The sequence below is a fragment of the Calliphora vicina genome, chromosome 1, assembly GCF_958450345.1.
Source record: "Calliphora vicina chromosome 1, idCalVici1.1, whole genome shotgun sequence".
NCBI classification, from domain to species: domain Eukaryota; kingdom Metazoa; phylum Arthropoda; class Insecta; order Diptera; family Calliphoridae; genus Calliphora; species Calliphora vicina.
Genome location: NC_088780.1, coordinates 119410964 through 119483052, shown reverse-complemented (window position 1 = coordinate 119483052; position 72089 = coordinate 119410964).

The following is a 72089-nucleotide window of genomic DNA, read 5'->3' as shown; positions in this document are numbered from 1 at the left end:
TGGTGGTCCTTTAAACATTCTAAAGGAAAATGGCGGTGACTTTTGTCCATCAGTGTACATATTTCGTTAAATTGTATCAAAACTCTCAGTGAAACTTTAGGTTAAAAAATAACTACTAGACATTGTGAAAAGCTTAGTTATAATAATATTAAAAATAAAAAAGTTTACTAATTTTAGCTCTGTTCAATAACTAAAAGTTGTTACTAGTTAGTAACAATTGTTACTGGAAAAGCGTTCATTAACTCATAAAACTTGCAAGTAGAGAAAAAATCAAGAGCGTATAAATCATAGAGAACATAGAGCGGAAACTAGAAATAAAATCAAACAAAAATATTACTCAAAATAATCACACATATGAGTGTTGTTTTTGTTTTCACATAGTTTTTTCTACTAATACATTGTCACCACTTAGGTTTTTGACAACTGAGTTAGGTCTTTGACAGGAGAGTTTCCGCTCTATGTCTATTCTCTATGGTATAAATTTTAGAGAGTGTTCTCTCGTTGCAAACTATTACAAGTTCTATTTTGAACTCGTAATAGTAACAGCTTATATTTCATATGTTTTGTGTTATTGTTTATTTATTTTTGTGGAGAAAAAATTAAAAAAAAAAGAATTTTCAATAAAATTGAAGAAAATGTGAATATTTACACATTTTAAAAGGAATAAAGTAAGAAAATTGTGTATTTAAGACAATTGTTACTGGAAAAGCGTTCATTTACTTTTTACTATTTTTGAGAATTTAAGAGGGTAATTTTGTAAATTTTGATTTTATTCTCTCGTTGCAAGTATTTACTGGGAAAGTAAATGAACAGACCTTTTATTACCTACTAAAAAAACTTAAAATTAAAAGTTGAGAAAAAGTAAAATTTTTTTCATCATGCCACAAGCTATCAAAAAATGTATGGCATAATATCGATTGCGAAATCAGCCAACCCCAATAATCACGTACTCATGGTGAAGGTAATAAAAAAAGTTAGATTGCTATATTAGGCTATGCCGATTCTTATAAACCTCTCATATTTTTGTTGAAAATGCGATTTATGCATTAATGTTTCAGTTATTGATATACAATATCCCAATAAAGTCTACATACAGGAATTAAAATTAAATTTTTTATATATTTGTTAAAAAAATTAATTCATGCTAAAAAAAATTGAGACAACATCACTTAAAACGGTTTAGCAACATTTCCTATCACGTCCAAAATTTCACCGTGTTTAGAATTTTTGATTCTGAGTCAAATAACGAAATTTTGTTTGTTGTTTTTTGGGCTTTAATTTTCAAAATATTTTGAAACTTAAAAGCCACGCCCCCCAAAAAGTAGACGTGACAGAAAATACAATTTTCGTTATTTTACTCAGAATCGATAACACTAATAACGGTGAACTTTTGCGCGTTATTTGATTTTTTTTTTTTGCTAAAATCGAAAAAAGACATGTATTATTATACATTTCATTAAAAAATGCTTTAAATTAAAGTAAGACAATTATTTTTCCTGTATGTAGACTTTATTGGGCTACTGTATATATATTTAAATCGAGATAGACAAGGTTTTTCTGATCGTATCACAGCCATTCATTGAGTGATATTTTTGATTTTCAATAACAAAATTGTGTATGTTACCTGTATATTGATACAAGATCCATTAGATAACTTGTGCCTTCGTTAATTTCAGCGTTTTAATAAAACAATGTTCGTTTATTTATAAGTAAATGAGATACAAAACTAATCAAAATTAACTAAAAGAAATTACATTTTGTATAAAATTTGTGAAGTAAATCCAGTTAACCACTTTGTCTTCTCCACCTAAATTTTCAAAAACATACTGTTTTGTTTACTTGATATCCATGCATAATATGTATGAATGTTATACACATCGGACTCCTTCAGCAGTAATGTATTAACTCAAAAACTTTTAAGTGTTCAGGAAAGACAAAAAGCTGTTTAGGGTTACATTTTATGAGAATTTGAAAATCCGTATACATCATAGTAAGCAAATTCCATTTGAAAATAAATTTTTATTGTTTTTCTTAAAAATTTTTGCAATTATTGCAAAATAAATACATTTTTTGAGTTAATAACATTTTTCTGTAACTTCTCGATATTTTTTATTATTTATCAACAAAACCATGATACAATAATTGTAGAAAGTAGAATCACTAGGGAGAGTTTTCAATATTTACCCCAATAACGTCAAACATTGTTTTTGATTTTTTTCATATTTTCTTTTGTTTGACGTTACAAGAATTGTATAATTGAGAATTTATTTTTTACTGAGTGTACCTTATATTGTTGTGTCATGTTAAAAACAATAAATATCAACTAAAATCATTGTAGAATTAGCAAGGTACAATTATTAGAAAGTATGTTCTCAATTATACATTCCCTATAACGTCAAACAAAAGAAAATTAAAAAAATATAAAAAGGAAATGCCAAAAAAAATAATTGAATTTAAATTTTTATTACAAAAATTTACTAACAATTGGAGAAAAACTATATTTTTTTAATAAGTGTGTATAATTTCAGTTAATACGTAACAAATTTAAAAAATATCGCGGTAACAAATTAAAAAAAGTAAAGTGATTAAATACATAGTTTGACGTTTTAGGGGTGAACATTGGAAATTCTCTCTAATAATTGTACCTGGTAACTGATTGTACCATGAACTAAAATCACAACCAAATTTAAATAAAACGATTTGATTATTTATAACTTGAATAAAGGCTGAAATCAAAATAATACTTTTTTAATAAAATATACGATCGCTCATTTGCTGCAACAATGTCATAACTCAAAATTCGGGTGTTTTGAACTGAGTAATACAAAATATGCACCGTTCTTTAGTATTTAATATAGTTTTATCAGTTTTAAAAAAAGTCATTTATTTTTTGTATGAGAGTGTTTTTTTGTTGTAAACGTCAAAGTGAAAATTCATGTTTTCTCGTACATTTGACAAGTAAAAAGTTGGGTTAAATACAGATTAGAAAGATATTAGTATCTACTATTTAAATTAGGTTTTATTTCAGAAATCGCATGAGTTGTTGAAAATTTATTTAAGAAATAGTAAAATGTCATAAAACATTCAATGTCGTTTTTCACGAAACGACTTTTTTTGCATTATGACGTTGTTGCAGCAAATGAGCGATATGTATATCTATTTAAACTTTATGCGTGTTGTTTTTGTTTTCACATAGTTTTTGAAAATTGAGTTAGCTTTTGACAGGAGAGTTTCCGCTCTATGTATATTTTCTCTTTGGTAATCACTACACTCTCACGAAAAGGGTCTCAAATGTGGTTTTCGAGATGAAAGAACAATCGGAATACGTTGAAATTTTGACTGTAAATAGGTATTGATGTTGTTAGTTGATTTCTAACAAAAAGTGAAATTTTACAAATTTTGAGTTAATACTGTATTGTTGAGCGAGTGCGATATATTATACATACATATATACATAGTTCAGTTTATTACAGCAAGAGAAGCATGCAAAAATCCATTAACAACTTAACTAAGACTTAAGGATATTTAAGAAACTTTTCTGGTATGTGTAAATTATAATGAACTTCCGTAACATGCCAGAAAACACCTTTTTCTTCATTCGTATACACATTGTTTTTGATTGATATTGAGATTGTATCTGCAGCTCTTCATAAAAAAATGTTTAGTTGATGATTTGTTAGAAAGAAAAAAAAAGTTGTTTCTAGATCTTTCATTTAGAGCAAAAAATATGAACATTTTTCGTAACTTGTGGCGAATGTGTGAAAAACGTGACTAAACTTTAGTTTCTTAGGTGTGCAGTCGGTTGTGGGAACGGATGGTGGCGTTCATCTCTATTTGTTTCAAATCTTTGTAATGAATAATCAATATGAAGTCAGGAAAAAAGGGATTGTTTGCAAGTCCTCAGTCTTTGGTGAGTATTAGAAAAACATGATTTCGGTCAGGTAGAGGAATAAAATAAATAACTTGGATGTAACAAAAAGAACAAACAAAAAAAGAATATCATAAAATTAATATTTTATTTGGAAACTTCAAAAATATTTTTTTTCTATACATACTATGCATTTAGATGAAATATACATACATACGTACATTAGGGTGTTTCATTTTGTAAGAGAAAAAATAAAATGTAAAATTTTTGCAGACTTTGCTTACGCCCTGAGTCTCTGTGATGCAAAAGATATTTATACAAAATTTCATGAAGATTGAATAATATTTAGAGGTTGCACAATTTGGTCACTTTTTGTGAAACTAGACAAAATACGATTTTTCAATGTAAATTACTTTTATTAGAAAACTAAAAATAACAAACTTAAAACAATATTAAAAGTAGACACTCAGATTAATATGTAATAAGTAATTATAAGTATTATATGTAACATGTGTTTTATTAATCAACTTTGAACGATGCAATGCCTTCTTTTGTTCGCTTAGTAATGATATTTCTGTGATGCTCGACTACCCTCAACAAGTTAAATTGGTTAAACTTTTTTATTAGAGCAACTCCTCTTTCTGCGGTATCATTGACCACCTTAAGAGCTTTTACATACTCTCTTAGAGAATCACTGCAGTATTCTATTGTATCATGGATCCCAAACAATTCAAAGAACTTCTTTGTCTTCTTGGTGACAAAATGGCTTAAATCTTTTCCTTCAAAAACTAAGTTTTTACCATCCAATTTTTTTATTTCCTTTTTCTTTGCAGGTTTGGTTTCTAAATTTTTAATCATATTTTCCTTATCAGCCTCAGTAATGCGTTCGTCTAAAAAATCCAATCCAACGTTTGTTTCTGAAAGATACCAAAGATGTCTCTTAGCAACTGTGAGAGCACTTTTCTTGATGCCTTCATATGGGTAAGTTCGCAGGCCATCGACTTACAATTGTCTCGTGCCAAAATTGAACATATATGAGGCAGACAAAGTGTGCTACCCATTTCATTACTTTTATCTCTCGTTGAGAAATATTTAATTGTTTGGTGAAGAGGGCAGTTTTAAGTGCATATATTGCTTTTGCCATCCACCTTGCCTGATGTAGAGCCCCTGGGATCTTGAAACTGAAGTCATTTTCAGACCACTCTCCTAGGTACAGGAGTGAGAGTTGTAATAACTCTTTATAGTCTTCTCTTGAATGACTACCATTTTTTAAGACATTTTGAATGTAGGTAACCATTCACTCGTTGTTCTTCTAGAAAGCCTTGAATGGGACTTTCTTCATCTAGCATTGTCGTATATGATTTCTTATCAAGTGAAGCCCACAGACTTTTTAATTTACGAAAAATCTGGATGTCAGGATCACTTGATGGTATGCCACAACACGCTTCATACCCCGCTTTCAATATTAGTTCTGTGGTGTGATGACGTCAAGCCAGCCACAACAAAGTTCGTCCGAATTCCCTTTCAATTCTGGTACAAACTCCTTGGATCGGTCCTGTATTAGATTTTGTAGTATCAAAAGATATAACAATGATTTTGTCACGTAGCTCAAATTGGTCCACTTCACGAATAATTACTTCGGCCATCTGCTCACCAGTGCCATTTAAAGCAACAGGTACGCCAAGCAAATGTTCAAAATCTTTAGCACTCACTACGACTGCAACCCTATCTTCCAAACTTTTGACATTGCCATGGGCAACTGAGGGCAACAGTTTACTATCCCAATGCAAGACCAAATGAGGAGGATTTTCAAAGAGTGATATTTCGATTTTCTTTGCCATTTTACTTCTATCTGTATCTATACAGAAACAGTTTTTACCATATATACATAATATAAGACTTCTTTCCGTATATATGAATATAATGTTAAAAACTGTTCTAAACACACTTTAAGTATGCTGGCGTTTTCAGATAAAAGTGTTAAATGTGTGCAACCCCTAAATATAACCCAAACTTCTTGAAATTTGGTATGTATATCTTTTACATCACAGAGACTCGGGGCGTAAGCAAAGTCATATGAAAATCACATCTTTGGAAAAATGAAACACCCTAACGTACATATGTACATACAAATGGTATTGTTTTTTTATTTTGATTCTGAATTTACCCGACAACTATTTGTGTTTTCTTATCTTTAAAGCCAACAGCAACTGTTTGTAAATATTTTTATTTTTCCATTTTGTCTTTCGATATTCTAATACATTTTTTTTGTATACTCTTCAAATAAATTTATTTTAGTTTTAGTTTTCTTCTTTTTCAAATTTGTAACATTTTGCATTTTATAATCTGTGTATATTGCATACAAATCCCCAACAATATTTTAGCTACAATATGTTTAGAATTTTATATGAGCAAATACTCTTTACTGAATATTCATTGCCAGTGACTGTGCAGGGTTATGTTGCCGAAAAAAAATAGATGACATTTTTATACCCTTCACAATGAGTGGCAAGGGTATATATAAATTTGTCATTCCGTTTGTAATTTTCACATTTTTCAATTTGCCACGTAAAAAACATAAGGTAGACATTTTATATATCAATGGATAGAGGATTTTGTCTACTTTCCAATAATGTATATAACTTTTGACAATGATCAAATTCATGGAATACTTTTTTGAAAAATATGACAAAAAATGCTTTGGAATAGATACAAATTTTTCAAATTGGAATAAATTTTTATTTATGAATATTTTGTAATGAAATTTTATACTTGTATAGATTTTTTTATTGAAAATGGAAAAATGAAAACAAATTTTGAAATTTGTAATTAAGAATCCCGCAATTCCCAAAAAAGTATTGAAAAATTCCAAAAATGGGATTTTTTCGTTTTTGGCTATAATAGCCATACTAGGGGCGGGGTTATCGAAAATAATTAAATAATTAAGAACATATTGGGCGATCTAAAATAGATTATTATAATTTGATATCGACTATGCGATTTGAGAATTTTTGCTCTAAAGTTGAATTTTACATAAAAATTAGGCATTTTTTGAATGGACCTGGTCCCCTCGGTATCAAAAATTATAATTTTTTTTTTCATTAAAAATATTTGATGTAAAGCTAGCTTTTCAAAAAGTATAAATTTATTATACATCCTCTTAGAAATTTTTTTCGATAACTTAAAAAGAATAAAAGTACTTTTTTCCCCAAAAAATAGCGAAAAATCGCCTTTTTTATTTTTTTAAATTCAAATGCATGTAACTTTGGACTTAGTCGTGATTTTTAACCAATTCTTTCTTTATTTGATATATACATCTGTTGTTAATCATATAAAAAAAGTGGAGGAAATCGGGAAATAATTCCTTTTACTTGATACAAAGGTCTCAAATGTGGTTTTCGAGATGAAAAAGTAATCGGAATACGTTGAAATTTTTACAGTAGATAGATATTGATGTTGTTAGTTGATTTCTAGCAGAAAGTGAAATTTTAAAAATTTTGAGTTAATACAGTAATGTTGAACGAGTGGGATATATTAGATTTGTTTGTCTGGTACTTTGTAATGCACATATAAATCAATTGGTTACTTTGAACATCCCAGTTAATCTAGCGTGAAGTCCAACCAAGTTATTAGCATTTCCCTACGTTATATATTCATAAAAACAAAATGTTTGTAATATTTACTGACTGTTTTGCATGCAATAGTTGTGTAAACAACTACATATCGCTCATTTGCTGCAACAACTTCATAATTCAAAAAAAGTCGTTTCGAGAAAAACGGATTTAAATGTTTTATGACATTTTACTATTTCTTAAATAAATAAATCATGCGATTTCAGAAATAAAACCTTATTTAAATAGTATATGTATATTAATATCTTTCTAATCTGTATTTAACCCAAATTTTTACTTGTCAAATATACCGGAAAACATGAATTTTAATTTTGACGTTAACAACGAAAAAACACTTTCATACAAAAAATAATTGACTTTTTTAAAACTAATAAAGCTATATGAAATACTAAAGAACGACGCATATCTTGTATTACTCAGTTCAAAACACCCGGACTTTGAGTTATGACGTTGTTGCAGCAAATGAGCGATATGTTTTACACATAAATTTGAGTAAAATATGAGTAAACTCAATATATCGAGTCCTTAGCGCCAAATTATCGTAAGCGACAAAACACAAATTTTACAGGAGAAGATTTTTTTTTAAACTATTTGAAATTTATATTTCAAAAATATTTATAACTTTTGACAATTAAAAATTCATGGAATACTTAATTGAAAAATATGACAAAAAATGATTTTTATTGAGTTTTTGCAAAGATACAACATTTTAAAATTGAAATTAAATTTTTATTTATGAATATTTTTTAATGAAATTTTACAGTTATATATGTATATACATGTATATTTCTTTTGAAAATGAAAAACTAAAAACCATGAATCATGGTCCATGATACAATAATTATAGAAGGTAGAATCACTAGGGAGAGTTTTCAATATTTACTCCTATAACGTCAAACTTTGATTTGGATTTTTTTCATATTTTCTTTTGTTTGGCGTTACAAGAATTGTACAATTGAGAATTTATTTTCTACTGAGTGTACCTTATATTGTTGTGCCATGATAAAAACCAATTTTTAAATTTGTTATCGTGAATCCCGCAATTCCTAAAAAAGTTTTGAAAAATTTAAAAAATTAGATCTTTTTTATTTTTTTGTCTATAATACTTAAGAACATGTTTGTCTGTTTAAAATGGGTTACTATATTTTGATATAGACTATGCGATTTTAGAATTTTTGCCCTAAAGTTTAATTTTACGTAAAAATTAGACGTTTTTTGGATGGACCTGGTCCCCTCGGTTTCAATCATTTTAATTTTTTTTCCATTTGAAATATTGAATGTAAAGTTAGTTTTACAAAAAGTATATTTTTTAGATAACTTAAAAAGAAAAAAATTACTTTTTCTCAAAAAAACTAGCGAAAAATCGATTTTTAAATTCAAATGCATATAACTTTAAACCAGGTCAGTATTTTTAAACAATTCTTTTTTTATTTGACATGTAGATTTCTTGTTAGTCCAACAAATCTGGAAATATTTGGACCCACTGTTATCAAAAAACTGGAGTAGAGTGAGATAATTGATAGCTACGACGAGGTTTTTTTTAGAGCTCGATGCGGAAAAATGTAATTTTATAAAATCGGAACACAATCAAAGAAATATGATCGTTTTAAAAATTGAAGTGTGCTAATTCGGAGACCCCTGTCTGCGCCTCTGGTGGGCCCATGTGGTCCATATTGAATATTCATGTTATTTAGAAGTTACAGATTTATTTCCCTTTTCTCCCAATTATGAAAAAAAAAATTCCCCGGAGTTTTTCCGCGGGTTTTTTTTTGATAATTGGGCTGATATAGTTATGAAAATATACAAAAGTATTCTTTCAATTGCAAAATCAGTATTCATGGTACTATACCTTAACTTACAAATGCAAATATTATTGTAATCTACATTTATTAAATTCTAACTTGCAAGTCTTTATAGGCGTATCATTAAATTCGCTTAGAACTCCGTTTTTAATGTAAATTAAATAGTAGTGACACCACTTCTATGTTAAATCTAAGTGAGAAAATAAGCGAAAGAATAACCAATGACTGCTACGAAATATTGCTTAGACCACTGTCACACTAGGCAATTTAATTTCGTAACTGGTGTCCCAGGACTGCCACCCAGAACAACTGGGTTATGTATGTATATTTAAATACATATTACGTATATGAGGAGCCGCAGAACAAAAGGTACTTTTTCGCACATTTAAAATTTTTGGGAAAATGAGTTTTATTTATTTCGCCCCCTTAAAAAACCTGGAAATGGTAACAAGTTTCTTACTTATCAACAGATACATCTGCCATAAGTCACCACATTAAATGATAACGATGTTTGATATAAAACCATTTTAATATCGGTAAAAGAATCTTTTGTTGAAAAATAAAGAAAAACAAATTACGTTTTGTTAAAAAAAATTTAAAAAGTATGTTTTTATGAGTTTTTTTTAACGATAATAATTTAAATGAATGTTTTTAATCCTGATCTAATATAAACAAATTACACATAGAAATTAAATATTTTTTTTCGTTTTGTAATAGTGTTGTACGTTTTGTTAAGCACAAATTTTTCTAGAACCCATTTAAGTACTTAGTAAAAAAATTAAAAAAATTTGCTGACTTGATTGTTTCTAGAATATTTCAACCCAAATATTAAAAAAATACCAGAAAACCAATTTTTGAAAAGATGCGAAAAAGTACCTTTTGTTCTGCGGCTCCTCATATACCCATCTAACTGCATGACGTCCAAAATACGAAATTGAACTACAAAATATTTGTTATTATCCTAAGTTGTTTAAAAATCTCAAATTCTATTTAGTAACAATAAAAATTTCTCAAATAAAAAAATGACTCAAAATCATCACATTTTGGTTTTCATATAGTTTTTTTACTCCACTTAGGTTTTTATACCCTTCACCACCATAGTGGGGAGGGTCAAACGCGTTTGTGCAGATGTTGGTAACGCCCAAAAATATTAGTCTAACACCCACCTTAAAGTATACCGATCGACTTAGAATCACTTTCTGAGTCTGTCCATGTAAACCTTGTGCGCAAAGTACAGGTCGCAATTTTGAATTTATTTCGATAAAATTTGGTACATATATTTTTTTCGGTCCAAGGACGGTGCTTATTGAAATTGGCTGAAATCGGTCCATTATTTCACCTAGCCCCCATACAATGTTCTCCCGAAATTGGACTTTATCGGTGATAAATGTTTAATTTATACATGTATCTCCACAAATTTCGCTCCAAATAAGTTTTATATATACGAAATTCATTTCACCAAATTTAGTTAGGATCGCTCCATAATTAGTCATAGCTCCCATATAGATCCGCTTCCAAAAATCACTTTAACGTGCATAAATCTCTTAAATGTTGGCAAACACACAAAATTCAACATAAATAACTTTCGTATAGACATAAATCACACGACTTAATTTCATGGTGATCGGTCCATAATTAGTCATAGCTCCCATATAAGGCCCAGTTCCGAAAATCTCGCAAAAATATAAATTATTGAAATTTTAAAAGAAAAATGTGTTTGCTCTTTTACTTAGTGTAGGGTATTATATGGTCGGGCTTAACCGACCATACTTCCTTCCTTGTTTACAACTAAGTTATGTCTTTGACAGGAAAGTTTTCGATCTATGAAAAATGCGAGATTTTGAAATATTTGTACAATTTAAATTTATTTAAAGTATTGGCCATTGTTAGCTATGAACTTTTCCCATCGTTATAAAGACATATGGATTCCGAGCCAAAAGAACTGCTCATCACTTGAGGCCACAAACGAGTCAAGCTCATATCGGATACAAAGTGAAGCGAATCCCAGAGAGATCGTTGTGTATCGATCGAAACAAATAGTAGTCTGACGATGCACGTTCTGGACTATAAAGTGAGGCAAAACTTCCCAACCACTTTATTCTAAATACTTTTTAACATATATTACAACACGTGGCCGAGCGTTGTCATGATCGAATACTATGGTTTCATGTGCTGCCGCTTCAAACGAATAAGTTGCGTTCGGTACATGTTACCTGTGATGAGTGTCTGGTTAGATTTCAGCAGCTCATAATATAAAGGACCATTTTTCTCCCACCAAATATTGAGCATTAACTTAGTGCCATGGATATTTGGCTTTGGTGTCGATTCGGCTGGTTGGCTTAGCTTCGCATACAATCTCCTACGCTTCGGGTTATCGTAATGGTTCCATTTTTCATCACAAGTAATGATTCGAAGCAGAAATGATTTTATTTTATAGCGATTCAATTTACGCATATTTTACCCTATTTATGTGTACCAAATATGTTTATTGTAAGAGTAATCATCAATTAATAAACATGTTTCAAATAACATATAGATGGATTATTTATCTAATAGTTACATATGGTCAATTCCACGAGAATCGCTACCACGACTGAAAAAACAAAAACCCTTGAAACTTTTTTTCAAGATGATTTGAATAGAAGAACATAATAAACATTTTAAAGACAAAAATAATAGTTTAAACTGATTATATTTAATTTTTTAATGTTTTAGGCTAAAATTGCGGCAAAAAGTAGGCTCCCAATTAGCTTGTAGTATGAAACGGAATGTATATTTTCTATTAATTTGTTTAGTTTTTCTATTAATTTGTTTAGTTTTTGTATACATATACAGAATATATATTGTTTTATTATAAGAGAAAAATCTGTCACGTACGGTATGTCACGTATGATATTAAATTTTATTTATTATAAAATCATCCAAAGATTGTTTTTATTTAAATATGACGGATTACAAAGGAAAAATATTTCGTTTAGTGTAAGAAATTAAAAGAAAACATAACGCCTCTCACGATTCGAATATTTTCGCATATTTCTACATGTACCTCAAAATGAGTTCCGTTTTATGTCACGTACGATATACCCGTATTTCGCTCAATGTTTTGGACAACAATATTTCGAAAGAACTTTCTATTACTTTAAAATATAGTACCCTCTGAATGGAACATAAAGACCAAATTATTTTTCAGATACTCTTATTATTGCAAAATCAATTCCACTCTATAGGCGTACAAATGTCACGTACGATGATTTGGAATTGCCATATGTATCTCTAAATTTCTACATTATTTGATTTCTTTAACTATAGCACTTATATACATATATTTTCTTATTAATTTATTTAAGTAAAATAACAATAAATAAGTATATAACTGTGGTTTATCTATTATCATTTCCGCCATTGATTTGTAACAACAAATAAATTATGCTTACCGAATTATTATTATTATTTGAACTGATTTTATAGCTTAGAAATAAAAAATCATCAATCTTTTTAATACTCGCATTCACTTTCCCACTTGCCCTGTCATTCTCACATCGTTTGGCATTACGAGCAAATACCTTTTCCTTCCAACCGGAAATGAGCCATTGAAGTGTGAAGAAGGGAATTGAAATAAATGACAAATATATAATAATGATTGGAAAATTATCATAAAACGAGGAAATTATGATTTATTTGTTGGCTGACAAAATTGAATTTGAATCACTTGAATGATAAATATACATAGATATACTTTTACATAACCAATATGATTATATAAAAATGAGTATTAAAGAATCTCAAATAAGTATACAATATTAATGACCGAAATTTCAACAAACATACATATATCCATCAGTGCCTAATTACTTATGGAGTAAAAATATTTAGTAGTTGTTTTCCGTAAGTATTGATTTCAAATTAATGTCATGTTGCCTTTTAGGTAAATTTATCTGCTGAAATTTTAGGGGTATAAATTGATTATTCATACTCAATTTTTACAAATAAGGCCTTTAATCATATTTGCCAACTAGATAGGTAACTGAGAGCCAAAAACCTATGTCTGCTGTCAAAAACCTAATTCATGAGAATGTATTGCATGTATTTTGTTAGTGTATCATCCGTATGTGAGGAGCCGCAGAACAAAAGGTACTTTTTAGAAAATTTAACAATTTTGGAAAATTCATTTTTCCTAGAAGATTTCAACCCAAATATTATAAAAATACCAAAAAATCAATTTCTAAAAAAATCGAAGAAGTACCTTTTGTTCTGCAGCTCCTCATCTTTTCCATTTTATTGCTCTCTCCTTCCGTTCTATGCGTTTATTCGATGCCTTTAATGATTATAAAAATGTTCGTGTTTAAGGCAACGTGCCTTTATATCTCGAAACTTTAAATAAAATGTGCACCACCCTAAGCTACATGAATTAAAACTATTTAGATAAAGTTAATTTCAGTTAAAATATTCCTTTTAAAATATATTAACTGAAATTTTGTTCTACATATTTTTGTTTGTAACTTCACCATCAGGAAGAAACCATACACTATAATACTGTCATCTTACATCTTACCTTCATAAATCCAAAACTATTTCCTACCAACTTTGATTTGCTTCACAAACTCTTGTACGAGTATTAAATTTTAAAATTTGTTGCTCTTTTTTGTACGTTTTTTTGTTTTTTTTTTTGGAAAAGTAAAATATTAGAAAACTTTGATGCGTACCCACACACACGTTATCCAAAAGCAAACATGCGTTTTAAAAAATGGCAAACATCACCTGTCTCTTTATTTATTTTTGCATAATTCAAGTGCAACAAAGAAAAAAATGTAGCAAACTACAACCGGATAAAGGAAAACTCTTGTACTCATATGCCACATGATGCACGTTGATTACAGTAATGTAAATGAATTAGGTCCTTTATTAGGAGAAGAAGGTATTTAAGAAAGTTACAAGCTGTGAAAAGTCATGTCGCCAAAGATTACAATTATTGTTCTTCTTTTGAAAATCTAAGTTTTGTTCAAATGGGAATAATATATACATGTAGTAAGTACAACAAAAGATTACACTATTTTCGCACTCTGTTGCAAGTTTAAACAAACTAAAGTTTAACATGCAACTACATGTATACACATGTACATGAATCTAGTGCATACACATTTTCTATTTTGGAACGCAAAAATATTCACGTCCAATTTTTTTCCGTATTTTCAATCCTGTCTATAGACATTTACATTACACTTGAAGCTGTTGGTCTTGGCTGTTTTGCAAGAGAGAGTGAAGTATGGCGGTTTGAAAGCAAATATGAAAGGTAACCGGAGAGATTGAGTTTAAGTTAAACTATTCACCATGGAATGTTAAAGTTTTTGTTCTTTTTATTTTGCATTTTTTCGTATGTCGCTTTAGTTTTTCTTCTCCTATTTTTTGCATTTATCTTTCGTTAAATACATGTTGTGTTTAGTAATGGTTTAATGGAGTATGTACATTAGTGTGACAGCCGATTTTGTTTTAAGATTTAAAAGATTTCCGGGTGGAATATTGTGACGCTAGGCCTAAAAGTTAAGTGCTGAAAATTTGAGCCAAATCGGACAACGATTTCTGGTCCAAGGCGCATCGAGGTCAAAGTTCAGATATATGCAAAATTTTATATTTTACTATTTATATGGAATACATAGGAGAAACTCGTTAACTTTCAGCATTGTTTTCTAGAAATATGTAGATTTATTTATATTAATGAATATTACATTAAAAATTTTTTTTGGGAAATTAACCCGGTATCTCCGTTGGGTCAAAATTACCCAAAAACTGTATTATCGCCAAAATTCAAAAAAAATGCAAATTTTTCAAGTTTCATTAAAATCGACCCAAAAATATATAACATTTCGCTATCTTTTCATTAGAAATTCCAAATATTGAAAAATTTAACCTTTGACCTTCACGATTTAAAGGTTATCGTTTTCCGATTTTAGTAAAACTTTAAGACCATATTTAAAATTACCAGGACTATAATATTATGAAGAGGTTTTCCTTAAAATTTATATCAGTAAGGAAATTGGGCTCATTCGCCAAAATTTGTACAAAAAATTAGTTTTTCTTGAAAATCGAAAAATTTATATCGCAGGTACGGAAATAATTTTTTCACATTTTTATTCCCTATTATGATGTCAATAAATCCCAATGTGATGATCAAAAAATTCTGAAATTAGTTTAACAAAATTTTTAAAAAATTGAAAATGGAAATTCGAAAGAGCCGTTAAAAAAATTATTTTTTTTGGCTATACCTGCGAATATGTTAACAGTATCCTACGAAGACAAAAACTCATACACAAGTAAATACGGATATATTTTAAATAAAAATTAGCTTTTATTTAAAAAATTTTTGTTTTATGTTTGGTTTTCCTAAATTTTTTGTTCAAGTGGCAATAACTTTAACATTTTTTAACCAAATATTGTCATTTATATCTCATTACAACGATAATTACGTACAAATTTCGATTCTTTTTCACTCAATTGCAAAAGTATTTATTTAGTAGCAACATTTTTACAAAAACTGAAAAATTTGTATTTTTTCCGAATTTTGGCGATAATAAAGTTTTGGGTTATTTTTACCCAAAGGACAGGGTTACCAAACATTTTTTTAATGTAATATTCATTAATATAAATAAATCTACATATTTCTAGAAAACAATGCAGAAAGTTAACGAGTTTCACCTATTTATTCCATATAAATAGTAAAATTTTGCATATAACTTATAAGCCTAGTGTCACAATATTCCACCCGGCACTCTTCTAAATTTTAACAAATTTTTTTTCCATACAACTGATTGTCACTCTAATGTACATGGATGTATGCAACACATGCACTATATCCCAGCAGTTTTACAAGTAGTCAGTAGTTTTTACTAATATCTGATCAGTTGGAAGTTTATTGGTTACTTTATTCATCCCAGGTAATCTAGCATGCATTCAATTGTCTTCTTAGTGTCTCCAAGTAATCGAGAGTGTAGTCACTTCAAGAGTTAATTTATACTGCACTTTAGAAAGTAGTTATCTAACGTACCAGAAGTAATCTATTGGAGAGTCCATTGGCACTTAGTGTCCCATTTTTATTTTTATTCCAGGGATAAGCTATTTAACTCACTATATAATGCAGATTTAAATATCGTTTTACTATCCTATGTCAGACCAATGTGTAGTCATATCAAAAGTCTAATTATATTTATATTAAAGGACTATTCAATTTACTCACTACTAACATTATCTGACAAAGTCAATTTATATATTACTGTACCGTAAAAGTTACTTTGAAAATAATTGTATATTATACCTAAGTGACTAGTTACTTTACTTACGCCAAATAATCTAGAGTCGGTCAATCACATTTAATTAACTGTTAGCAGATAAAATTGAAGTCGATGTTTATCTATTTGGTATTTCACTTACAAAAATTATTATCGTAAAGTGACACTTTATATGAAACAATGCATTGGATTAACATCAGCTATCAGGCAATCCATTTGTAATATATGTAGGGTCAATTGAATCCTTGCTTAGGAAATACACATATCACCTAGCTATTTATATAACTAGTGGTGAGTCTAAATTATAGGTAAAATTACTAGTTCGGGACATTTCCCAAGAACTGCTGGGTCACAGTAAAACACATTCAAAAATAGTGTGAGTAAGTGTTATGTTAAACATAGAATAAGAGGGATTCAGGGTTTTATTCTGCTGTGTGCATTTGGTATATACAAATAATAAAAGTGTGTTGTTTTTGTAACGTACATATTTATGTATCTGCAAATTTCCTTTTACAAATAGATTTTCGTTGGTTTAATTATGTAAAAAATCTTATTATTTTGTTGTTTCATTGCGTATACAAAATAATGTTAAAAATTATTTTTAGATAGTTTTCGGTTAAGAAGTTTAAATTTCAGTAAATTCATTGAAGAAAAGTTAATATTTAAATAAATATACAGAAGGGCCTACAGAGCACAAATTCAACAACAAACAATAATTTAATTCAAAAATAGATCTTTTCTTCATGAAATAATTTTTTCTACAATTGTTTAAAGTTTAAAAATTTATTAGAAAATGTATATTGTATATTATGTAGGCGCATGGCAGAATCAACCAGGTACAATTATTATGGATAGTTGTCAATATTTATCCCAACAACGTCAAATAAAGCATGTACTCGCATCACTATTTATTTATATTTTGCGATGTTTTGCACGTTATATTAAAACCAACACACATTTATTTGGAAAAATTTTAGTTTGAATTAAATATTTCACGAAAAAAAGTAAATACACAAAAATTTGTGTTTTAGACATTTCGTTTTGTTTTTTTCTAATTTTCTTTTGTTTGACGTTATAGGGAATGTATAAATGAGAACATACTTTTTAATAATTGTACCTTGCTTGTTCTGCTATGATGTAGGCGCTTTCTAGATTATTTTTATATGTGGTGAGAATTGAAAAATTTAAATTTTTTTTTGATCCTCTTCTGAATTTGATAATATTGTTTGTATTTATGTAAAATTTAAAGTTCTCCAAAATTTCTAAATTTTCTTTAGTTTTGTTTTTCTAAGCATGAAAAATACCTAACGCTAAACTACTAACCATAGAATAAACGGACACGCAGAGAAAAAACATGGTTGTGGTAACCATAAACTAAGAGCAATATATTATGACCAGATTTATGCTTGTAGTCCAAAACATATTATGATCATTATTGGTATCATGAAATATCATAATATGTTCTGAAATAATCATATTATGATACAAATCAATCACAACATGTTCTGAAATAATCAGATTATGATATAAATCAATCATAATATGACCCAAAGTAATCATATTTATGACCCAATTAAATCATATTATGATCCAAAATAATCATATTATTATTAAAATTTATTTGTATAAATACTAAATTTTATTTTAATACTTTTTTTTAGGTACTAAAGAAGTGGCCACTTAAAATCGGGACGGATTAAAGAAACCATAACTTTTAAATTAAACAACTTATGTTCACATCTTATACATGAAATTAAAGGTAATTTATTAAGCTTTAAAAAAGTATAACTGTAGGCTTATGTGTCTTCATTTCAAATAAATGTTCTGGCTTTTCTTTTTATGTCTCCTATTAATAGCTGCACAACTTTTCTTCCCACTTCTACCGTTATTCAAGCATATTTATTCCACTTTTTCTCATCAAAATCTGGTTATTTACTGTACCTCCACTCTTTTTCAATTTACGTTTAACAATGGCCCAATATATCTCAATTGGACGAAGATTTGGGCAATTTGTTTAATTGATGTGTTTTGGTATAACATCAATATTATTCTCATTATACCACTTCATAGTTGTATTTGAGTAATGACAACTTGTCATTGAGTAATGACAACTTGGCTAAAACTTTGTATCAGATGTGTGATGTCTTATAAATGACAGCAATCGCTTTTCCAAACTCTCTTTTTATATATAATTCTGAAAATTATTTAAAAACATGTCTGAGAAGCTTAACTCTTCAAGCCGCAGCTGCGGATTGCCTGCTAAATTAATATTTTTGTTAAATTTTACGTATTCACACAACCTCGAGCTGCCGAGACATACAATTTTTGATCTGATATCTGCCGAAAATCAGATTTTGGCTATCTTATAACCCGACAAAGTCGGATTTTCTAAATATTTGTGCACAATTTTTTCTCTAGCTTCTTTTTCCATTGTGTCTACACTTATTAAAACGAAACATAATGACTTGCAATTTACTGTAGAATAACGGTAGATTTGTTGTTAAAAACATATGTAAATCTTTTTCCTTTTTGATAACAGGGGGCGTTGTTATGATTACTACAGTGCGTACGGATTTTAAGTGGCCACTTCTTTAAATTCGCAATTAAAATATTATTAATAAATTCACTGAAATTTATTGTAATTCGCTCCAGAAAAGTTAAAGATAATATACAAATAAAACTATAGAGTGAATGGGAATTACAGACACTCAAAATTTACTTGTAAAAATAACACAGATTAGACAAACCTGATGTGGAAAAAACAAATGGTGGGAAAAAAGACTATTAAAAGTAAACATATTTTGTTTGCATCTTAAACATATTATGACTACATAATATAATATGTTTACCTATTTATTATTATTTAGTTGTTGTAAACATATTATGTTTACATCTTAAACATGTTATGACTACGCGTATAGAAACGTAACATTTAATGGTTGTACATAATAATATGTTTAACTATTTATCATTATTTAGTTGTCCGAACCATTCTGTGTACCATAAAAAAACTCTTAAAGGAATACACCTAAGTTTTCTTTTGAGCAAAAAAAAATTAAGTTTTGCAAAAAAAAGATTAAAATTGTATGTCTTGAGTTACAAAACATTTATTTTGATATATATCCCACTCGAATACCACTCAATGACAAAAAAGCTCTTAAAGGAAAAGACGTATGCTTTCTTATGAGCATTAAAAAAATTAAAAAAGGGTCCATTTTGAAAGAAAAGTCAACAAAGTTTTTGAGTTACAAAACATTTATTTCGATAGATATCCCACTCGCATCCCACTAAGCGACCAAAAAGATCTTCTAGGAAAAGATCTAAGCTTCCCTTTGGAAAAAAGAACAAAAAAAAATAGGCAAACAAATTACACATATCAGAGTTATTGTTTTCACATAGATTTATTTACTAATATATTCACAACACTTAGGTTTTTCACAACTGAGTTAGGTCTGTGACTAAGGTTTATGTATTTATCTATGATATAATACATGAATGTCGAGTTAAATATAACCGAGTTATTATAAGTTTTTCTTTTTCCACGTCATATATTCAACATATGTATATGGAATCTTTTTAAGTAATGTTTACCCACTGTTTTGCATGCAAAAGTTTTTTAACAGCTTAGGCTTAATTTCGATTTAAATTTAAATTTGTCAGTTCTTCTTGGTATTTATTTTATCTTTTAGCATTAAAAAAGTAAAAAAAATAATAAAATCAAACAAGACAACACAAATTTAAGTATTAAATCATGTAAATATTTTCAAATTCGCATTAAAAAAAGCAAGGTTTATTTAAAAAATACACAACTTTCTTATTTGCCTAAAGGTTATTTGTGTTTTAAGTTCAGAGTAAAACGAATATAAAAATGAACAGTGTTAACTACTTAATGCAATTTATACAAAATAAAAACAATCATAAAAAAAATTTAAAATATATAGAATCTTAAAAGTAAATAAGATTTATTTGTGTTTTGCAAGTATTGTTTAGTAATGCAGTTCTTTGGTCATAAGGAGCTTTTCTTGCAACATAATAGCCCAATTCACAATATTAACGGAGTTCACCTTTAAGTACGAATGGTCTTGCATTTGTAAAATTTTGCATTTTCTAATTTTTGCAATGGTGTATTTCTGTATATTTCGTTAGTGTAAAGTAAAAATGCAATGCATATAGAATGATGCAAGACCATTAAAACAAGATTTTGAAACAGGAAACAGTATAAAAAGGAGTGTTCCAGATTGTATGCCTTCATTTAAATAACCATTCGTTCCAAAGTTATCAACATTTTGCGATTTAAAAAGAAAATTTTGATTATTTTGACAAATTTTCATTAAAATACAAAAAATGTTAATACACGTGTCCGTTATAGTCGAGGAAACCATCCAACCGAAGCTCCAAACTCGAATGCCTTGTATGCCTTGAAATTTTTTAATTATTTATGTGCAGATCCACTACGAAGGGATTTTCGAATTTTAAGAGGCTAAAAACGGTACATTTTGATTTTGGTACTTCGAAGTTTTTGTACCAGAAATTAAATTTAAATTTAATTGTAGTCCTTCTAAAAAAAATTTCAAATGGATTTTCGCACTTTTTTGAAATTTGAGCTTAATCCCTCTTTTTAGTACTTTTTTAAAAAAAAATATTTTTACGGTCTAATTCATAACAAAAACTTTTTGAAGATTTAAAACACAAATTTGTTAACAAACACTTTAGCTTTATAAACATTTAATAAAAGTATTGTATTCATAAACGTTTGTTAAAGGCACAATAAGTAATGTACTGTTTTTTGTATAACCTGGCAATGCTTCTCAGTTAATTCCGCATTTTCGTTGTTAGTTTTGCTTGAAATTAGGATAAAATATTCGTTAATTCTCTCTTTTTCATTGTTGGTTTTTAGTAATAATACATTTTTGATGATAAAAACTAATTTTTAGAGAAAAAATCTACATTTGATTTTAGTAAATTTATATTAAGCTAAAATGTATTAATATAAAAACGTTTTTATATATTTTATTTCAATAATTATTAAAAGTATTTTAATGACGAATATTATGTGATTAAATAAACATCACTATTTTATGATTTGTTTTATAAATTTATTTTTATTGTCATTTTGTTAAATTTTAAAGAATTTCTATGAGGAAACACATAATTTTAATTCTGGAGTGGGTATATTAGATTTTGCTTACACGTTTTATTACTATATGGCGTTGCAGGCTAAATGACAAAAATGCCAATAAAACTCACTTGTAGTTCACTACCGGAGGAATATCGAACAAAATCATATACTATTAAAGTGGAACTTATTCGACAGCGGAGTGGAAATTTTGTTTAGCAATTGCAATAGTATCGTCTATTATTCCAAATTTATCTCACACTACCTTATGCTCACATAAGTCAACAAATTTGAATCAACAAGCTTTTATAAATATTTTTAATAAAAATGCCAAAAACAAGTGAAACAAGTAAGATAGCTATGTACTAGGGTATTCATTGGACTAATGATCGTTCGATTAATCGAATAATTTCTTACGTATAATTAATATTTAATAAATGCAAAATATTTAATAAATCGAATGATAAACACAAATATTGCAAACTATCGTTTGGTTGCAAGAAAAGAATGGAGTTTATTACAATGTTATACAAAGATTTTCAACGATGTTCAAAATCATGTATAAGACCATGATTTTGAACATCGTTGAAAATCTTTGTCTAACATTGTAATAAACTTTTTGCGTATTTGTAAATGCGTCAATCATGCACTGCCTGACTTCAAGTTAGCCAGGTTCACTGACAATGATATCAAACTTTGGACAGATTCCCTTTATTGTGTAATTCCCCAAGACCACTTTTTTAAGCAAAGACTCGGCAACGTTGATATAGCTTGATGTATAATACAATTTGTAATAAATAATTTAGAATTAATTTACTAAAGAATTAGTTACTCAATCAGAGACCGAAAATAACGGGTTCACTTTTATTTCAATGGTAAATTCTCATTCGCAGCCATTTAAAAGTAATTTTTTGTGATATATCAATGAGAGAGTGATTTTCGATAACATTTTAAGTTTGGGGTTGAGAGAAACAGAAAAGAAACAAACACAAATAATCTGGATGAGTGATTTATAATTTATTTTTTTCGTAAAGGTCAGCTTGTGACTTTTATTTGCGAACATGAAAAATAAATGGCAAAAATGCATTTGATGCAAATCAACGCTTAAATATATAAAATTTATCAAAAGATTAATAACAAATTAAAAAAAATTCCCATTTCTGTTAGTCAGACTTCATTACTTCATATTTATCATATTATTTAAATAATTTTTTAAAAATTACTAACAATATGTTATTGTATGAAAATAAAAGAGATAGTAACAGTTATTAAGAACAAGAATAATAGAATTGTTTATCTCACATCAGACCATTAAAAAACAACAAAAACAAATAAAAGACATACCAAACCATTTAAATCAAAATCATTTTATAACTGTTATTTTCAGTGATTTATTTTTATCACAAAAATATAAATCACAATTTGGGTTTTTTGGTATATGGACGAGTTATTTTCGATCTCTGTACTCAATTTAAACCCCGAATTAATGAACGACATAAAAAAGTTCTTAATACGTTTATATTGTATTTGAATTCAGGATCATGTCCAACTAGCTCAAATTTTTTAAAGCATAGCTCCAAAACGGAAACTAAAGGGTTTGCTAGTCAATTGTTTTGTAGATTGTTCGGGAGTTAATCTGATCAGAATATTTCTGTTGAAAATTGAATGATGGACTTTGTTTTCGAATGATTTTAACATTATCAATAATTGAATTGTTAACTTTAACGTTATTTTTTGTTTTCTTTAACAATAAAATATTAAAAAACCGACATCAAAACTTCATTCTTTACTTTTTAAAAAAATTTAAATTATTCGAATAATTCGATTAATTTTAAGCGTGTGATGGAATTATTCGAACAAGTTAAAATCTCTTATTCGTTTTATTCGAACAAGAGAAAAATCGAATAATTCGAATACCCTAGTATGTACCCTTCACCAAATTAGACTTTTAAATATTTTTAAAATTTTTTTAAAATGTTTATTTATGCCAATTTTTTTTTAATTAAAAAATGTTTAAGTTGAAAAAAGTAATCGAGTTAAAAAATAATTTTCACGATTTTGACCCATTGTAGGTCCGACTTCCTATGTCATTATATACGTCGTTGCAAGGGCTCGATGAAGTGTTTTTCCCTTTCGACTTAGTTATCACAAAACAATAAGCACAGCATAAAAGGTCTTATAATTTTTTCTTTGAGCACAACAACAATTTCTTAAAACTATTGTAAAACTTTAGTACTTTATGACAATATGACTTGTAAGCACAACTTGTGAATGTTTAGATGATGAAATTGTATTATGATACATGAGTGACAAGTTTTAATAACTTAAAACACGAAACTTAAAATAAAATGTGCAACCTCTAAACCATAGAATAAACACATAGAAAAGAATGGGAGGGAAAAGTCAATAAACAAAATTAACTAAATTAACTCTCTTTTCATACATATGTGTGATGCAATAGGTTTGTGCATCTCAGTTACCTATTTAGTTGTCTTCTATACTCTAAACGTTATCCGATTTTTCAAAAAATTTCAACATTTGATTTTTAGATGGCGGAGACAATGAGTATTGAAAATTGCAAATATTCAAAATACGGGCCAACTTAACAGGGCTGAGAAAACTGAGAAAACCACATTTCGAAGTGCGGTAATAAAATCAAATTTGTACAAAATAAACGTACAGCCTTAGTTATTCGTATAAGAAAATCTTTTATGCAACTATTGTTTAAGCTTTTCAATCATTATCCTCTTTGGTAAATCTACTCTATATGCTGTTGATAAATGTATTATCAGGTTTCTTTTAAATCTGCCTGCAGGCAACAAATCCATCTTAGTTTGTCGTGCTATCTTTTTTTTATTGATGCACGAAAACGAGACGAACTTATGAAAATAGTGCAAATAAAAAAATAAAAATAAAATTTACACCCACAACAGATAAATGAAGAAATTCTGATTTATGTGCATAACATATTTGCTTTAACCAACACTGGCTGACTGCTTTCCCAAAAAAAGGAGTCTGGTTAAGCAGTAGCTGCAACAGTAGTTGTTAAAGCAGTACACAGAATGCATATATAATAAACACTCAGTTAAACAACAGCTACAACCTAACAAGCAGCTAAATTGAACTGATTTTAAATGCAAGTGACGTTAAATTGGAAAAATCTAAAGAAAATGTTACTAGAAATGGATATGAAACAGAACTGATATACACAACAAGACCTTTTGGCTGTTGATACTTAATATTTTCTACTAAATTTTTATATTTAAGACTTGTTCAATAGTTAGTACGTCTCGTTGACAAGAAATCCTATATTTTGTTCTATAGAAATTTGAAAATTTTTCAGACTTTTCATCTGTTTGACTTCCGAAATTGTTACTACATAAAATACAAAATTACTGATTGGTCAATTCACAAGGTCTCCTATCATAAAAAAATGTAATAACTATATCTATATGACGAGTCGCAAAAAAGAGGTACTTTTTCGCATTTTTTGGTATTTTTATAATATTTGGGTTGAAATCTTCTGGAAGCAATCAAGTTAAAAATTTTGTTTTAATTTTTTACTAAGTAACTTGAGTAGTATTATTTTAGGACATTTTTTGTTCGAAAAACAATAAAAACCATTGTGAAATATTAAGACATTATGACAATATGACATGGTAAGAGACCTTGTGAATTGACCATATATATATAATTACAATGCGTAATTTTTGTTGTATATTAGATCAGGATTAAGGTATTTTCCGACATAAGTCTACGTACGACCACAATTTTTGCCACTTTATGAGAGAAAACCCGGTAAATAAAAAAATAACAATGCAGTTTTGTTTGAAATCTATTTTTATTGCTATGCACCATAAAAAATGTTGCAATGTAAACTTGCAAAATTATTCACAAAAAACAATAAAAAAAACATTGACAAAAGTCTACATACGACCACAGCATGTCCTGTATTTTTAATACTAACAGATAAGCAATGCAATTTATTAAGTCTACAGATCAAGATATATTCAGTTACTTTGAAAACACTGGTACAGTTAAAAACAATCCGCGAAGTGGTCGCCCAAAGAAACTACATCGTAGAGATGTAATCTTCACCACAAAATTGGCCGAAGAACTCGCAACAAGATCAGAAGATATTGTTTATTCACGAACAATTCAAAGAACCTTAAATAATAATGATAATTAAAGCAGAAATCCTCGTAAATTAGCGAACGGATCGCAAACTTCGTTTGGAATTCGCCCAAAAGCACTTTGAAAAGGACATGGAATTCTGGAAGCGAGTTTTGTTCACTGATGAGCTGAAGTATAACATATTTGGAAGTGTTGAAGAGAGATAAAGTATGGCGCAAAACAAATACAGCAATGGATCCGAAAAACTTACTTGCTAAAGTTAAGCATGGTGGTGGCAGTGTGATGGTTTGGGGTACTGTCGCTGCTTCTGGAGTGGGAAAATTAGTGATTATTGAGGGTAATATTGATCGTTATCAGTACAAATCCATTTTGGAACAAAATTTGAGAGCACCAAGTGATATTTTAACTCTTGGTTAAAGTTGGATGTTTCAGCAAGATAACGATCCGAAACATACGTCTCAAACTGAAAAAAAATTATAAAAATCGAATACAATTTTTATTTAGACGATGAAATTGTATTATGATACTTGATTTTTGGACAAATATTAATTCTCAGTATTGTCGTCTATAAATACCTTTAAAAATATTCATTCAAAATATAATCGTTTAAAAAAAAAGCATAAAAACGTACTTTTCATTTTGTTTTTAGCAAAGCGTACTTTTTTACCTTTTTTAACTAAAGTTTCTTTTTCCGATATAAAACATGTAGGAAAGTATAGTCGGTCAAGTCCGACCATATGATACCCTACTCCGAGAAGAGCAGTTTTCTTTTAAAACAACTAAAAAAGTATGGTCGGTCAAGCCCGACCATATAATACCCTACACCAAGTAAATGAGTAAAAATATTTTTCTTTTAAAATATCAATATTTTATATTCGTGAGTGATTTTCGGAAGTGGGCCTTATATGGGAGCTATGACCAATTATGGACCGATCACCATAAAATTAGGTCGTGTGATGTGTTATGTCTATATTAAAGTTAACTATGTTGAATTTTGTGTGTATACCAACATTATTAAGCGATTTATGCACGTTAAAGTGATTTTCGGAAACGGGTCTATATGGGAGCTATGACTAATTATGGACCGATCGTAACAAAATTTGGTGACATGAATTTTGCATATATAAAACTTATTTGGAGCGAAATTTGTGTAGATACATAGATAAATTAAACATTTATGACCGATAAAGTCCAATTTCGAGGGGAATTTGTATGGGGGCTAGGTGAAATAATGGACCGATTTCAGCCAGTTTCAATAGGCTTGGGCCGAAAAAGTAATATGTAGCAAATTTGATCGAAATATCTTCAAAATTGCGACCTGTACTCTGCGCAAAAGGTTTACATGGACAGCCAGCCAGCCAGCCAGCCGGCCAGCTAACCAGACGGACGGACGGACATCGTTTAATCGACTCAGAAAGTGATTCTAAGTCGATCGGTATACTTTAAGGTGGGTGTTAGACTAATATTTTTGGGCGTTACAAACATCTGCACAAACACATAATACCCTCCCCACTATGGTGGTGAGGGGATAATTAGGTGCAATGTCTTCTATATATAGGAAGTTTATTTGTATTGAATTTTATTTGAATGCCAACATTTTTAAGAAATCTATACTCGTTAAAGTGATTTTCGGAAGTGGGTCTTATATGGAAGCTATGACTAATTATGGACCGATCGCTACAAAGTTTGGTGTAATGACTTTTTTATACATATATACGACTTATTTGTGTTAAATTTGATTGGAATACCAAAATTTTTAAGAGTTTAAAGTGATTTTCGAAAGTGGACCTTATATTGGAGCTATGACTAATTATGGACTGATCATCACAAAATTTAGCGGTGCGACTTAGGCTTATATAAAACTTATTTGTGCTGAATTTGGTTTGGATATCAATATAAATAAGATATTTATGAGAGCTTAATTTTTTTCAGATAGGGCAATCGAATAGGGCTAGGAGAAATAATGGACCGATTCTAACCAAATGCAATAGAAGAGCTTGTACCAAATTTTCTCGACTTATCTTTGAAATTGCGACCTGTTCATTGATTACAAGGTTTACTGAAAGTGATTCTGAGCAGATTGGTATAATTTAAGATGGGTCTTGGGACAATACTTTAGCACGTTACATACATCAGCACTAACCCAATATACCCTCCCCACTATGGTGGTGTAGGGTATACATAGTTTTATAACAAACATCCTTAACATTTAATGTGGATACTTATGGCAATTGTAGATGTATCTATTGATAAGTAAGAAACTTGTTACCATTTTTAGGTTCATACATGCAATTTCCCAAAAATTTTAAATGAACAAAAAAAGTACCTTTTTTCTTCGGCTCCTCATATTGTTTATTATTAATTGGAAAATCATTCTAACTCAATTGCAGATAATTTAACCTTACCAAGCTATTTAGTAGTCACAAGGTATTCGATGTTAAGTTTAGTTTCATAATGTTCCAATTTTGTTATGTTAATCTAAATGCAATTGGAAAGTGAATAAAGTCGTTTCTAATCAAATTTCCAATGCAAATAACTTTAATGAATCGGTAATTATTGATCGAATATTTTTGTATTATAAAATAAAAAAATTTATTTGGTAAAATACTAAAATTTTGTATTTTTCTCCCCTTTTCATTTACGTTTCAGCACTGTGCATCATCATAAATTATTAGGATTTTCGATGTTTTTTTCATACTGAATACATGAACATGTATTATTCGTACATTGCTTTATAACCTTTTAAAAATAATTTATCTTCTTATGTTTTCTAAAAAAAAAAATCGATCATCCTTTATTTTCCAATTAAGAACAAAAATTTAGGGTGGCCAAGTGTAAAAAATGTGCATAAAGTGTTTTGATTTTTTTTTGGTATCAAGTTATAAAGGGTTAAGATAAAAAATAGGTGTATTTCGGAAGGCTCTGGACCACGCAGTAATACGACATTTGTTATTATTTAGGTTTATTAATATTTCCCGAAATTTTATCTTCCATTAAAATTTAAATACATTATTTATATTTTTCTTATTTTCAGTATCTATAACACTAGTTTACAAGGTTTTTGCTCATGAATTGAAACATTTGGGGATTTGTGTATTTAGGTCTTCTAACTTCGGAAAAAATATTTAAAAAAATCCTGGACGTCAAACTTTTTAAATATTTATTAAAAACGGAACATATAAAAATGTACATTAAATTAGGACAAACAAATTAAAAGGGAAGTGTTTAGTCCTCTTTTTATAATTGTTTTCATTTGTCTCCCTTCAACAGTAGTCTCCTAGCATATTCTGATCCCAAAAACCTTGATAATTCCTCTCGAAAGACTTCAAATCTTGATGGAAACGCCCTCCATGTTCATTACTCATGTGTCCGAGGTTTTCCGGGAAAAACTCCACATGAGAATGTAAAAAGTGAACTTTGAGGGATATATTTACATCCATCAGTTCAAAATTATGTAATAAATTCGCAACAATATCTCTGTAATTTTGACTTTTCTTATTCCCCAAAAATTCTTGAACAACTAGTTTAAAAGAATTCCATGCTGCATTTTAAACACCGGTTAATAGACACTCAAATTTGGAATCAACCAACATTTTTCTTATTTGAGTACCCACAAATATCCCTTCTTTTAGTTTAGCCTCAGAAAGACTCGGGAACATAAATATTGAAATGCTGGTTTTGTCTTATCTAAAGCTTTTATGAAATTTTTTAATGTAAATAAGCATTTTGCAGTGTTTGTGAAAACCTCGATTTGACTGAATAATTTTTCCGCAAATAAAACCAAGATGGTCTGGGTTTATTTTACACTTTTTAGAAGACATTTTAAAATAGTTTTTACTTTAGAGTTTTGTATTTAATAGCGATTTATTAATGTTTATCTACAAGAAAAATGTACTTTTAAACAGTATTTATTTTTTCCCGTTAATTTTTTTTTGGAATTTGTCAAAAGAATACAACTCTGAAAGTATCTAGTAGCTTCGCCAGAGTGTTGAGTATCCAAAAACGATGCAAATAATTAATTACTACAATTCGGTACATTACAGTATGCATTAGTAGTACTCAGGGCAGGTGAAAAATAAAAACCCATATATCTCAAAATTTTGACGTATAGGTGGGAAACAAAAAATGATCAATTAACTAGCGTCCCTAGTTCTTCACAAAAATATAAGTTTCATTCCATGAGCAAACAAAAATGTTTGATTTGTAAACTAGTGTAATTAAAAATTAATGTTAGTACTGTTTTGACTCAGTAGAGGTTTTTAAATAATTCTTTCTAACGAATATTAATAACTTTATTGTTCATTCAAAAACAGACGTAGAAAAAAAACTAAAATTTGAACAAAAATTTGCCATCATTTTTAATTTTTGATATACCCTTGGTACCCTACTTTGGGGTATTAAGCCATGGGAAATTTTATTAAATTTTTTTTAGTTCCCCCACTGTGCAATGTCAAATATGTTTATATTTTATATGTACATATGTATTTCCACATATATGGCTAATTGATATACAAACATTATTATTAATTGGATTTTTGTCAGCATTTGACATAAAACTCGAAACTCCTATTAAAATGTGGCACCTCTTTACGTTATCGGATTTTGCAGATTTAAGAAATTTAAGATCTTCCGAACATCGAAAATAAGGACCACCCTATTATACACGATATCTTGCATATCGAGGCGTCTCGAAAGAGAATTAATGGATCCGATAGAGGTTTTCACCAAACAGCATAACTGACGCCATACGAAGCGTTGGCCTACTGTGTTAAAGTCAAGAGCTCCATAAGGATTCACATTCTATGGATCGCGATGAATAATGTCTCAACATTTAATATATCACAACATGAGAATATTCGAAACAGCCTAACTTAAATAACTTTTGCACATATTTAACAAATTTTTAGCAGTAAAAATATGTATGTATATGTACGTGTATTTAGTAAGTGTCAATGAATTTTGTTTGTATTTTTTTTTATTCTAACGAACATTGTCCTTGATAAATGCTTTTCAAAAATCATTTAACATTCTTTTCTTACATCGACAATGTAGTCAACTCGAAATACATTAATTCACTGTCATACAAACTCCTTCGTACATTTTAGTTTATGAAAATGTAAAAGATAATATCCACTCACACTTACCCTCTGCAGATTATGTATAGATGATTCAGGCGAAGTCTACCACGATGATGTTGATGTTAAAAATATTTTACAATTCACATGCATACAAAATAATATAACACTCATGAAATTTTTTTACCCAACATTTTTAAAAAGTAATAAAATTTAGTTCCATACTTTTACCAAAATTATTGAAAAACTTTTTATTAATGGTATTTTCCTTGGAAATATTTAGTGGTAATGAAAGATGATTATTACACAGTGCAACAGTATTTTGGTGACAATTCTTTTTTATGGGCCTCCAAATATTCTGAAAATCAGTTGGCCCTCCAAAAAAAGGTGTCATCAGTTTTTGGCCAACAGCAAATTCAGACTTGGTGATCTCGCTTAACTATATATGGCAGTAATATAACTAAGAGTATACCTATACGAAAAAACGTTAACATTTTTGAAAGGGGGCAAAGAGATTTTTAAGTTTTTTTGTCTATAATACCCATACCAGTGTCGGTGTTATCGGAACACTTTACAAAATAATATGAACATTAGAGTGTCCCTTAGAATTAAATTTTTTGAAATGTTGAAACGGTACCCCCTGAAAACTTTCGTAATGACCTAAAATACCACCAAACATATTTTTAGCTTGTTCTAAGAAGGGCAACCCGTGCCGACTTTCGATTTAGATTTGAGGTGCATTTACAAGGGGAAAAAATGATAAGTAATTAATTTTGCAATTTAATTTAAAAGAATCGAAATGTGTATGTAATTGTCGTTCTAATGAGATATAAATGACAAAAATGTTAAAGTTATTAAAAAATCGCCAGGCCATTAACGTGTCTCAGGCCACTAGAACAAGAAATTTATGAACAAAATTAACATATTTTGAGAAATATTAAAACAAAAGTTTATTCTTACTTAAAATATATCCGTATTTACTTGTATATGAGTTTTTATCTTCATATGATACAGCTAACCTATTCGCAGGCATAACCAAAAAAAAAATTTTTTTAACGGCAGTTTCAAAACTCCAATTTCAAATTTTTAAAAATTTTGTTAACAAATTTCTGAATTTTTTGATCATCACAAGGGAATTTATTAAAAACATAATAGGAAATAAAAATGTGAAAAAAGCATGTCAATACCTCCTATAGCTTTTCCGTACCTGCGATTTAAATTTTACCATTTTCGAGAAAAACTAACTTTTTGACCATATTTTGGCGAATGAGCAGAATTTCCTTACTGTTATGATTTTTAAGTAAAACCAATTCAGAATATTATAGTCCAGGTCAATTTAAATATAGTCTGAATGCTTTACTAAAATCGGAAGACGCTAAGCCTTAAATCTTGAGAGTCAAAGGTCAAATATTTCAATATTTGGAAGTTTTCTTGGAGAGATAGCGAAATATTATATATTTTTGGGCCGATTTTAATGAAACTTAAGAAAAATATAACATGAAGTCTAGTATTTACAATAACAGCACAAAAATGGAAATTAACCCTTAAGAGCACTTAGGGTCCAAATGACCCTGAACTTTTAAAATCACGAAAAACACAGTAATTTTGACTCCAAATGCTGTTAAGGGTTAATTTCCATTTTTGTACTGTTATTGTAAATACTTCATGTTATATCTTTCTTAAGTTTCATCAAAATCGGCCAGAAAATATATAACATTTCGCTATCTTTCCCTTAGAAATTCCAAATATTGAAAAAAATTTACCTTTGACCTTCACGATTTAAGGGTTCACTGGGTTAACGTTTTCCGATTTTAGGAAAACTTTCAGACTATATTTAAAATAACCTGGACTACAATATTCGGAACAGATTTTACTTAAAATTAATAACAGTAAGGAAATTGGGCTCATTCGCCAAAATATGGCCAAAAAAATAGTTTTTCTCGAAAAGGGGAATTTAGCTCGAAAGACGATTTGACTAACTGGGCAATAGTCTAAAGCAATACCAAACGCAGGGTTGGTCACACATGGCAAATATTTGACGAAAAATACTACATAAAATATATTTAAATTCTTTTATGTATTTCAAAAACTTATTTTACTTAGGATAATTCAAAACCTACATATATTAATTTTATTTGATGCAGTTTGATCATACAAAATACTTGTAATTGTAAATAACGTTACCCTTTTTTGAGTCCCCGTAAATCTCAACATTTTATGGGGAGGGTATTATGCTCATTTACTCAGTGTAGGGTATTACATGGTCGGGCTTGACCAAATTTAAGTTGTTTTCTATGTTAACAACCAATTAAATATTTCTATAACCGAAAACCTTAAGAGGCAAGTAATCACTTTTACGTTTGTTGATGTATTGTATTTACTATATATCGAATAAATATATAGTAAATACATATATATATTTATAATCATTACTGATTTCCTATCGATATTTTTCTGTGTACATGGGTAAATGAAATACATAAATTATTTTTAATAAAATTATTTTCAAACATTTAATTTTTTTGTAAATATCTCTCTTATGAACCAAAATTCAAATGTTCAACATTCAGTTTTTTGATGACAGAGAATAATTTTAGAAAATCGGAAAGGTGAAAAATAAGGGCCAGCCTACATACATACCAACTCGCTCGTGTTCACATATTTACTGTCAGTCTCAGAATTTGACTTCTGTATGGCAGTGTGTATGTGTAACTTTTATTAAACTTTTAAATTTTTGTATTAGAGAGGCAGCTACTTTAAGGTTTTTGAATATATATGGTAGAAATTGTTCCATATTGCTCTACTGGCACACTGGTCTAATAAATAAATAAAAATAAATGAATAAAATAAAAATGGAGAAGTTCGGAAAATATTTAGACCCTCTGATATCAAAAAACTGGAGCAAAGTGGGTAAAAATTTTTAACATTTAATTTTCAAATACGAATATCTCCTAAGCTTTAAATGCGCTTGATGAGGAGATTCTTTACTTGTAATTTTTTTGAAATCGGAATCCAAACTAGGGGATCCCCTTGCCGCGCTCCTGGTGTGTCCATTAGATCCAAACACAACACTTGAACTCGTCAAGACATTTTCACATGTCAAATTTCATACAAATTGGACTAAGCTAATATTTTTTCTATACTACTGCGCGGCCAACTTCCAAACTGCTCAAATTTCAACAATTCATTGTTGTGAAATTCATTTTTAAGCTGCATTAATACGCTGACATGTACCGTTATGTTTTAATTCAAATATTATATTGATCTCTTAAATTGCAGGGACATATAATCCCAGTAGTCCCGAAAGGGTTAAAGCGTTCGAGTAGAAATATTGATAACGCTAGCGAGTCGCGCATTGAACATGTACTTTTTTAAGAGTTTGAGTGTATATATGTCTACGAATGCTACATTTGAATTCAATTGCTGATTTGGTATCAATATCTGTGTTGCCATATTAGGAAAAACTGTAATATTTGTCTTAAATGCAAAACAAAATAATGCTTTTATGCTAATTCAACCATATAATACGCTACACCAAGCGAACATGTAGTAGAAGTATTTCTGTTTTAATATATAAGAATTAGGAATAGTTAAATTTTTATTATGGGAAGATATTTATATAGGAGCTAATCCCCAGCCGTTCTAGGGAACTGACCCGAACTAGAGGTTTTACCTATCATTTAGAGTGACAACTAGTTATATAACTAGCAAAAGTGACTACATGCTAGATTACATAGAAACACTAAAGTGACAATTGTCTTCATGCTAGATTACATGAGATGTATAATGTAACCAATGTGTCAAATGATGATGTGTCAAATAATATATAAATTGTGACAATTAATTGATTAACAGCTGGTTCATAAAATGGTAGAATGATTTGGGTATTAATATGTGGCATTTTTATTCACGTTAAAGTGATTTTAGATGTGGCATTCGTTTAGTATATTCCTACGACATAATTATATTTAATCGGATTATCATTAATAATCATGGCATTGCTACTTATAGTTAAGTATTTGTATGTATGATAGAAGCACCCCTGCTTATGAGTAATTTTAATCAAATTTCATATACTTAAAATACAATCGTTAGAACAATGACCATAAGAAATGCCAGTACAATCAAACAAATGTTAATTAAATATTACTTTTTTATATGTTTATAAATTAAAAATACATTTGAAATAGATTTTATGCATACAGTTTAAGAATTTCATTTCATTCCTGTAATTAAAATTTTTATTTCACTTTGCTGCTTATTCTATAGATACACCCCAACCCTCCACAATACATATTACATATAAAATGTTAAAATTAAATGTAATAAAATCTATAATTTAATCTATTTTAAATGTATGCAATTTACAAGAGAAACAGAAAAATAAAATTTTTCTTACATTCAGTTGTTAGATGTCCTATGTTTTGCATTTTACTCAGCTTTAGTTAGAGTTAAATTTTTTTCAATTTCTATAGTTTTATTCAAATCCTTAGAATTTGTGAGTGCGGGTATATGCGTGAGTTCGTTTTTCTTTGCCATATCTCTGGCTGAATGTTAAAGATTTTTATGCAAAACGTGCAGTGAATTAAAAATTTTAAAAGTATTTGAAGTAGATTTTCTTTATTTTGGTTTTTAGTTTTATTTAGGGCGTGTGTCTGTGCTTGTTGGTTCATTCTTGCTTTTAGTTATTTTATTCTCCATTTTTATACTCTACACCATACTCTAGCGTATAATGCTTTTGTGCAGATGTTCGTAGCTCCCATAAAAGGCCCTCTTTAGAAAATCACTTTAACGAGCATAAATCTCTTAAAAATGTTGTTATACACATAAACTTCAACAGAAATAAATCAATATAATAAATCAATTTCATAACGATCGGTCCATAATTAGTCATATCTCCCATATAAGGCCAAGTTCCGAAAATCATTCAAGAAAATAAATTATTGAAATTTTAAAAGAAAAATGTTTTTGCTCATTTACTTAGTGTAGGGTATTATATGGTCGGACATAACTTACCATACTTTCTTACTTGTTTTTTTTTCTTTTTTTCTTGGTTTATTGTACTTAATGTGTGCATTATTTAAAGAGAATTTCATGAAATTCTTTCATTCCAACAATAATATTAAAATAGAAAAGAAACTTACAATGAACAGCATTTCGCATTAAATGTACGAAAGTAGTTTGTTTCCTTGTGCGAATATATACAGAAGAAAAAATAGGACAAGCTTTTTATATAATTTTTATTACTGCTCTGAAAATGAAATAATGATATTAGCCATTATACGCTATAACTGGTAATATAAATTTATTACACCAATTAGTAAGAAATATTAAATATTTCTAAGTTTTCGGGGGCCATTCTAGACAGGCCTGTATATAGTTTTGATACAACGAAAAAGGGGAAACAGAGAGAATCTTCATATAAAAGAAATTTGGTTAAAATTGAGTAAATTGTTTTCACGATTTTTTTCATACTCCCATTAATGCGAAGTCTAGCTGTAGTTAACTTGTAGTTATACTGCCGGTTAAAACAATGTTTGTATGAAACGTAAGTATAACTTTATGTTAAAACATAACAATACATTGCACAGTGGGGCAGATAAATCTGGCATTTCTGAACGGCTGGTCCGATCGGGATAAAATTTGACGTGGGCGTAGCCAAGGAGCATTCAAGTTTAAGTTATTAAAATGGACCCTACAAATAATCCAGGGGCGGCGCTATGTGGGCTCTTTGACATGTAAAATTTTTTAAACACGTGCAATTTTTTTGTTTCCCATCCGACAACATGCTTGCGTGTGCTATTTATCCCTTTAAAATTTCAAAATTGAAATTTTAAAATTTTGCAATAATTTGGTCCGCATTTTTAAAAATATAGGTCGTAATTTTGGACCGCATGGACTCGGTTTTTTTAGTTAGTTAGACAATTAAATTGCAAATATCATACGAAAGATTTCAGAGCAATATCAATTATGGATCCAAAAATAAACGACTTTCAATTTAAATATTCAAAAAATAGTTGATTTTAAGAACATATAACAATTTTATGTTTTTCTATAAGGTATCTTTACGGAGAACATTTTGATATAAAAAATATGTCACATTTTTTGAATATATCGCCAATTTTTTATCAAAATTTCTACTTTGGGCCACATGTTCTAAAATCCCAAATAGTAATCCTATTTAAGTTTTAAATGAAAGAAAAATTTACCATGCTAAAACCTCAGGACGCCTAGACCGATTTAACTAATTTTTTTTAATGTTCGCAATACATAGTCCGCAAAAGTTTTTACATAAATAAAAATTGTCCGCGTCCACTAATGCGCCCACTTATTAAATACACCTGCAAAATACATAGGTCTGTGATCAATCATATTTCAGACCAAAATTCGATTACTTATATAAAAACTAACAATAGTTTAAATCGCTAATAACTTGGCCAATAAGCGACTAATCAAGAAAAGCAGCTCGATCTGTGACCACTCATATTTCTGACCAAAAATCGATTTTTTATATAAAAACTCAAAATATATAAATTCGCTAATAACTTGGCCAATAAGTCTTTAATCAAGAAAAGGACCTCGATCTGTGATCACTCATATTTTTGACCAAAAATCTATTTTTTATATAAAAACTCAAAATTTCTAAATTCGCTAATAATTTGGCCAATAAGCGTTTAATCAAGAAAAAAGCTCGATCTGTGATTACTCATATTTCTGACCAAAAATCGATTTTTTATATAAAAACTCAAAATATATAAATTCGCTAATAACTTGGCCAATAAGTCTTTAATCAAGAAAAGGACCTCGATCTGTGATCACTCATATTTTTGACCAAAAATCTATTTTTTATATATAAACTCAAAATATCTAAATTCGCTAATAATTTGGCCAATAAGCGTTTAATCAAGAAAAAAGCTCGATCTGTGATTACTCATATTTCTGACCAAAAATCGATTTTTTAAATAAAAACTCAAATCAAGAAAAAAGCTCGATCTGTGATTACTCATATTTCTGACCAAAAATCTATTTTTTATATAAAAACTCAAAATATCTAAATTCGCTAATAACTTGGCCAATCAAAAAAAAGCAGCTCTATCTGTGATCACCCATATTTCTGACCAAAAACCGATTTTTTATATAAAAACTCAAAATATCTAAATTCGCTAATAACTTGGCCAATAAGCGTTTTATCAGGAAAAGCAGCTCGATCTGTGATCACTCATATTTCTGACCAAAAATCGATTTTTTTTTATAAAAACTCAAAATAAATAAATTCGCTAATAACTTGGCCAATAAGCGTTGAATCAAGAAAAGGACATCGATCTGTGATCACTGATATTTCTGACCAAAAATCGATTTTTTATATAAAAACTCAAAATATCTAAATTCGCTAATAACTTGGCCAATATGCGTTTAATCAAAAAAATGACCTCGATCTGTGATCACTCATATTTCTGAAAAAAAATCGATTTTTTATATAAAATCTCAAAATATCTAAATTCGCTAATATCTTGGCCAATATGCGTTAAATCAAGAAAAGGACCTCGATCTGTGATCACTCATATTTCGGACCAAAAATCGATTTTTTATATAAAAACTCAAAATATCTAAATTCGCCAATAACTTGGGCAAGAAGTGTTTAATCAAGAAAAGGACCTCGATCTGTGATCACTCATATTTCTGACCAAAAGTCGATTTTTTCTACATAGAAACTCAAAATATCTAAATTCGCTAATAACTTGGCCAATAAGAGTTTACTCAAGAAAAGTAGCTAGATTTGTGATCACTCACATTTCTGACCAAAAATCGATTTTTTATATAAAAACTCAAAATATCTAAATTCGCTAATAACTTGGCCAATATGCGTTTAATCAAGAAAAGGACCTCGATCTGTGATCACTCATATTTCTGACCAAAAATCGATTTTTTATAGAAACTCAAAATATATAAATTCGCTAATAACTTGGCCAATATGCGTTTAATCAAGACAAGGCGCTCGATCTGTGATCACTCACATTTCTGACCAAAAATCGATTTTTTATATAAAAACTCAAAATATATAAATTCGCTAATAACTTGGCCAATATGCGTTTAATCAAGACAAGGCGCTCGATCCGTGATCACTCACATTTCTGACCAAAAATCGATTTTTTATATAAAAACTCAAAATATCTAAATTCGCTAATAACTTGGCCAATAAGCGTTTAATCAAGAAAAGCAGCTCGATCTGTGATCACTCATATTTCTGACCAAAAATTGATTTTTTATATAAAAACTCAAAATATCTAAATTCGCCAATAACTTGGGTAAGAAGTGTTTAATCAAGAAAAGGAGTTCGATCTGTGATCACTCATATTTCCGACCAAAATTTGATTTTTAATATAAAAACTCAAAATAACCAAATTCGCTAATAACTTGGCCAATAAGCGTTTAATCAATAAAAGGACCTCGATCTGTGATCATTCATATTTCTGAGCAAAAATCGTTTTTTTATATATAAAAACTCAAAATATCTAAATTCGCTAATAACTTGGCCAATAATACATGTATTCTGTTGTTGCAAGACTTAGGTTTTTGACAACAAACGTAGGTTCTTTGTCGCTCAGTAGCGCTTCTATGTATATTTTATTCTATGTTCTATATGAATTAAAATTATCATTCAATAATAAGTTTTTTTTTCTTCCTTTTTAACTATTTTTACCCTTTTCAAACCGTTTCTCAAAATTCACAAATCGAACACAAGCTTTTTTTTAACTTGGACAGGACAACATCTGTCGGGTCAGCTAGTTCGAAATAAAACATCTTCTGCTAGTCGTTCTAACAATTGTTATAATATTTCATATATTTTACAATACGCATGTGTACATTGTACAATTTGCGGTGGAAGAAATATTCTTATCAATCGTGTGTTTACCACACGAACTGATATTGATAATAGATAACACGCATTTGGTTTTAGTTTTTAATAAATATCTATTTAATATCTTAAAAACATTAAACGAGTATCTTACAACCACTCAACAGTAAAAAGTTGTTTCACTTTAAGCAATCTATTTACTAAATCCAGAAGATGAAACTCATGTTAGTTTCAATAATTATTTTTATTTTTTATTGTGGTTTTTATATGGGTGATACTGTTAATCATGTGCAGATTTTCCAAAAAATTTGTTGCGTATTTTTTTTCTTACTTTGGTTGATTTTTTTATGAGAACACCTTCTTAATCTGTGTAGGGTATACAAAAATATTCAAATAAAATAATTTCAGCAGAAAAATAAAATCACTTTCTATAAATAGTTGTGTGTTTTTGCAATATGAATTCAAATACATTAGTTTATAAATGTTCTTATTTTGTTTTTCAAAGGATCTGCTTCAAGTAGCACTCATTCATTGCCTTCATTTATATTATTGTAATATGGGGCAGCGGTGAGTTTCAAACATTTATATTTAGTGCCAAATTCATGTGTAAAACATGCCAAATTTTTGTTTCCGAAAATTAACATGGTTTGAATCGCTGGAATTTGTTATAAAGTAGTGATAATTCAGTTGAAATATACTCAAACTTATTTATATTAGATACTCTGTGATGATTAAAATGTGTTAACAAAAATATCTCATTTTTTTGTTTCCGAAAATTAACATGGTTTGAATCGCTGGAATTTGTTATAAAGTAGTGATAATTCAGTTGAAATATACTCAAACTTATTTATATTAGATACTCTGTGATGATTAAAATGTGTTAACAAAAATATCTCTTGGATTTTACAAACTCCAAATGTTGCAATTATACAGACTAACAAAGTCATCAAGGTGAAAATAATGATGTCCGAATTGTATCTTATTTTATAAAGAAAATATGAATTCAAATGTATCTACTATGTATAATATTTCTAAATATTTTTCTGTCACAATTAATGATTTTTAATGAAAATCTATAATTTTCTGTCAAAATCCGAAACATTAAATTTTCAATCAATTATTAAAAATAATCGAACTTTTGTATTTTTAATTTAATTCACTTAATAATACTTAATCAATCATTGCACAGTACAACACATGATTTTGTGACTCAATTCTGACAATTGCACGTGAAAGTAGCCCCAAAAATAAGAACTTCTGCATCATTAGTTTTGTCAAGTTGGCTGCCATAATAATTTAATGGCCATACGAATTTTTTTCCTCAAGGTGGATTTTTATCACTTTTTCTATATTTTAGCATGGTTATATCTCGTATACCGTACGGAATATCGCTTTTGTGGCTGAAGCAAAGTTGTAGATATTGAATATTAGAAAAAAAGTACGGAACATACCTACCCGAATAAGATGCATCCAGTGCCTTAAAAATCGCCAAAATGCCCATTTTTTAATTTTTTTAACCAATTTTTCACCTTTTTTGCTCAATAACTGGATTACAAATCCAATTATGGACTGATCACCATGAAATTAGGTCGTGTGATTTGTGTCTATATAAAAGTTATTTATCATGAATTTTGTATGTATACCATAATTTTTTACAGATTTATGCACTTTAAAGTGATTTTCGGACGCGTGTCTTATATGTGAGCTATGACTAATTATGGACCGATCATAAACAAATTCGGTACATATAATTTGTTCGGCGCAAGGACGAAAACTGTTGAAATTGGCTGAAATCGGTTCATTATTTCACCTAGCCCCCATACAAATGTCCTGCCGAAATTGGACTTTATCGGTCATAAATGTTTAATTTATATATGTATATACACAAATTTCGCTCCAAATAAGTTTTATATATACAAAATTCATGTCAAAAAATTATTCATAGCTCCCATATAAGACCAGCTTCCGAAAATCACTTTAAAGTGAATAAATATGTTAAAAATGATGGTATACATACAAAATTCATGATAAATAACTTTTATATAGAAACAAATCACACGATCACAAGTGAGTTTTATTGGCGTTTTTGTCATTTACTTTTAACCTGCAACGCTATGTAGTAATAAAATGTGTGAACATTATGGAAGAAGGTCCACACAATCTAATATATCCATAGAAATTCATAAAATTTTGTTAAAATTTAACAAAATGACAATAAAAATAAATTAATAAAACAAATTATGGAAAAAGCATTGATATTTTATCACAGAATATTCGTCATTCGAATACTTTTAATAATAATTGAAATAAAATATGTATGTATATAAAAACGGTCGTATATTAATACATTTTAGCTTAATAAAAAAATCTCTAAAAATTAGTTTCAAAAATGTATTATTACTAAACACAAACAATGCAAAACCGAGAATTAATGAATATTTTATCTTAATTGCAAGCAACACTAACAACGAAAAACGGGAAACATCTGAGAAGCATTGCCAGCTTAGACAAAAATTAGTACATTAGTTATTGTGCCTTTAAAAAACGTTTTATAAATGGTTTTTAAAGCTAACGTGTTTGTTAACAAATTTGCGTTTTAAATCTACAATAAGCCTTTTTTATGCATCTAGCCGTAATTCTCTGATTAACATATTAAGTATCTAATTTTATAAAACGAAACGATAAACGTTAACAAAATTTTGTATGGAAAATATTAAAGTTTCAAACCCTTTCGTTTTACAAAATGAGACCCTAAGTAATTGTAATAGTATATGAAAATCGTAATTTGTTTTATGCTCTCATTTTCTAAAACGCAACGGCAAACGTTAAACAAATTTTGTATGGACAAAATTCAAGTTCAAAACCTTTTTCCCATTATTCTTCATACAAATTGCTTACGTTTCTGAACGCTTCGTTTTATAAAATGAGGCCTTTAATTTTTAAAATAGTTTTTGGGTAAAATTTTGTGATAACTATTTCACATCTACATCAATTTCTATTCATATTCAATATGTTTATGTTTATGTTAATCAAAAATCGATTTTTTATATAAAAACTTAAAATATCTAAATTCGATAATAACTTGGCCAATAAGCGTTTAATCAAGAAAAGGGGCTCGATCTGTGATTACTCATATTTCTGACCAAAAATCGATTTTTTATATAAAAACTCACAATAAATAAATTCGCCAATAACTTGGCCAATAAGAGTTTAATCAAGAAAAGGAGCTAGATCTCTGATCACTCACATTTCTGACCACAAATCGGTTTTTTATATAAAAACTCAAAATATCTAAATTTACTAATAACTTGGTCAATAAGCGTTTAATCAAGAAAAGGAGCTCGATCTGTGATCACTCATATGTTTAAATTTTATTAATATATTGATTAGTTTTGTAACTTTTATAACATTTTCTAATACAAGTCTATTTTATATGGTATTTTACGAAACTGTATTTTTTATCATTACAACATAAATAAACACCACAATGAGAACATGAAATAATTCACCGTTATTCTGGGTAAGCAAGTTTTCCAATAGGCAAAAAAATATATATATTATTCCAAATATGAGAGTGTACAAAAAGGGTCAAAATATGTTTTGTTTTCAGCTTTATTTTTCAGCTTATTATTGTTATAAGTACTTATAAGTACCGCCGGTCGACAAAGGGTTAAACAAATTTTAGCTTTTTGTAGCTTGAATTTTTTGGTGAAGTTTTATATGTGGCTAGAAGTTATATCCCAGCAAATATTGGAGTTTACCTTGAAAGGTATATAAGCTAAACTCACCTAAGAAACCTGTTTACAGAAGGCACCTGCCTAAAGAAATTAATATTGTACATAGGCTTGGATGATCCGCGCCTGCCTGAGAATATATTTTATGCATTTAGTCTACCCGGTATATTATTCCATACGTAAATTCTTCTTTATTAGTAGTCATCTTTCATTAAACAATAAATTGGGAATCTTGTCAATTTACAGATGGTCATATGACTATATGTATAATGAAGTGGATCTTTAAAAACATTAATTATATTATGTTTCTTCCTTTATATCTTTAAAACAAGTCATCCTTTTACAAAGTTGATTAATTTCATTAGATTTCTTTAAATAAATGTCAAAAACTTATTTTAATTTGTGATTTATTGGAGCACAGCGATCATGTGTGTATTTCCAAACAGTTTCTTATATAGTATGTTTCGTCATTTATTCGCTGTTGCCTTCAATCATGAGTAATTGATATGAATGTGTGTGAATGTTGTACACGCTTCATGTTGCCTTCATACTGTTTCCGCTCTTGCCACTGCTTCTGCTGCTGCTACTACTGCATTCTTGTTCATTTATCAATATGTCAGCCACAACGATTAATATAAAGTTTACTTATTTTATCCCTGTTTTTATAAAAAGCTTTATTTAGTTGAGCTATAAACCCAAAAACCAAGCCAAATCATACCGAAACTAGTTAGACCATCCAAACCGAGTTAACTTAAACCATGGCATGCATACAATGTACCCAGGATCCATATAATTTTGGCTTTCCATTACAAAAATATGTAATATTCTTTGTGTTTGTGTGTATACATATTTAAGAAAAATTCTTCTGTTGCTACAAATGTCCTTCCTTCATGCTGTAAATACGCATTTTTCTTTGGAAATTTTTCTTTTCGATAGTTATTTCTCTTTGGATGCTGAGAGGGATTGTGTGTGTACATATTTTAAACTAAATAATTTTTTTTTTAGTTTGATTAAATTTTTCATTCACTTTACTAGTAGTTTGAGCTTGTGTATTTTGCCAATTTATTCAGTTCCATTCGTTCGTTTCTTTTTTCTGCTGGTCTAATAAAGAACGCAAACATTTTGGAAAAAAAGAAAAACAACAAGTCAATCTGCAGTTGTAATTCATTTTTCACAATTTAATTTGATTCATTCGTTTATTTTACTACTCTCATATTGTTGCCACTATTTTAGAATGAAAATTAAATAGAAAAAGTGAAGTTATTTAACCAGTAAACAATCTTTTTTTAAATTTTGAGCAAAAGTTTAAATTTTATTGCTTCGATCAAAAGAAATAGTAGTCGGAAGAGGCAAGGTCTGGACTATAAGGCGGGTGAGGGGAAGTTTCCCCACTTTTTTCTAAATAGTTTTTAACAGGTGTTGTCATGATGGTATATTACGGTTTCATGTCTGGCCAGAATTCAGTAGCTCATAATAGATAGGAGCCTTTTGATACCACCAAATACAAAGCATTACCTTTGCGCCATGGCTACTTGGCTTTGGTGTCGCTTCGGCAGGTTGGATGGGCTTCATATACGATCTCTTTGCTTCAAGTTATCTTAATGGATCCATTTTTCATTGCGAGTAATGAATCGGTGCAAAAATTATATTCTTTTATTACGTTCAGGCAGCATATCGGACATGCAAAGTTGACATTCACGGTCTCTCAGCATCAAATCGTATGGTACCCAATTTGTACGTCTGTATGTTGAAATCAACTTTCCGTAGCCCCTAAATAACTTACATACACGATTCATACATCAATATGTCGGGAATTCTTCCGGCTCGGTTGCTATTTAAAATAGACAAAATCGGCAAATGACTGAGATATAAGGAAAAACCAGGAAAATCTTGATTTTTGGCATATTTTTGATCTATGTATATCTGGATTACCAAGTCATTAATATAGACAATATGGATATCTAATCATCGATATTTTAAAGTCCGTTGCAACGATGTCAAAATCGGAAAAAAATATTTTTTAACCCGAATTTTTTTTTCGTCAAAAATTTTTATTGTCATTAATTATTTTTCCAAAAAAAAATTTTTTTAAATTAAAAAAAAAATGAATTTAAAAAAATTTCTTAAAAAACAATTACGAAAAAAAAATTTAAATTTTGTTTACCTAAAATTATTTAAAAAAAAAATTTTAAGAATAAGATTCGGGACGGCCGAATATAGCTCTCTTACTTGAATTTATTTAATTTGTTTTCTAATTTTGTTACACTTTTGTTTTTAAATATTATTAATAAGAACTTTATTTAGTTTGCACATCAGACAATAAAAAGTGTCTGACAATTATCTTACAATAATCTGATAATGGCAACGTAAAGTCTTTGCACGATTGTCAGATGTCTGGCAATATTATTGTCTTACAATGTTCTGACATTTCTGTTTCTGACAACTTGTGAGACAATCATTGTATGTTCACACTGTTGTTAGATATTTTCTTACAATATTGTAAGATCTGGGGGCAAATCACGGCATTCGATATCGAGTGCACGTTCGTGTAGAAAAAAATTTCGATGGCCGCAATGTATTGGATCACGGTAGTCGATCGTAATTTATATTACCTACTACTATTTATAGCACAAAGTACCATGTGTAATGTTGTGAAAAACAACTTCGAGTAAATACGTTTCGATAACGACTGCCGTGATCAACGTTAACTACATTTCGATGACAAAGTACTCGATTTCGAATGCGGTGATTTGGCCCCTGACATAGCTTAAAAGTTCAAAAATTTATTTTTTTATTTGTGATTATATTTTCTGGTTAGTTAAACAAGTCTCTTGCTATAACTGACCACATCTATATCACATTTAATCTTATCAGCTCACTTTAAAAAGTCTTAAATACTCGTAAAGAAGATCTTTTGCGAGACCGGACATGATTTCGTTTTTTGGATTAATTTTCATAGAATCCATTATATTCACTGGGTTTTATCTCCTCATTTTGGTTGCATGGTTAAGTTCGTTTATTACGGCATTGCATTTAATTTAACTCGTATTCATTCCAACTACATATGTAGGTCCAACCAAAAAAAAAAAAAACATTCTTTAGTGCCAATTTGTGTCATCCTATATTTTTTCGTAATACTCATACAAGGACGAGTACACGTGTCAGTTCTCACAAATAGGAAAAAATACTTATTATCATACCATAGATTATCTTAACACTATGTCATGGTTACAAAATAGTTAACGTGGTGTAGAGTCGAACGGTTCGACTAATGTCACATACTATTTTATATTGTGGCGCAGTTGATTATAATGTAAATAAATTGGCGAATATATAAATATATAATTTATTAACTGCAGTAGATTGTTTCTTTGAGAATTGATTTAATGTGGACTATTTTGTGGCACTTAAGTTAATTAATAAAGAATGTAAGTTTTATTTATTGAATATGCCTTTTTCCTTAGGCCCAACAATAGGTATTCAAATTAATGGTTAAATGGTGTCCATCTTATCGGGTGGTAAATCGACTCTTAGCCTTAGTCGCATTTAGCTCTGTGCCAGAAGACTTTCTAGAACTTCCTAGCATATGTGAATGTTCTTATTTCCTATGTACCACGCACACCATGCACTTATTTGGTGCTTTTTGGACATTGTGCATCTTAAAACTAAATTCTAACTTAAACACAATCTGATAACATTTAGGGTTTTCACATATTACTTGGAGTTTAAAGTAAGAAATAATTTTAACAAATATGCTACCAAAAACTAAATTCACCCCAAAATCCGCCAATTTCAAATCGGTACAACCATTACAATTGATATAATTAGTACATTTTTAATCAACATTTAGTACTACTTACTACACATCCGATTTTTTTTAAATATTCAGCATTTGTTATACCCTACACCACCATAGTGGGGAGGGTATAATGCGTTTGTGCAGATGTGTGTAACGCCCAAAAATATTGGTCTAACACCCACCTTAAAGTATAGCGATTGACTTAGAATCAGAGTATGAAAACAAACAAAACATTTCACAAACGTTTGCAAAATGTACAAAACAAATCAAAATTTTTATATTATATTGTACATGAGCAAAAACAAAACAAAAACTTTTCAAGTGACAAAGAGAGAAAACGAAACGATTAGATTTCACTCATCTACATGGTGTAGGGTATTATATGGTCGGGCTTGACCGACCATACTTTCTTACTTGTTTTTTATTCCGAAAATCCCAATATAGCAAGCCCGACCATATAATACCCTACACCAAGTAAATGAGTAAAAATATTTTTCTTTTAAAATATCAATAATTTATATTCGTGAGTGATTTTCGGAAGTGGGCCTTATATGGGAGCTATGACCAATTATGGACCGATCACCATAAAATTAGGTCGTGTGATTTATGTCTATATGAAAGTTATTTACGTTGAATTTTGTGTATATACCACCATTTTTAAGTGATTTAAGCACGTTAAAGTGATTTTCGGATGCGGGTCTATATGGGAGCTATGACTAATTATGGACCGATCTTAAAAAAAATTGGTGGCATGAATTTTGTATATATAAAACTTATTTGGAGCGAAATATGTGTAGATACATATATATTCCAATTTCGAGAGGACATTTGTATGGGGGCTATGTGAAATAATGTACCGATTTCAGCCAGTTTCAATAGGCTTCGTCCTTGGGTCAAAAAAATTATATGTACCAAATGTTATCGAAATATCTTCAAAATTGCGACATGTACTCTGCGCACAATGTTTACATGGACAGCCAACCAGACGGACGGACATCGTTTAATCGACTCAAAAAGTGATTCTAAGTCGATCGGTATACTTTAAGGTGGGTGTTAGACCAATATTTTTGGGCGTTACACACATCTGCACAAACGCATTATACCCTCCCCACTATGGTGGTGTAGGGTATAATTATCGGCGGGAAAGGTGGACAATTTCCCCTTCATATATGACAGTTTTTTTAACATGTCTGCTAAAGTATGGGTAAATTTGAGGTTAGGAAGTAAATTGGCTGACAAATGTTGAAATGTCCAGAATTGAGCTGTCGTTCTTTGACACTTATTTAGTAGAAGAAGGAAACTTAAACCATGGATCACAACTCATATTTCAATTTTAAAATATTTGGTTGTGTAAACAAAGTTATCTTGAAATCAGTGATCTTTGGTTTCAGCAACAATGCAGTTGTTGCATGAAAAATTTCCCGGTCTCGTAGTTTATCGATTTGGGGATGTCAATTGGCCATTTGAAAGAAGAACCACAAATATGCACTGACGATATAAGCGAAGCATTTTGCAAAATATGGTTCCAAATTTAGTAAAAAAGCGGACGCCTACCGACTTGCTATGGCTATATACTCACCCGTCATCATATTCCATTATTAATTCCCATATTTATAATTTACATTGCACTGGTATCAATAAAACTGAAGCTGTTAAACAATTTTCCCCACCCTTTATCTACGAGTAGCTCAGTATGCAACATTTCGAGTCAGTTCTTTTTATCGAACTTATTTCGAATTAAAATCGAAAATATGAATTCATTATGATGCTCTATCCAATCTACATTTTTTAGAATATCGTATTTTAATATTTTATAGAAATGGCGAATAATGTTCGAGTTTTTCTTTAATGTCAAATTTTATTTTTTTTCGCAAATTGACAAATTCATATACATACATATTTTGTCAATTTGTGAAAAAAAAAATTTTATTTCTTATCCTATCAATAACATATTCATAAAAATATAGTTTAACACGAAAAATGGATCGAAGACGCCTTAAAAGAAAAGCGCAGCCAATTATTGATGTTGTTTTTGACAATTCGAATCTTCAAAATCAGCAAACATCAGAAATATGTGCAGAGCTTATTGCATTTGAAAATGAAAACACATCTAACGCAACATTATTGGCTAATAATAAGGGTATTGAATATGCATTATTTCAAGAAGAAATTGCTCGATGGTATAAAGTATACGAAATTGTTCATATATTTAATCGAAATCGATTCATTATAGAACATTTTTAATACCGAAAAAGGTATAGCATATCGATAAAAATTAGAATCATAATAATAAACGATTTTCGACTCTTTATCGCTCTGCACTCTACTTAGGAAAACACGCACATTCTCGACATTATATCGAAGTCGATATCGATAAAATTTTACGAAAAAATTATTCATTTTCGATATAACTTCGAATCATCGGAAATTTATCTATACATTGTCTCCAACTGATTCCAAAAAAATATATTGGAATACTTTTTTATATGATATAAATGAATTTTCTCAGAGTAAGAGATTATTGGCCTAAAAAAATTATCGTAGCGCAAATGTAATAAAAAATCAAATGTAATAAAAATCAAATGACACGTAGTCGATTCGAGAAATGATTCATTTTAATGACAAAAATAATCAGCCTTTCCGTAACGACCAATAGTTTATTTATCAAAACTACATAGTTTATTTTGACAATTATTACACTACAGTGTCTTAATTTCGGATTCATAGATATTTTTCTATGGTCTACCGATATATATATGTCAATGATTTTTTTTCATTTCGAAACCAAAATAAATTCAATCCATCTGAATACAGTTTCAATCATTGTAAAAAATGTTTTATTTTCCTCATATACAATAATAAAATAAAAAAAATTAAATGTAGAAAAGAATATTTATTAAATTGTACAAACTTTTTCTTTTCATAATGAAATTAACATTTTAACTGGGCACCACCACCATCAACCATAAAACACCAGAAAAAACTTTTTAAATTCATTTATAAATACGAGACATTTTAGTTTTTTTTTTTTGTTGGTTGTTGCTAAACTCTAAGAACAAATTATCCTTTTCCTTGCTACACCAACAACCAGTGAAACAATTGACTTTTATTTATAAAGATGTATGTATGTGTGGCGTCAATGTGCCAACCATTAACAACAAATGTCGAAGTCAGTCATAAGTTTCCAGAACCAGGGATTTGTTTTTGTACATTTCTACCATAATGGACATTCAAACTTTATAACTGTAATACAGACACACTTACTCTCTCACGAATACATACAATCACACACATACATATTCACGTACTTTATATTTTTAGTAGAAACCCCTAGAAAACTGTATTTTTCCACTGTACCAGAGTTGGCCCAGCAGTTCTGGGTGATTGTCCCGAACTGATGATGTTACCTATCATTTAGGGTGACCACATAATTTGTTATGTGACTAGTTATTTTAACATGAGCGTGTCCTAGGAAGGAGGTCAGTCAGACCCTACACAGATTACAAATAGACTGTCTAATAACTTGTCTGAAGAAGTCAATGTATTGGATTCACATACCGGTTACATAGACCTTACAATCTACTTGATTTCTGGTTACTTGATTTTCTACGTAGCTACTTATTTTTGTATACAGGTGCTAAGCGGAAGCTATTTGACATCAAAAAGTCAGTTAAAAATACATATGGGCAATTACATTATGTCGAATAAAAGTCAAAATAAATCGGATTTTTATTTTCACTAAAGGCTTAATTTATAGGTCTTAATTAGCCCTATAATTGGTGCTAAGTTTAATTTTGGGCAAGTTTCCATTTTCAAGATAATTGCAAAAACAGAGACATTCGCACGGGACAAAAACAGAAGTCATTTGAGTCAATATTTCAATGTGACAAATTTTAGAATGTTGTGTATTGATGTCTCTTTAAAATGCTTTTGATTGTACTTAAAAATTAGTTATACTTTAATTTTAATCACTGTCGCACGGGACATTTCGCTTTTTTTACACAAAACCTATAAATCTTCTTATTTTGCAGTAATTTTACATTATTTATTTAGAGACACTAAAGTGGCAATTGACTTCACGCTTGATTACCTGGGATGTAAGTATACTTAAGTAAAAAGAAAATAAACCGTATGAGAATTATATCAACACAATTTTTATGAAACGAATTACTAACAGAAAGTGCAGTACAAAATAAACTTTAAAATTTACTACACTCTACATTACTTAGGGACACGTAAGTGACAATTGACTTCACGCTGGATTAGCTTGGATGTATAAAAAAATCAATGAACTTCTCTCTGCAATACAAAGAGCACATACGTGTCAAATGACCAAAAATATATAAATTGGAGCCAAACAAGTTAATACCTTAATGACATTTACTGTCTCTAAGTGATACATTGACAACTTTCAAAGCTGTTGGGGCGTATTGGCCTTTTCAACTTTCAACTTGATTGTCGTATTCTGTAGACTGTGTGGCAAAATGCTCTTTAGCTTGATTTTAAATAAATTAAGTCAATAAAACATTGTAAAAACTTTACCCTTTTTTATTAATTCTTTTGTTTCTGCTTTCACACAGTCACCAAACAAATAAAGAAACTAAAAATAACACATAACAGCTAACTAAGGCAGCAACAATAACAGCAGCTACAATGACAACAACAAAATGAGAAAAAAGGTAAAATGTCAGAAATAGACGTAGAATTGTAATAGACCAAAGAGCTGCACTAAAAGTGTTTCCTCTGCGTTACTGTTACATTAGATGATTACTGATAAGGGAGCTACCGTTTTTATGAAGACAAAAAATGTTACATTTATATATTTCTAAATCGTGAAAATTTAAACAAGTAAAAGAGCCAAATCGTATATACCCACCACCAATAAACATATATCAATGGTAAATTTCAAAATTCGAAATTTTATTACTGGAAAACGTGCAAAATATTACCTAAACTTTAAAAAAATATGCATTTATATTTTTGTTAAGAAACATAACATGATTAACTATTGGTCAAGTCACATGTCATATTGTCCTAAAATTTCACAATGGTTTAAAAATGTTGTTATTGCCTTTCAAGCAAAAAATGTCCTACAAAATACTACTCTTTTTGCTATGTTTATTGTGTTATCGTCACCAACTAGCAGAGACCTGCGCCGAACGCTTAATGCCCAGAAATTACACAACAGAGTTACCAGCAATTAGTGTCTCGCAGATTAAATTTCTTAAATTATACTAACAATTAAACAGTTTTAGAATTAGAATTGATCTTCTAATAAATCGATGGATTTATTAATTATATTTGGCGGATTCAAACGGTCTGCTATTAGGTCATAATATCCTAATTTGTTATGATAGTTTAAAAAATGTTTGTCGTGTTTCAAACAAAACAATCTTATCTATTATGGCTGCTTAAATCTCGCCAGAAAATAACAGGGAGAATTGGCCGAAAAACGCCCATAATATGCTGCCAGACATGAAACTGTAATGTTCATAATTACAATACTCGGTCACATGTTACAATACCTGATCAAAAGTATTTAGAATGAATTGGTTGGAAAGTTTCACTTCACCCGCTTTAGAGTCCAGACCTTGCCCCGTCCGACTAGTATTTGTTTCGATCGATGAATCGGAAGAACTGATCTCTCATTGTTATTGTAGTTCCTAATAATATCGAGACAAGGATCCATTGAGACAAGGATAACTTTATACCAGAGAGATAACTGGGATTTTCAATACTGTTGAAATTTAGGTTTATATGGATGTACAGGTAGTGGACTATTATTCAAGATAATGCCCATTAGACGAATTTCGGCATCTAATGCGATCAAACAAAATTCTTATAAAAACCTAAAGTCAACCTATGTAACATAAGGCAAAAGTTAAGTATATAAAATACTCTTACTCTTTTAGAATATCGAATCGGTGTAAAAATATAAAGTTGGAAATTTGATTTAAAACGGGTGATACTAAGCAGTGCTATAACGGCTCTGAAATGATTTTACAAAGAGACAAATTTTAAAATTATTTTTGTGTGAAAACTGTCAGTATAACTATTAGCAAACATGTAACCAGACTTCGTGTTAGTTGGGTAAGGCATTTAACCAGAAAACCTGGCCAAAAAGGCAAAAATTATTGTTTTTGTCGATTTTTTAAAACTTCACCTTGTTATGTTTTTGCTCAAAATACAATTTTTCTATACGTCTTTATCAATCTCATCCGTTTTGTGCACGAAACTACAGACTTCACTAAAGAGGGAATAGGACACATTACAAAACAAATACAATTGTTTGAGATAAGCTAGGTACCATGTAATGGAAGTTTTGCAAAAATAAAACACTCGATGCTATTCAGATCGAGTCTGCAATCCTGCAACGGACACAAAATCCACAATGAGATGATAGATTTGTGGTCAAACGTCCAAAGCACATTGCAGAATAATGTTCGTATAAGCCCTGACGCTTTGAATTTTTTATTATCAACTTTACACGCATGCATACGATTTTTAGAATCGATACTTCATCTTTCATATGAATTGAAAATTCAACAGTGAAGATCATGGATCGAAGAAGAAAAATTACTTCTTAAAGAAAGAAAGAAATAAAATCACCCAAAACTAATTTTAGAACAAGTAGATGTTCGAAAACCAGGACATGAGAGCTATAATGATGGCAACACATCAAGGAGATTTTTTTCGGACCCAGAAACTGTTTCTAAAATCCCTGGCATAATTGAAGAATTATTCAAACTCCTGAATATAATATTGGAAGCAATAACTAGCGGATATCGCATTAATATTTACAAATTTTAAGAATATGCACTCTACAATTGGCACTCTCATTCTTATTCATGGCGGTACTGTAATAAAGCAAGCCATCTTGCCAAATGGTCATTTGTCAGAATAAGCACTTCCGATTATATCATACGAATTAGGCGAAATTCAGCAGAAGCGTTATAATAAAAAAATGTTCCCCATTTTTTACAATTCTATTTAAATATAATTTCATACAAATAAGTAGCAAAACTCGGGTTTCGTACGTATTATCCCCTTAAAAGTACAAAAATCAAAATGTACCAAACTACTGTCCACGTATTAAGTTGAAATTTTGATGCTAGGTTTATTAGTTCACAAGATCTAGATACTGATTTTATCCGTTTTTAACCCCTTAAAATTCGAATTTTAAAAAACCCTTCTTAGTGGATTTACACATCGGAAGAGGTGCCTACATACAAAATTTCAAATGTTGAAAATGGGGAAATTGTATATGGGAAAATTCGAAAATAGCCTTCACTAATGGACCGAATGGATCTACTTCAGACTTTTAGGCATAGAGAATTATACATAGAGACGAGACACTCCGATTTGTCAAACAAAAATACAACAAATAATATTTCTGATACAACAACAAAATACATTGTCTAGCATGTATTTTGTTGTTGCAAGAGATAGGTTTTTGACAACAGACTTAGGTTTTTGACAATTCCGTCTCGTCTCTATGTTACCCTATGCTTTTAGGTGTCTAAATCAATTATGGACCGATTTTCATAAAGTTCGAAAAAATGATTAAGATTCATATAAAACTCGTTTAATTTCATCGCGGTATTAATGTTGTTAAGTCAGTTATGAACGATAAACTGATTTTCTTAATGGGTCTTATATGGGATCTATGGACCGATCGTAATGGAATTTGGTAAAATTATTAATATTCATATAAAACTCGTATAAAACAAATTCTACAAATTTTAGGATTTGATTAAAAATATATAAGGAACTATAAGTCAAATAAACAATTTTTAGGTCAATACTCATACAATGTTGAGGTACCTGCAAGTTGAACTCTAACGATTTTGGGGATAAAAATTTGTATATTTGATAATTAACCTTTCCTGATTTCAGTAAAATCTCCAACATATATTTCCAATGGATTAAGTAACACTATTCCGAATTTATTTTTACTTAAATTGAGCAACAATATAAAATGATCAATATATATATTAGGGTATTCATTCGACTAATTATCGTTTGATTAATCGAATAATTTCTTACGAATAATTATTCGAACAATTTAAAAATGGCCATTTTCGAATAACGAATAATTCGAACAATTTTATGTAGAATAATCGAATAAATGTTCATATATATTAAAATTTATTAAATTGCTTAAAATTTTTCATAATTTCAAATTTAAATAAGTAATAATGACTAACAAAAATTGTATTGTTTCTGAAATTCGACAAATAACTAAAGACAAAGGGACTTTCGATCACTGTAGATGAGTGTTCCGATAGCTCCTTCTATAAATATATAAATATTACTCCAAGTTACAATTCTAAAAACAAATCTTTCAAAATTTTTAACTTAGGACTTGAACCAATGAAAATAAAAGCTACGGAATAAAATATTTCTTATTTAGCTGGCGAAATATTTGAAGAATCGCAATTAATAATCAAAATTTTAACTTAGATTAAAGTGGAGTTGAATGTGAGGAGAATGTGATGTTGAAACGGTCATCGAAAGTAATATTGAGGATGACATTTATAATGATTTCATTGAAATAGATGAAGGCCATGATCTTAAAATATATTTATGTGATGTTATTAACCGCGTACGTAAGTGTTGCAAAATATTTAATAAATCGAATGATAAACACAAATATTGCAATCTATCGTTTTGTTACATGAAAAGCATGGAGTTCGTCTTATACATGATTTTGAACATCGTTGAACATCTTTGTCTAACATTGTAATAAACTTTTTGCGTATTTGTAAATGCGTCAATCATGCACTGTCTCACTTCAAATTAGCCAAGTTCACTGCCAGTGATATCAAACCCTTTCCCTTTATTGTGTAATTCCCCAAGACCACTTTATTAAGCAAAGATTCGGCAACGTTGATAGAGCTTGATGTATAATACAATTTGTTATAAATAATTTAGAAATAGTGAATAATTAATTTACTAAAGAATTAGTTACTCAATTTAAAACCCGAATTAATGATCGACATAAAAAAGTTCTTAATACGTTTATATTGTATTTGAATTCAGGATCATGTCCAACTAGCTCAAATTTTTTAAAGCATAGCTCCAAAACAGAAACTAAAGGGTTTGCTAGTCAATTGTTTTGTAGATTGTTCGGGAGTTAATCTGATCAGAATATTTCTGTTGAAAATTGAATGATGGACTTTGTTTTCGAATGATTTTAACTTTATCAATACTTGAATTGTTAACTTTAAAGTTATTTTTTGTTTTTCTTTAATTAAAAATATAAATTATTCGAATAATTCGATTAATTTTAAACGTGTGATCGAATTATTCGAACAGGTTAAAATCTCTTATTCGAATTATTCGTTTTATTCGAACAAGAAAAAAATCGAATAATTCGAATACCCTAATATATATGTTTATGATATTTATTTCTACATCTACAGGTATTGAATATAATAAGCCTAAGAGACAGTCTTAAACCGACAACTTAGAAAAACTGTGTCATTGTGAAATACTTGAATGATTCGCTATAGATCATTAATATCCCAGCAGTTAAGCAAGTGTATCCCTTATATACAGTAATTGTCACTAACGTCCTATCACTTGTCTTACTTCAGTTTATATATTTTGGGTCATTTGGCACGTATGTGCTCTTTGTAGTGCAGAGATAAGACAATTGGTTACTTTATACATCCAGGGTAATCTAGCGTGAACACAATTGTCACTTGTGTGTCTCTAAGTAATTCGTTCAAACTTTTTTTTAGCAAATTGTGTTGATATAATTCTCATACAATTTATTTTTATTTTTGCTTAAGTATATTGATATCCCATGTTAATTTAAACGTTTATTTTGTACTGCACTTTACAAAGTAGATATTTTATCCACCAGATGCAATCTATTGGAGAGTTGTCGAAGGAAGGTTTGCATACAATCAATCGTTTATTGGACTGTCTATGATATGTCCTTTTAGCTGACTATTTGAGGTCAATTAGCACCCGTACATGTTTAAATAACTAGTTATGTAGCTGATAAGTTACCAGTTAGGTAGGTAGTAAGATAACTGACGCTATTTAACCAGTATGTGAATCAAATGCGTTGACTACTTTGGACCAGCTATTAGACAGTTTCATTGTAATCAATTGACCCCCTGCTTAGGACAAGCATGTGCTAAAATAACTAGTCACGTAGCTATTGAAGTAACTAGTTCCCACCCTAAATGATGGGTAAAATCACTAGTTCGGGAATGTCTCCTAGAACTGCTGGGATTGGTCCTGTGAGTTTGAGATAATGCGTTCCTATATTTAAACTAAACGTGTTGGGAATATTGAGAAAATTTTATGGGTATCGCCCTACTATTTAATTATTTGTGTATTACTTTTGTGGCAGAACTTTAAACCTTTAAGCTTTAAGCGGATGACAAAGTTTTTAAGGCTACTTTCCTAAAAATGCTGGATGGCTTCTCTTTGATTGTGAGTTAAAAAAATGAGATAACAGGCATATATTTTTAGGAATTTAGGAACCTGACTTTCGCAAGTGCAAATATTTCCCACGAAAACATTTAAGTAAAAGAAGATATTTATTGAACAAATGTTTAGTAAATTAAGGAAGTTCCAAAATTTAAGCCAGATTTGAATTAAGTAGGAATCACAAGTTTTTTCTTTAGATTGTAATTAATTTTATTGTATCACTTTGTTCCACAGCAGCATCCAATAATAAGTACCCCAACTTTTGTGCAATCAAACAAAATTACTATCTATATTTAGTATCATTGTTCACACTATGTAAAATACATATAAAGAGTTTAAAGTATAACATTATCCCTTTCTTAATACTAATTACTTATATCCTACGATATTATTTGATACTTTTCTTTTCAAACACAATTCAAACTTGGCAAAAGAGTTAAGCGTCTTTTAAGGGTGTGTTGTTTTAAAGAACTTTTAGTTAATCAACAACAAACTTTAGCAATTGAAATAAATTTTTACAACACGTCATTGTATATTATTTGTTAAAATTTAAGCATGAGTGTGTCCTTTTTATTTCTATTTTATTTCACTCTAATCCCTGAACTTTGTTGGCGTTTTCTTGCAACACAAACAACTTCCCCGTCCAAACAATTGAAAGTTAAAAGTTTTAATTCGAAAACATTTTTCCAGTAATTACTTTTGTTTGACTAAAAACTCTAATAAATTTATTTGTTTTATTCATTCATGTCTTATTCAATTGCTTTTGGTATTTATTTTCGAGGAAAAACGGAAAAACCAATTTTATTAAATCGCATATTAAATACGAATGTTTAATTTAAAAATTATTTGTTACACAAATAATACAAGAGTTTGTTTAATTGAAAATACAATAAATGTAATATTTGTTTATTAAATATCATGAATTCTACCTAGGAACACAGAAAAAACACAAATTTTTGAAATTTGGTCGTCTGATTTTGACCATATTCGATAAAAACATTCACGATTTAAATGTTTTTAAAAAATCAAGAAAAATTTACATGGGCAATAATAACAGTAACTACTCGTATTTTATGAAGCTTAATGCAGCTGTAGTTTATTGCAATCGTGATTCAAATGAACTTTTGGAAGCTCTGACATATTTTCTATACCTGTTTTTATCTCGGTCTTATAAGCAAATCCGGAAAGATCACTCAAAATATATAATTTATAACCCCATTTATGAGGCGTCTTGGTGTTTCCCGGTTCGTGGAGCATATATGAAGCCTCAATAACTGGATGAATTTTGAAAATTCTATCCGTATCAGGATTGTTTCTTGGAGATTTGTCTCTTCAGAAATTTTATTTATATGTTCCTTTGGAAATAAGTAAAGAATGAACTGTACAGGAGTTTCCAGATATATGATATCGGAATGCAATAACTCATAGCCGCTGAAAGGCGGCTGCAGTGCATTGAGCTCAAGATTCCACTTTTTCCGCTGTAATGATCTCTTTTCAGACTTTTGCACTTTTTCGGATTGATCTGTCAAATTTGGAAGTTTTGTACTGGCACGATCGTCATCTTCCAAGTTGTTCATTACCGAGAGATCAATTTCATCTCCCAGGGACTCTTCAATAAATTCCCCGCAATGCGGATCATCATCCAAGTCAAAACCATCATCACTTTCTTCACCTACTTGGAGTATACAAGCGATCTCGCCGTCACTAAGCTGGTGAAGGTCAGACAATCTAAAACAAAAACTAAAAATTAATACTAACTTTTATAAATTATCTGAATTTAAAAAGTACTAGTGTAATAACTAATCTTTCGACACTTACCTTACAGAGTCTCGTAATAAAAAAACGAAGCTTATGCTTTCTGCAATTGATTCAAAGAACAAAGTTTACATTGCCTGATAAATCACAGTAACTGTTATTATGGCAATTTATAAGACAGTATGTAGCCTGCAAGTATGGTATGTTGTAGAGTGTTTAAGATACACAATACCAAAAATTTTTTCTTTTATCCAAAAATTCAAATTGCGAAGAAAATCAATAGATTTTCGAAATTAAATAAAGATGGAAATGTCCAAATGATTCTAAAGAGCATGTGTTTACCAAATATGACTAAAATCGGCCAATTTGTTTGTGTTGAATTCATGATATCCATTTAAACACCATCAAAAAAGATGAATGAAAATCGGGAAACATTTGCCCCTGGTACCATTAAATGTCACCCTCAGAAAATGGCTTGAACATTGATAATTGATTTCTACTAACTTTTGTGATGATCGGTCCATAATTGATCCTAACTATATAATCCCTATATCAGAAAAAATATTTTTATGTCACAAATTGATGGTGGGTATAAAAGATTCGGCACAGCCGAATAAAATGCTCTTACTTCCTTTTATTGTTTTAAAGTAAATACAAATGTTATTGGGAAAGTGAACGAAATACTTACTTTTAGTACTAAAGAATTTAGTTTAGCCAAGGAAAAAATTGCTATAGCGCCAGATCTGTATATTTTAAATAAGATGCTAATCATCTGCTCGATATACAAAATATTGGCGGTCATTGTCATAATCAAATCTTGCATGATTGAAACTCCAATTTTTTTGCAGAAAAAATTAAAATTTGCATAATTGAATTTTTTACAGAAAAACCAAAATAATTCAATTTCATGCTCTCAACACATAATCGGACAAATTAAAATAGGTATTCCAAAGTGAGCGATCAAAATTAAGTTGCAAATCCTTTGTTGCAATAGATCAATGTTTACAAAAGAGCATTTTGTGATCAGTCCTGACCATCTGTACATTTTTGTTTTTATTGTTTTTATTTCTTTATATTTAATTTAAATAAAAGTCACTCGTACAAGTGTTTTGTGTCATCGTTAATGTCACTAATACAAAAGCGCATTTGATAAATATTTATTAAATTATTATTTTTCATAAATCTGCTCTATTCTTAAAAAATTGTATATAAATAACTTTTATGGTGATCTCTTAATACGATTTTAAAAACTTCATTTATAAGTTGTTATACAAATTTCTTGCTGCCTCTTTAAAAGTTTTATTCGACATTTCCTAAACTGCCTACTATTCTAGCATGGGGCGAAATGATATTGTATTGTAAATTTTTCCGTGTGTTTTTTTGTTTTGTTATGTACTACAAATTTTTGTTACGAAAAATGTGCCAGTATTACACAATACAGTGTTGATGATGCTGACGTGCGGTTTTTTGTGCAGTTCTTGTGCCAATATTGTTTCAACAGCTGTAACGTTTTTGTAATTATTTATGCAATATTTTTAATAAACTGAAATTCATATATTTTTTTCAACTGCTACCACACAAAGTTTTTCATACATACATATGTAATTTATTTTATTATATAAATATGTACGCGGAATTTACTTTGGTACCATCGCACATTGGGTTGATTCATGTTCATTTTTTAGAATTAATATTTATTTATTAAATTTGGTACCAGTTAAAAGTAGACAAAATTCTACATCACTAATAGCTAAAATCGTTATTCTAGGTTGCATACTTTTTCTGCAGTATACTGACAAAGTGGATAAATTTTTCGTATTTTTAGATAAAGTAATAAAAATTTAAATTAAACACAATTAAAATAATTTTTTTTTGTTTAAAACATTTAAAAGCTAACTTTTTATGATGGAACCATCAACTTCAGATATTTGAGTATATGAATAAGAATCTTTTATTTAGATTTTTTTTGGAAAAGTATTTTTATTTTTTTCTAAATATTCCAAATTTAGAGTATTTATAATTTTTGATGGATAATAACTAAATAAGTTTGTAGTTGTTTGTTTTTAAACTATATAATAAAAAAAAGTACAACATTTAGGCTTTTATTTTAACAAAAAAAATGTGCTTTAAATTAAGATTTTATTAAAAGACTCGAGCTGGACTGTGGCGGAAATGAAAAACTGGAAATAAATGAAAAAAATGGAAATAAATCTGTAAATTCTAAACGAATTGTCCGATTTTAATAAAATTACCCATGGCTATAGAGGAGGTGTAGCTGATTTTAAGTTTTCAATTAGGAGTTAAATCACTAATACGCGCCGGAGCCTCAAGGCCTCAAAATGAAATAACTCGGGATGAGAAAAAACACCTGTTTGGTCAAAGTGTCAAATTTGGAATCCCTCTAACTCAGAGAGTTCTTGACCGATCTTGTGTCTAAATTACTATCCGATAGGACTATCTTGGGCATTTTCGGGCATGGATTAGTGGGTGTGGCACATCCCATACAAAGTAAATAGTTCATTTCGAATAGTTGGAGAACTATACTTTTAAAAGTATTTAAACATTTAACCGAGTATTTAAAGTTTAACCGAAAATAGGCGGAATTGGATTAGTTGGGGTGGTACTTCTCATAAGTAAAATAGTAAATAGTAATTTCGAATATCTATAATTGTGAAAGTCTTCAAAAGAATGTCTGGAGAACTATAATTGTGTTTAGTATTTACACGAATCAATTTCTTCTGGATTGGAAAAATCGTTATGACATCTCCCATTTTTTTTTTGATAACTGCCTTGAAAAAATACTTACTAGAGGGTTTACGGCGCATTTTGTTTGCTTGTAAGGTTTAATGCTTTAATGTACATGAAATAACATAAAATACAACACCACGTTTATATATATAAATATACAGTAAACTCTCGAAAACGTGAACTAAGTTAGAGCTACACAAATCCGTATGCATGTATTTGTTGAATGCACTCTAACATCGCCAAATTGCATTTCACCATTGTAAATTTGTTAATTTTTACTAAATTTTCAATTATATCCCCTAATAATATCAAAACAAAAACTTTTAATAAATTAGCAAATTCATTTAAATTTTTTTCCTATGATATGACGCCATATTAGGTCGGCCATTTTGAATTTGCTAATTCTGATAACGGATTCGTAATCAGCGACCCCAAAAACCTCCATATACAAATTTGTGGATCATTTTGTATATTTTTCGATTTTTGCCCAGACAAAGGTGCCTTTGGCCGCACTGTGCTTAATTCATTTATAAATAAATAAAATAATAAATTCCAAAACAAAATTTAAAAGTGCTAGATGCCTTTTTGGTGCTCAATGCGTTTAAAAAGTGCTAGATCTAGTTGTGTAAATATTTTCAGTAATTTTTTTTGTTTGAGTTTTTTTCTAATTCACGCTCTATGTATACGAAAACGATATCACATATGCTAATTTATATCACCTAGATGATACCGTTATAATATTGTTTGTATTATTGGATTAACAATACAAATAATTCGATTTGGTTATTTACATTTTTATTTACTCTGTTATTTAGTGAATGCTTTACTATCTTTAAAAATATTTCACATACAATTTTTTTTAAAAACTAAACAATTTTATACAACAAATTTATCAAAGCAAGATGCATAAATCGATTTAATATTTGCTAAACTTTTTTATAAATACTCATATAAAATTTATTTATTTGTATCAAAATTCAATTAGATATTTTCTCATTTACAAAATTGCCCAGCAATAAAATTGTAATCACAATACAGATTAATACACTTTATAATAACTACTACTCTCAAATAAAATTTCCTGTAAATCTCCAAATATAATTGGTTTAAAAATATACATATGTAAATATATATATATATATATATATATATATATATATAAATAACATATATGTTGCATGTAAATTCAAATATTTAATTGCTGTTAAAGAGCTTTAAAAATTGTGGTTTATTTCCTTTAAAGAAACTGTATTCTTTTAATTGCTAATAAAAGCGATCAATAGTTTAAACATTTTAACAACTCTTTATTTATTTAAATTAACAAAACAATTTAAAGAGTAACTCTGTTTTAATATGCACACGCCAATATAAATAAACCTGAATAAAACAAAAAGAGATAAATCTTCTCAATAACTATTTTAAATTTCAGCTAATTCGTAATGGATTTTAGTTGAGACCGAAGGTGCTCAAATTTGAAGGGCCATCTACTGGCCTCCATTCCGCCTTCGCAGCAGAACTGTATATCAACTGGAAAATACCACAGCTCCAACCATATGAAATTTCGTAATCCAATAGTTCTCGAGATTCCAAATTATTTCCAAATAAAAACGTTCCTAAACCTATGTGCACTGGCGTTTACTATAGTACCTGTGAAAACATTTTATAACACTACAGGTATAAACGGTAAAGTAAAAAAATCAAAAATCATTTTTTTTTTTTAAAAATAAAAAATAACATAAAATATTTTTCTTTAACAGCATACCACGCCCACAATTACTTATATTTTGATCTAATTTGTTTACTATTGAATCGTGTTAAATTTTTGTGTTACAGCCATAGAATTAAGAAGAGACGAACATTTTTAATATATTTTACTCTCAGTTGCTTCCCTAGTTTTTTACACTATGGTAAGTACCATAGAGAATTATACATAGAGACGATACTCTCCGTTTCGTCAAACAAAAAATCAAAAAATCATGTGTCTGTTTTTGTAAGAGTTAGGTTTTTGACAATTACGTCTCGTCTTTATGTTACCCTATGGTAAGTACGATTACCCAATTTGTAACTAAAACTGACATTTTGCACACTATATGTGTAAATATAATGTTAAAATTTGGTCTATATAACAAATATGTTTACTAACATTCAAAAATACATGCAAGTATTTTTTATGGTCGAAGGAGGAGCTTTATCAGTAAGGTGGTGGCGCTACTCTATCGCATTCCTATTATACACATTTAGCATAAGTGAATTAATCATTAAATTAAAATTTTGAACTGATTACATAAACTTTTTGCTGGTCTATTTTTTTATTTAAGATTTTTATTAAATTTCAATTACAATTTAATAATAAATGATTGAATTCGTGTAAAACAAAAATTAGTTTTTTTTGTATTGTGGCTGTTGTTTTTTTGATATTCGATGAATACAAATAAATGAACGTGTGTGTTTTAATTTAAATATTTTGTTTTTTTGTTTTTAATTTTTAATAATACCTGCTGCACACATTAGAGTGTCCCAATAAATAGAGTATTTGCAAATCGATTGCAGCAAATAAAAAATATAACAATTCATCAGCTTCCTGCCAAAAATATTAAATCAATTTTTTTTCTTAGTAGATCCACAAAACTGACTAATTTTCAACTTATTATGGGAAAATTACAAAACTGTTTCTCTGCCATTCTAGCACATAAAATGATTATTAGACCATCATAAAGGTTTGGTAATTTTAGAAACATTAAAACTTTTTTTACTTATGATTTTTAATTTTGTTCACTATATTTCACATTATTCCAATGAGACACTCTATTATACTATTATATTTATACCTTCAAATAACTATATGGATGTGTTTTATTTATTAATATTTATAAAAAAAAAAAAATACCAAAAAAACATCAAACAAAAAATGTGTCATGAATTCGTAATCATGAAAAGTGATTTGTAGCCTTGTTTTTGGAAATTATTAAATGAAAAATTGTTCACATGAATATATTAAACATGTAACTACAAACCTACATAAAATTATTAAATATAGAAACGTGGTACATATGTTTAAGAAGAAATTTACTACTTAATAGATATCCACTAGTGTGGCCTAAAGTCTGAAATTATTCAGCCCAATCATGAATAAAAAATCGGCGGGAGTTTTTTTTCCCTTTTCCCATTTTAAACACAGAATTTGAATAGGAAAATTGGGAAAAGGGAATAAACTCCCGCAGATTATATATTCAATTCAATACAATTTTAACATTTAATTTGAAGTTTTGGGTCAAATTAGCAAGATTTAAAAAAAATTAAATTAAAAATTGCTTTTATATGTATTTCATTTACCCATAGATACTGAAACATAAATATAAACGTTTTCTCATTTCGTTTTCCCCATATAACGTGATATAAAAAAAATCATAAAATTCCATGTGTATCTCAAATCCCAAATTTTAACTTTTCAAAATTTTATTTAAAGGAAATTTAAAAAATCCAAAAAATTCTTCTCGGTTCTAATAAATCATAAATGAGGATTAAAATGGAAAATTTTGGATTAGAGTTCCTTAATATCTGTTGAAATTGTCAGATATTAAGGAAATTTAGTTACATTTTTATGTAAAAACTTTTATTTTCAACAATTTTATTTTAGATTTTTTCTTTCTTCTCAAAACAGCAAAGTTAGTTAGTTATGGAAGTTTTGCTTTACTTCTTTAATTTTCAAAAAAAAAATGCTTCTGAAACACACCGATTGTTCACCAAAGCTTATAGTGAATGTGTTGCAATACCTGTTAAAAAGTATTTAGAATGAAGTGGTTGGGAAGTTTTACCTCACCCGCATTATAGGCCAGACCGTACACCGACCGACTACTATTTTTTTCTGGGATACACATCACTTTACAACAAAGTATCCGATATTTGTTTGATTCGTCCTTGACCTCAAAAGATAAGCAGTTCTTTTGGCTCAGAATCTATATGTTGCCAGAAAGATGGGAAAAGTTAAAGCTAATAATGGCCAATACTTTGAATAAATTTATATTTATACAAATGTTTCAAAATAAAAGCCATTGAAAATTGGTAGAATGTATAAAAAAAACATACGGTTCGATATTACTATTTTAACAACTGTCATTTGTTGCATATCTGTAATAATGTGTGATGTAACCATTCAAAGGTTTATAAAGAGTTTTGAAAAGATTTAAATATTAATTTGGTAAAAAGCACTATATGTATATTAGAGTGACAATCAGTTGTATGGACAAAATTTTTTTTTTAAATTTTGAAGATTGCCAGGTGGAATATTGTGATACTAGGCCTAAAAGTTAAATTCTGAAACTTTGAGCCAAATCGGACAACGATTTCTGGACGCGCATCGAGGTCAAAGTTCAGATATATGTAAAATTTTACTATTTACATATATGGAATAAATAGGTGAAACTCGTTAACTTTCTGCATTGTTTTCTAGAAATATGTAGATTTATTTATATTAATGAATATTAAATTAAAAAAATTTTGGAAATTAACCCTGTATCCTTTGGGTCAAAATGACCCAAAAACTGTATTATCGCCAAAAATTTTAGATGAAAATAGGGAATAAAAATATGAAAAAATTATGTCAATACCTCTTACAGTTTTTCCGTACCTGCGATTTAAATTTTGCGATTTTCAAGAAACACAAATTTTTTGTCCATATTTTGGCGAATGAGCCCAATTTCTTACTGTTATACATTTTAAGTAAACCTTATTCATAATATTATAATCCTGGTAATTTTAAATATGGTCTGAAAGTTTTACTAAAATCGGAAAACGTTAACCTTTAAATCGTGAAATGTTATATATTTTTTGGCCGATTTTAATGAAACTTGAGGAAAGTATAACATAAAGTCCAGAATTTTAAATAACAGCACAAAAATGGAAATTAACCCTTAGCAGCACTCGGGTCAAAATTACCTGGACTATAATATTCTGAATTGGTTTTACTTAAAAATCATAACAGCATGGAAATTGGGCTCATTCGCCATAATATCGACAAAAAATTTGTTTTTCTTGAAAATCTCAAAATTTAAATCGCAGGTACGGAAAAACTGTAAGAGGTATTGACATAATTTTTTCATATTTTTTTCCCTATTTTGATCTCAATTAATCCCAATGTGATGATCAAAAAATTTTGAAATTATTTTAACAAAATTTTTAAAAATTTGAAAATGGAGATTTGAAACAGCCGTTAAAAAAAATTTTTTTTTTGGCCATACCTGCGAATAGGTTAACGGTATCCTACGAAGACAAAAACTCATAAACAAGGATATATTTTAAATAAAAATTAGCTTTTATTTTAATTTTTCTCGAAATATGTTAATTTTTTCCTAAACTTTTTGTTCAAGTGGCCTGAAACACGTTAATGATCTGGCGAATTTGTAATAACTTTAACATTTTTTAACCAAATTTTGTCATTTATATATCATTACAACGACAATTACGTACATATTTCGATTCATTTGCACTCAATTGCAAAAGTATTAATAGCAAAATTTTTTCAAAAACAGAAAAATTTCGAATTTTGGAGATAATACAGTTTTTGGGTAATTTTGACCCAAAGGAGATACAGGATTAATTTCCAAAAAAAAATTTTTAATGTAATATTCATTAATATAAATAAATCCACATATTTCTAGAAAATAATGCAGAAAGTTAACGAGTTTCACCTTTTTATTCCATATAAATAGTAAAATTTTGTATATATCTGAACTTTGACCTCGATGCGCGTCCAGCAATCGTTGCCCGATTTGGCTCAAATTTCCAGCACATAACATTTCGGCCTAGTGTCACAATATTCCACCCGGTACTCTTTGAAATCTAAAAAAAATCGGCTGGCACTCTAATGTATATCAGATTAAATGTCAGTTACTACAAAACTACTTCTAAGAGATGCAAAGTGTATAAAGTTGTTCAGTAATTGCTAGTCATTAACAAGTTTTTGCTGGGATGTCCAAGTAAAATAGTATATTAGTTTTGCAATATGTAATATTTATGGTTTAAGATATTTATTAACAAAATAATTGCATCTATCATTTTTAGTGTAGAGGTCTAACCTTGAAACTTCAAACAATGAGTACAACCTAGGGTTCCTACGCGGGAAAAATTTCCCTGGAATTCCCGGGAATAGTTTTTTGGAAATTTTCGGGAATTTTCGGGAATTTCTTAATAAGTTTTCTTCTTAAAGTTACAATATTCTGATTCGTTGCGATGGCAATATTTGTTGCTAATTGAATTACTCTATTATATCCATAGATTTTTTCGGTTCCAGCAACCGATAGTCAGTTGGCAAAGAAGCATTACGGTTTAAATAACCGAAACTAACTACGCTTGTTTTACAGATTTAAAAAAAGTCGAAATTCTTAAGTACGAGCTTAACAATACCGATCACATGCCACATTAGAAACCCTTAAAAGGTTAAATCAACATTGTCCCACCAAAAATAAATATTTTATACTCCTTTTCAAACGCTGCATAGTGGGGTCAAATACCCCATTTTTACGGATTTATTAATATCTCAACAACAATAATAGCGACGCTCGCAAAATTTTACGTGGGTAGCCCTTAGACTAATCCTCATATTGTAACAAAATTTTAGGGATATAGGAGGGGGAAGTCAATTACCCACCATATAAAATAATTATTAACTGTGCTATATCTATAGAACTACAATAGTTATGCACACTAATTTTGCTGCGGGTAACTCTAAAAACAAACTACACGTTCCGCCAAAATCGGAAGATTATATGAGGGTGGAATCGGGTTCCCCCCATACAAATGAATTATTAATTCTCCTATATCTATAGAACTACATCAGTGAGACACACTAAATTTATGCATGTTATTGATAAAAAAACTACCATATTGTTTTAAGAAGATATCATTATATTAACTAGTAATGGGAGGTTGAATAATAGAGATCTTTCCCAAATCCTGCCACTAAAAGACTTGCAAAGTTTAAATGCACAGCTTTGAAATTTATACAACACAATATTTGAAATGAGACAATATAAAAACTACAGATCTGAACGTGAGTGATAAAAAAAACTTTTAAACAAGCATATACAAGCTTGAGTGCATGAGAGTTAAATTGTTAAAATTCCGCGTGCTATTCATTCACGATTAGAAAATCAACGGATGGAAAACAAAACTGAAATAAAGAAAAGTAATTGGTAAATGTTTATTATTGTTTATCTCATTATAATACAAGAATATAACCACGTCCAGGCCTGATTCACACGTGACTCTCGTATTATTAATCACAACACTTGCACATCTCTTATAAAACAAAAAAACAATTACAATAACAACAACAATGACAGCAATAAAACGTTTATCAGAATCGCAAAGTGCTTTTTGATGGTAGACTTAAAAGGTGAAGCTTTTACTAATTTACATATAACTTATGAGGCGCAGCGATGCGCAACCTAATTTTTTCTGAAACAACGCCTAACTGTCCAGGCTTTTAAATTATATTAAATTCTCTGCCTAGCTGAGCCCAGCTAATAACTTTATGTCCATTTGAACTGACAAAATCCATTTTTTTCCACTTCCAATATAAAAACTAATATCAAAGCCACTTCCACAAATAATTCAAATTTAAACTTAACAAACATATCAATAAATACCTGAACTTGATGGTTGCATAATTAGATTTGTTAATTTTTTTTAAATTACCTATCACAAATAGTATTTATTTGCGTAATTTTTTATTTTTTTTTTTAATCAATTTTTTAGGTTTTTTTCTCACAATATGTAATTTCAACACGTGACTATGAAAATACCTTTTAATATTTCACATTAATTTTTTTGCCTGCTGATGTAGAATTTTGTGCTCTTTAAGCTGGCACTTTCAGTTTTCAGGATACTTGAAATTTGTTTTTTCAATTAATCCGCAAAATTAGTATGTTTGGTCCCTCTGTGCGCTGCTAAAATTACAATATAAGATAATTTATTAAAAAAAAAATTACTGGTTTTTAGTTTAAATTAGTATTTAAAATTTGGGAACCCAAGTACAACCTCTAAATATTATCCGATTTTGCTAACATTTTCGGAGTTTCGTTTTTAGACATTTTAGATCTTGAGAATCATATCATATATCACTAGTTTTGAAGAAAATTGGTACAAGTCACTGTAAAGATTTTTACCAGGCTACTCTTCTAATTTACTTTTTAGTTAATATCTGCAACAGTGGAAGTAATCATGTATTAGTTAAAGATTACTTATTGGAAAAATTCTATAATTTATTTCCAACAAATTAAAGTTTAAATTAAATAGTTAATTTGAAGTTTAAATTAAGTATTTGATTTTATGCATTTGATTGTTCAGGCCATAAATTAATTTAAACTCGTATTTAATCTAACTATTCATTAAATTTAATAAAACTAGTCGAATATTTTAAATATTTCCTTTTACCTGGCTCTAAATTACAAAAACACCCACAATATATTTATGCAAATTTCTAAATACAATTTACTATATATTATAACATAGTTAGCATACACACATTAAAATTTAAATCCATTTTAAATTGACAATTAAATAAATGCGTTTAGTTTGAATTGTTTCTAATAAATTTTCATCAACAACATCACCGGTTGGTTTAATACTAAAATCCATTCTAAATTTATTTAATGCGATTTAATGTAAAATGCAGAATTCTTCTAATAGTTGCTATATTCATTAGTTGTTTTGTTATCGAATTAAAAGAAATAAAGAAGATTATCTATAAAATGCATTACATATTACTATGAAATACAATAGAAAGTACACTGGGAAAAACTGCAACATAAAACCAGAACGAGTCATATTAATTCAACAATGTTCATTATAATAGAAAAACCATATAAAAACCATATTCAAATACGAGAAATCAATAATTTTCAACTTTAAATTAATATTTTTCTACATTGAAATAAAAAATTTTAACATTACTAGACATTCGTTAATGTTTCTTATTGATTCAATATGGTTTTTATTGAATTTAAGTTGTTTTTTTTTCTGGGTGTATGTGTTACACAAATAAATGTTTGTTTTTTTAAAGAAAAAAATGTTTCAATTGAATTGCATTCCCTAGAGCGTATGAGCAATATGGAATATTATTTTAATTGTCCAATTAAATGAATTTTAAATAAAAGAAAATAAAGCCAAAAATTTAATTTGGTTTAAATATTTAAATATAGTAGATTTTCTAAACATTTTAAAAGTTCTGAAAAATTTTTACATTGAGAGCGAATTAAAATAAAAAATAATTACACAAGTTTACAAAAAAAAAATATTTTTTTGTGAATTTGAACGAAACATATGTTTTTGAGATTGGTTGCTAGTTTATTGAGTATTTTTTGTTTCTCAAATATTTGTCACAATTTAAAAAAAATGGATTTTATTTCTTTTTTATAGTAACACTTTTTGAAATTTAAAAAGATGTGTTATGTTTATAATGAGATCCACTGTACAGTTAACAATTAAATGGCAGATCTATCGCACTCAATTTACTTATTATAATTTGTGAAGAAATTTTAAAAACTCGATGATACTTTCTTTTATTGAATGATAAACTTAAATTTTTTTTTAAAAAAATCATTATTATCCACCATGTAAATTTAGTCATTTCTAAAGCTAGTTCTTATCAACATTAAATTTTTTGTTAAATATCTAAAAAATTAAATTAAGTTTAATTAATATTAAAATGTAGAAATTTTTCATAATCATTTAAACATTTCAAATTTAATTATTTTTCACGACTATGAGGATTGAGATTTTGAAGAAAATTTCTTCATGTTAGTGTGGAGTCTATTAGATAAAAATAATGCTTTTAGAAAA